Source organism: Photinus pyralis, unplaced genomic scaffold, assembly GCF_008802855.1.
Source record: "Photinus pyralis isolate 1611_PpyrPB1 unplaced genomic scaffold, Ppyr1.3 Ppyr1.4_LG10, whole genome shotgun sequence".
NCBI lineage: Eukaryota > Metazoa > Arthropoda > Insecta > Coleoptera > Lampyridae > Photinus > Photinus pyralis.
In genome coordinates, this window is record NW_022170250.1 from 2,590,359 (window position 1) to 2,662,447 (window position 72,089).

A 72,089-nucleotide genomic window follows, 5' to 3' on the forward strand; every position below is an offset into this window, starting at 1 on the left:
ACTTTCTATCTTTCCCATGCTAAAATCAGAGGGCGCATCCGTATTCCCCAAATTACAAATAAGGTAAAGTTTATTGTACATTAAATGTAGATCGTACCCTTCAATCAGTTTTAGTATTGCGACTTTGAATGGTAAAAAATGGAAGTATTCCTGAACGATTCGATTCAATTGTATGTAGTTTTGTGACAGTTAACAATTAAAATTATTTCATTGCAAATAAGATCATATGAGAATTCGGTTAGGGGATTTGAATTTAATTTTCCGTATGTAAGTTCAAATTTAGATAAAGAAAATCTCCTAACCAAATAAAAGGGGTAAATTTGTGTAAAAAAGGAACTAATATTTCGTTTTCAAAAGGTAAATTTGTGTAGTTAAGGGTTTAGTAATAGATAACGTGGCCACGCATTGTTCTCGTAAAATTTTTTTGGGAAACGGGATGTTTTCAATAGATATTAATTTTGTATGTAGGAAAGCTATTATGGAGGAAGCTGGAAATCGAAAGCTGATTAATGTACAACTACATTTCAATTCGGTGTAATTATTTATCATCGAGGTGTCCAAAAGCCGAGATTTTTAAATTTTCAGGTACAAACACACAAATGTAAAGGGTGTCAGCATCAGTTATTAAAGAGGGCTAGCCGGCGATAAATTAAATTTACGAAACACCGTAAAATCATACAATATAAAGCCCGGTCAACACGATTAAGGGATGGTAAAATCTTTATTTCCCCTCGTTGTAAAAGACCCGTCATTGCTGCAAACTACAAAAACCCAGATCACAATTCCCAACATCCGAGACGCAAATCAGTTTCATCAGATGTTCCTTGGATTTTACATCATTTTCTCCAGTAAATGATTGTAACTTAATTACTTAGTAGCTCGTCGTTTCAAAATTACCTAATAATTTCATTTAAGCAGTTTAGTACGTTTATTCTGATTCCGTAGAGTAATCATTTTGATGCAGTTGGTTTTCAATGGGTTTTTCTGTAATGGCTTGAAGCTTCTCGAAGTCTGCCTCAGCTTACAGCCGTTTTAATAGGGGTAGGGTAGAAATTAATTGTATCTTCCATGGTATTCTAATAAGGTCTCAACGAAAGGAACCGTTTTCTACCAACTACCGCGCTTCTTTCTGACCCCTTATCAAAAGAGGGAGGGGGGGGGTCCTATCCCTCATGGTACTCTAATGAAAAGTCTCAACGAAAGGAATTCATTTCTACCAACCATAGTTCTCTTCGACCCCTACTTATACCCTTCTGTGTAAACGATGATCGTTTTATCTACCGTTTACCTAATGATTCCTCTATGTAACTTTACAAACAAATATTTTCACAGATTTTCAAATAGCTGATTTAATATCATTTTATAGGTAATCACAGACCGTTATGGTTAAAGCAATCTCGTATTATTGACTTTTCGGTTTGTTTTAAGACCAACTACTTTGTCTGTTTCGAAGAGTTTAACAAGTTTTCAGAACTTCGTAAACGGCATAGTGAAAACATAAAACTAAGAGCATGTCGGTTTCAGTGGCTTTAACAATATTATTCTGTCAATTCGAATTGTTTGATTTAGGAAGGGGCCTCGAAATTTGCAGTGTAAAACAAGAGCGGCTCGCTAGAGTTTTTAATTAATCTGGGACGTATTTAAATAAAAATATTAACATAATACTCCGCGAAACGCTTTTTTTGTGATTAAGTTAACGGCAGACACTGAGATGACGAATTTAATGCTAATAGGGTTCCTCGTTGTTAAGCCGGGGAAACCCGGAAATTTATAGCATTTTTTATGCAAATTTATAGACAGCGATTCCATGAGGTGGTGCTCAAACTTAAATTCGGTAGTGACAGGTGCATCTTTGAAACGTACAACGTACAAAACCGCTGTGCTAGAAACTTTTCGTTTAAATTGGTCTAACCGAAAATCGGTCGGTTGTAGCATTGATCGAAAATTATTGTGTTTTCACTACATTAACCTGTTAGAAACCAATTTATAAGTCTAAACACAGATTTATTATATTAAAGGCCTACAGCTTGCAAACTGAAAAATTTATTATTCGCTATATGGATACAAAATAAATACCGCTTCCCGTTATGGGATTATTACTTAAAAAAAAGAATTATTTGTATACAAAAAAGTTCGCGCCAACCCATATCTGCAAAGCGGCAGTCAATATATTACCTCGTAAAGATATATTTTTGAGATCACATAAAGAAATATATAATAATGATAAATAAGCGGAGAGATTTATGACAATAAACAGCCGACCCCCTGTCATTTAACAATACTAAACGTTACCCAAGTTATAGATGGGTATGCTCGTGTACCTTAATGCTGATTGGATACTGAAAAATGGACAGGAGGCGTTCTGTTCTTTATATAGGTTTATATTTTGATACCTTGTAGAGACTATGTACTCTGTATGACCGAGATATAATAATCCCCTGTGTAAAATTGGAGTTAAACAATCCCATTAATTTTAAACGGATTTCACATGCGAAATATAATAAACTGGTTAACTTGGCCCGTAAGCTCTCAAAAAACACCTTGTTCGAAAGGTCAGTATTTAGATGAATCCTCAACGTAATCTCTGCTGTCGCACGGAGACTTGTCTTTAAGGTGATTAAAGCGCCATACAAGCACTCGGTCAATTGATCAATGTATGTAGCAGCAGCAGGGTCAAGATACAAAGATACAGTCCGACCAGGATTAGGCAAGTAAGGGCGTTTCAAACAACAGTAACATCAAAATGCTAAATTTCTACTGCAACTAGTGGGTCGACAGGTCACCTCTAGACAAGGAGTTAGCCAACGACAAGCTAAATTTTGTTCAGGTAGACAGTCCCATCGAAATCCACATGATCGGGTTATTAGTGAGGTGAGTCCCTAATTTTGTGGTTTTCGTTAATACACTGCACTGCACACTGCATGAAATTCCTTCCATGCCATCACTTCCATAATAAAATATTTCTTGCCAAGGAAAACGTGCTCAAAAAACATAAACATGGTAGCCGTGGTTTCTACTATAACATTATCCTACTTAAATCCGCCCCTCGCTCCTCCTTGTGATAAAACATGTAATTAACATTATTTGGACAAATTGCGTCAAACACGTATTGCCTCATAAATGAGAAGGATGGTAGGGGGAGATGTGTTTTTCACAAATCTCACTTCAACCTTATGTGCTTAGCGGTTCGTGGAAAAAAGGGCGCGTCTTTTAAATCTGCTCAATGATGATGGGAGAAGCCTTGGGAACCTTGGTAAATGGGGATGTAACATCGAAGCTGACCAGAAGATCTTATGGATCCAAACGAACACCCGAGATGCGTTGAATGAAATGACCGATATTACAATATATTAACATACAGGTGGGACATCGAAGAGTACAGTTTCTTTGAAATGATTACCATCTAGATCTGGTGTTGGATACGAGTCTACATGAAGGTTAAGACCTGAACTCTAAAGCTTGGGTGTGATTCATAACTGGGAATTCTCTTGTTCCGATCTACACCTATGCTCCGGGCCAGATTGAATTCTATCAATTATCAGATGCAGCTGAAGACAGGAACGTTGCGTCCGATGGACGTAGACACTGCTGCTGTTCCAGGAGGTGAGCTCTGTACATAATACGATACACACAACGTAGTACACTCAAAATTTATGAATAATGATTATTATTGTTTTTCAGGCTGAACCGGATAACGGACTACGAGCCATATAGAATGTGAACAAATGCACGTTTCGAAAAATTGCCAGTAATGTCTTTTTAGAATACTAGGAAAATTGAGGGAAACAGTTAACAGTGGCACTTCCTGGAACTAAAACCAAAAGGGTTTTTATGTCCCTTATTTTTGTTAATTTCAGTTACTAATTATTAAAACGTTTAAAAAAGGAACGGATGTGGAATTTACTTGACCGTAAATTTTGAAAAAAAGGTGAATGCTTGTAGGTGCTCCTTTAGTCTGGCTACTTGTTCGTTTAGGCACACTTAGATTGTGACTAATGGAATACGTACTGAAAAGAATGTGAGCGTTTACGCGTTTGGAGGTTTTGCTTTCCATTAATATCATAGGTCGCCTTTGTGAAGTTTTCATTGTGACAAGCCAATTCGGGTTTTCTTACGTAATAGCCGACGACTTCCTGATCTTGACGGCGTCCTTTGTCTTGCCTTTTCTTAACTCCTTATTATCACTGTTAGAGTTACTAAAGACATTTCGTTCTATGTTGTAGCATTTTTTTCCTATTTGTTATGTTGGCTGTAACGGAATGACTCCCTTTATTTAGTTAAATCTTCCGTTAAATTCCGGTTCACAGTAGAAGTACCAGCGTTCACTACGAAAATCTCGCATTTTTATTTACCACTGATTGCAGTAATAATTTCTAACAGTTATGCCGTTTTAGATTGATATCGGGAACTTAACAGCTTTACTATCCGATTCGAACAGTATAGCGTGGTCGTTTCGTTAGCAAAACGGATAATTTATGTGACTTTATATAACTGCGCTTTGAAAAGAATTTTGTACAGTTGTAGGCTACATTGGAATATCCACAACTACTTAACTAAATTACTTCTCAATTGGTTGAACTACTTAGAGGCATAAAAAGTAGAAAGTTGAGAAAGAGGAAGGGCGAAGGAATAAAATTTTAGATGCAATTTAGAGATTCAGTTCCGGTCGCTTCAATAAAGCTCTAATTTTGTTCAGAAGGAGTACGATTTTGGTGTTTTTAATAGCAAAATTTAATTAAAACTCTTTTTCATTTTATAATATCACAAATGTGGCCGGCTTCATAAATGCTTTTTCATTTAAAATGTGCTATATCTACTTCTGATACTCAGAATGTAAACAATTTAGGGAAATAGACGCGCCCTTTTTTCTACATGTCACATAATTGACAATCTTTTAATGTAACTACTCTTCGTGAAAGCCTTGGCTTCATTTCGCATAGTGTTATTAAATTCAGTTATGGAAGTAATACCTAGATTTACTGAGATCATCTACATAATTCATTTAGCATTCGCCACCTTTTTAAACTGTTTTCAGAGCATTTCTATCTTGGCCTCCTTGATATTGTCGCCGAGTTCCTTTTAGATGCAAAGGACTTACGAACAATTAAATGCTTCTTTTTCACTCTTTCCGTTTTAAATTTACTTGCTCTTAACCTAGTTTGGATACTCCATTCAAATTTTTCTTTCTACAATTTCCAGCGGTTGCTCTTAGGGTTTTTGTTTCGTTGCGATTAAGAATGCGAAATATTCACATATTTGACGTTACGGAAGAACACATCCACACCTGGATATGAATTTTGAAAGTGTAAAGTGTTCTAAGGATATAGAGCAATTTGGACCTTGCAGGAAATCAATTTTTTTAATTAATTTATTTATTTATTTATAATCCCTCTCTTGTTCTGGGCTCTCAACAGGCTTGCGCCCATAATGCTTCTTTAGAGGTGTCTCTGCAGAAGGTCTTAATTTGTTCTATACTACTCCGGTATTTATCTTACGAATTAGGAAAACTTAATTCGGAGTAGTCGGCATAATGCTCGAAACTGGTCTAAAGAAACTCCCATCTCTGTCATCTCAGGTCCAGATTCGAACACCCGACCTCCGGCTTTATAGCCCAACGCTCTACCACTGAACCACAAAGTCGGCAAATTTATAGGATTTATTTGTTTTCCGGTAAATACTAAGATAAAGAAGATTTTAGTTGGTACACTTTAGTTACATTGCGAACGAAGCATGATAGTACTCAAAATACTGGGGAATATTTTACGAATTTGATTGGGTAAGCTGGAATTTGAACCTGCAAATTAACAATTAAATAAGTTTAGTCCCTCATCACTCTAGGCGTCGAAAAAAGGCGTGAAACGGAGAAGGATCTACGTCAATCCGTTACCGAGATCTCGATCGATTTATAAAAGGAAACATTTAAAGAAAATTCATAACTGATCAGCTTTCAGAATAAGCGATGCAGGAATAGCATGATAGTACGAATATGCTGAAAAGTTCTACGATATTCCATTGCCAAAATCTCTATCGATTTATAAAAAACTTAAAAGGCGGCCGAACAGCAGACAATTAGCGAATCAAAAATGCACTCTGTCGAATAAAATACGCTTTTATCACAAACTAGTTGCTTTTGCTACCAATTCCTTTGAATTGTTGCATATCCATCTAACTAACCATCTAACTGACAAACAACAAATTAGCGCATATAGTGTACATTTTGGATTGTCATTGTCTTTAGTCGATCATTCATGACAGTTAAACGAACGCCTCCAACTCCTTTAATTTGCATTCTTGAATTTTCCGCGACGATTACTTCTTGGCGGTGACAGTTTGCAAATATTCCTTTCTTATTGTCACCTGGCAGCGCCTCCCAGAGTAAATAAACCCTTCAGCGCATCATAACGGCTCGTGTGCAAACTTTTCTCTTTTAATTTCTTTATCTACTTACAGTCCCTAGAAAAATGACCAAATGCATTACGATTTAGCAGAGTAAATAATTTCGGATAACTAATTAAACGAAAAAACTGACATTCATACACACACAATGACATCTTTTCCTTATTTTAACACTTTAACACATTGAATTCTCAACTTCAGGAGTGGCTTTCAGCTTTCAGACTAAGCGATACAGGAATAACGCGATAGCACGAATATAATACCGAAAACCCGAAAGTTTTATGATATTACGCTGTCGAGATCTCGATCGTTTTATAAAAGGCCCTGGAACAGCCGACAGTTTCTATTTTATCATCGTTGATTGTGAACAGAGTTAATCATTTAAGGATAAGGGTGAAGTAACCGGAGCTTTTATAAATATAGACATATGTATAATTTCTTCATTTATAACCATTATTACCAAAAGTAATCAAAAGTAACAGCACGGTTAAGCAATTTTCCGCTGTGAGATCCATCAGCTTTGAGGACTTTGAAGTCTGATCGAAAAAGTACGAATTGTTTTGGATTCTACGCACCCAAATTAATAAGAAAAAGTGTTTTCCCGAGAAATTTTGGTGTAGTCGATTTTTGGTAAAAAGGAAGGTTATACACTGCCTTTTTTTGAGCCCCGAAAAAAAATTGTCTCAGATCGACCCGGAAAAAAAATTTTCTTATAGAATGTGGCCTGTAGAATCCATAATTTCAAACATTTCCAAGATTGGGCTACTAGTTCAAAAGTTACAGCCCTTTGAATTTTCTTTCGAAATTGGTTTCTAGTCCATAACTTTTGATTGAGAAGTCCGATCGAAAAAGTACGAATTGTTTTAGATTCTACGCACCAAAATTAATAAGAAAAAATGTTTCCCCGAGAAATTTTGGTGCAGTCGATTTTTGGTAAAAAAGGAAGGTTATACACTGCCTTTTTTTGAGCCCCGAAAAAAAAATTGTCTCAGATCGATCCGGAAAAAAAATTTCTTATAGAATGTGGCCTGTAGAATCCATAATTTCAAACAGTTCCAAGATTGGGCTACTAGTTCAAAAGTTACAGCCCTTTGAATTTTTTTCAAATTGGTTTCTAGTCTATAACTTTTGATTGAGAAGTCTGATCGAAAAAGTACGAATTGATTTGGATTCTACGCACCCAAATTAATAAGAAAAAGTGTTTTCCCGAGAAATTTTGGTTTAGTCGATTTTTGGTAAAAAAGGAAGGTTATACACTGCCTTTTTTTGAGCCCCGAAAAAAAAATTGTCTCAGATCGACTCGGAAAAAAAATTTTCTTATAGAATGTGGCCTGTAGAATCCATAATTTCAAACAGTTCCAAGATTGGGCTACTAGTTCAAAAGTTACAGCACTTTGAATTTTTTTTCGAAATTGGTTTCTAGTCTATAACTTTTGATTGAGAAGTCTGATCGAAAAAGTACGAATTGATTTGGATTCTACCCACCCAAATTAATAAGAAAAAGTGTTTTCCCGAGAAACTTTGGTGTAGTCGATTTTTGGTAAAAAAGGAAGGTTATACACTGCCTTTTTTTGAGCCCCGAAAAAAAATTGTCTCAGATCGACCCGGAAAAAACATTTTCTTATAGAATGTGGCCTGTATAGAATCCATAATTTCAAACAGTTCCAAGATTGGGCTGCTAGTTCAAAAGTTACAGCTAGGGAATGCAATCCCGCAGCAAAATCTCAATCCCGGTATTTGCGGGATTGTTAGATGTTAATCCCGCGGGATCCTGGTATTTGCGGGATCCCGCAAAACTTTAAATAAATTGGCAAATAAGCAATTCTGTGCGGTTAACTTCTGTATTAAAATAAATCGCTAATTATCACAATATTTAACAAAAAAGTGCCTAACTTAGAACTCAAAAAAACCTCACCTGTAAAGCACAAAAAGGTGAACTTCTAAAATCCCTCAAAAATCAAAGTAAATTTTTAACGAAAAAAGTTTAAGAATTATTTAAAGAATAACTTCTCCGTTATGCGTTTCATTAACAATGTAAACAGAGTCGTCAAATTCCTCGTCCCGCAAATCCCGTGGGATCCCGCTCCATTTATGTGCGGGATTAATCCCGCAAAAATGTTGCGGGATCCCGGTATTTCGGGATCCCGCGATCCCGGTATTGCACTCCCTAGCTGTAATTAAATAGCCATTTGTAACCGTTCCCGTGTGGAAATCTAAATTATCTTTGCACTCCCTTAGATTGGAAGAGGAGGGAAAATTAATATTCTATGATTTCAGCTCCATGAATTAACTATTAACCGATTGTTACGATTGACCCGAAATTCCATGTAAACATAGATGTAGAAATTTTAACTCGGCCAATTAAATGAGTATAATTAATTAAATTGTTGCCACATTTGAGTCTCAAACTCCTGCCACACAGATCCCAGGAAGAGAGGTAAGTTACCCCTCAATCCCTATCCGTGTAGCTTCTGTAAGACAACATACCCCCACGTCATATCATACGCCTTCTCTAAATCGAAAACAGCACTACCGTATGATGTCAGTCCCTGAATTAATCCTGCTCAATGCTTTCCAGATATGCCTGATGGTTCACAAGACACCGATTCGTCTCCAAGTACCACATAAGCCTGCTATTGATCATTCTCTCGAAGAATTTGCCCATGCAACAAAATTGATACAAGATTGCTATGCATATATTTTTTATGCACGTTTGTTGAGTATATTTTAGAAAAAAATTCATTTTTCTACTTAACCATGAATCGTACGCCCTCCAGCGGGGAAGCTAGAAACTTCAAAATAATTTCCAGCGATTTCTCTTGGCGCTTTTGTTAACAAAATTTTTTTCTCGAAGCGGTGCAATTAACGGTTCCATAGATATGGCCTGTGGCCATTATTAATGGAACACCCTGTACATTTCATACGTTGCCTCGGCTGTTTATTTGAAAGAGTCGACAAAGGGTCGTTTGTACGTATGCTGTGCCGACATTGCCATTAAGGTCCCTTTGTCGCAGGGCCTTTTAAGTGTGGGAACCAGCACGAAATATTCTAATATTTTCGTTTTGATTGAGCTTGACAGAACCAATTTGGTACTTAGATAATTAATTAATACAATTTCAATCTTAACGTTATAGGGATGATTGGGGGATGGTTACGTAACAAGATAAAAAAAGAACAGAATGAATAATAGTTCCTGAATCGGTTAAGCAAGCGCATTTGTAATCCTAGTTTTCGTTTTACATTTGTAAAGAAAAACACTAGTTTCATTACTTGCAAATCACGTGCTACAATTAAAATGGACGGGATTCTTAATGCCCTTTCTTGTTTTCAATTGATTCGCAGCTCTGTTGGGGTGGAGTATCCATTAATCAATGTCGTAGTCAATTAGTAGTCAAATGTAGCTGCATTAGCGCTTTGCTCCATATATATATTTGTGTAATTCATTCGTAAGGAATATTTACTACGTAGATCAAATGGAATGCTTCTACAACCGGTAGCACCGAATGCCTTTTGTGAAATAATAATCAGTCACATTTATCTGTCTGTCAAAGGGAATGTATAAAACGATGATTTTAACTTTATGAATTGGAAGAAAGTTTGTACTTACTTGAAACGTGGCTTGGCTCTACAAAAAAAAAGGTGAAACTAATAATTTGAGAGTGGTACTTTAACAGTTGTTAGTTGTACACCTACACTGGGAAATTTCATTTGAAAAATATGAACTTCCAAACTTTTGCAATTAAAGTTGAAACGGAAAAGTTGCAGTTTAAAGTGCACTATACATTTCCTATTAAAAATAAGTTTTCCGAATCGTTAAAAATAAATAAGAATTAGGTTTTAATATTTTAGTTTATAACAAGAGTTCGGAATTGAGCATTTATTGATTAATTCTATATAGCTATTGTTCGTCCTACTAAAGAAATTGGAAATCGTGGAAACGGGGTTTAATGAATGAAAAATTTAAAATCTAATCCCAGACATCTATTTAAATCTAGGGAATACGTTCAGGTTCAATGGATCTTTTTAAAAGAGAAAAAACCCTCTATCACATGGTTTGGTCATGTTAAGAGAATAAGTAATTTACGATGGAGAAAGAAATTTATAGCTTTGTGGTAAATGGTGGATTACGAAACACGGAAGAAATAGGAACGGATTCTTTCTTACTGCTTTTTTTTTGTATTTACGTGCACCTCCTACCCGTAAATAAAGAGATAGGTAGTGCAAACGTATGTAATTGCGTTTGAAAGTTTAATGCTGGATCAAAATTGAAAATTGCATTTATTGACAGAGTCTCTTCTGTACCTGCTACAAATTGAAAGGAAAATAAACCAAGAAGTATTTGTGGAAGGTGTTTTTTGTAAATACTATTTGAGTAGTTTTAAATTAGTTAAACAAGCCCGTAGTGTCCCGTTAATTGCTTTATTGCGTTACCGTATGCAACTGAGCCTAATGTTCTAATTATTTTTTTTATTCTAATAGGAATGTCTGCATTTTCCGGGTGTGCAGGTAAACTAGAATTGCAGGAAGTGTGTTATTTAATTAAAATAATTCTCCGGAGAATTATTACGTTCCCAAACCACATCTCTATACAGCACACATTGATAAATTGGTGTATCGCCCATTGCTTTGTAATGTATTTGGGTCTCCCGCCGTTTCCTAAAACAGAAATAAATAACGAGGAAGAGTATTTAGAATTCGTGTTTATATGAATAGAAATCAATGTTTCGGTTTTTATTTTTTACGACTTAATTGTTTGCTTTAACTTCCACGCACGCAATCCTTCCTTAATTTAGTAAACATTTCCGTATACTTGAATCGAAGGGTATAATTTACGCATTCACTATTCTTTGCTAACTGACATTCGCCATTCATTGCTAAATCATCCAGATAAGTGATGTTAGTCTGTGGCAATACCTCTTTTGCGTGCTACCCAAAGGATTTTTAAGTACCATGTATATACATAGTTGAACGGAGATACAACGGAATTTAATCTGTGCTCCCAATGGATTTAAGCCGCATTAATTAACGGAGTTATAACTTTGTACAATTAAAACGTTTATGCCTCATATTCAGTGTTTTGGGATTCGAAAACGGGACGTTACCAGAAGTTAAAAATGGGCGATAACAGCTCTTTTAGTGAAATAGGTGCCGCTAAAAGTGAAACAATAGAGAAACTTTTAGTCAAACGGCATCAGGTTGTAATTCAACTTAAAAGGTTTTTCGACTGAAATAAATTCGTGACAGCGTAATTTTAATTGGATTTACTCCCACAAACGGTCATTTTTGAGACATCTTATTATCGTTGCCATTTTTTTTGTGTTCTGATTAGCACAATTGGATTAGGTTCTGGTAGATAGATCCAGTTGGATCGGTATCCCACATGAAATGTAATTTTACAGAAGTCAAAACGCATGAATTTCGTCAAGTCGACTTTTCCAGTGTTCTGCTCTCGTGGGCGAGAAAAAGGGAGGTTATTCCTTCGCGCAAAATCGTATTGATTGGCAAAAAATTCTTTCTCCGTTAAATAAGCATTTTTTTAAGTTTACATGTAGAAAAACTATTGTCAATTTCCATTTTCCATTCGAATCAGTCTTATTATAAGCGAATACAATAAGAAGCTCTAAAGGAAATCGGCTTATACTAATTAATAGCGATGCAAAAAAAAAACCAACAAAAACTTTAAGGTTCAAGAAGTTCGCAAATTTTGTGTTTGTATGTTCTACGAATTTCTGCGGTGTTCATCATCATTCATCAGCATCATTAAAATAACTGAAATGTTTAATATACAGGGTGCAAATCTTGTCTGGAACACTAAATATATCTTCAACACAACATTATTTTTTAAACAAGTTTTTTATAATATACCCAAAATCATAAAAAGTTTGCTACCAAACTACGTACTTTAAGTTTGTGGTCAGTGGCGCACATTTGCATGGTCAAAGGGGGCATATTTTTTGTTAAATAGCAATTTTCATTACATTAAAGAGTATACCCTTTTTTTGGATATAATAGAATTGCATAATCAAATTAGTAAATAGTTTTTTATTTTGTCATATTTAAAAAAATGGTCACTCTTTAATAATACCCCACGAAAGTGCTTTCCATTAAAAAAGGGATCCTCTTAGTTCTGCAGATTTTTTACTTATTTTTGATTTTCACATAATTAAAAACAAGAAAAAAATATGAACTAGGATCCCCATTTAAAAAATAAGCCCCCCTTGACCATGTAGAACTACGCCACTGACCACAAATTGAAACGTAAATTGGTAGCAAACTTTTTATAATTTTGACCATAAAAAACTCCTTAAAAAAACGTTGTTTAGAAGATTAATTGTGTTCCAGAAAACATTTTCACCCTGTATATGTCGGCTCACTACATGGAAGTACCAATCTGAAAACGAGGGTCGCGGTTTAGTTTTCTGTGAGTACGGAATTGTGACGCTAATTATTTTATAGTAACTATTAAGATATCCAAAATAAGCAATCCATATAAGATAATCCGTTAATACCTTTCTAGCTCGCGGGTTAGATCGCGGGTTTAATCTGTAAAAATTGAATAATTGTGGTTCTAATTCTGTATGATGCCCAAATACTTATCGGTCTTTTTCGAATGACCCAAATAAGACAAAATAAGTTGTAAATCAACGTATGCACGATGAAAGCCCATTTTTGGTAATGCAGATCAGTATTTCATTAACAAAGTTTAAAATTATTAATCTCACAAGTAATCTAACTCAAAATAGACTAGCGCCTGCACATCTCCACTACATCAGAAAGCATTTAGTAAAAATTTAAAGTCTCTAGCAATTGTAATTGCTGAGATATCAGCCGAACAGCCAGCCAGCCAGCCATAACGAATATAATAGCGTTTTTTTTCAAAAAATGCGCTAATAATTAAGTTGTTACACTGGTAGAGGGTAAAATTATAGCACCTCCGAAAACCATATCGAAATTATTTTCTTCAATTATCAATCTCACAAGTAATCTAACTCAAAATAGACTAGAGCCTGCACATCTACACTACATCAGAAAGCTTTTAGTGAAAATTTGAAGTCTCTAGCTATTGTAATTGCTGAGATCTCAGTCGGACATCCAGACAAACTTCGGAAAAAATTAAGAATAATCTCATTGAAACCAAGTTTTCAACCTGTGCTAGCTGAGTGGTGGTCGAAGAAACTCGATTTTTTTATGAATTTTTTCAATTTTTCTAAAATATCTTGAAAATTTTTGATTGCACCGCCACTTTCTTTTAAAAAAGATTAAATTACCCATAACTTGAGCCAAAGAGCGGCTCTATAGGTTGTAATAACCTCAGACCAAGAATTAAAGATAGAAATACATTGATGCCTTTCTAAGCGAGCTAACATCTCGGCGTGGTTACAAACATTGCACGAAGCGAACTCGCCACATTTCGGGAGGTGATTTTTAAGGGAATATTAATAACCACATGTACGTATTTAGAAGGATCTAATAAAGGATAATAATAAAGGTCACTGTAAAACTTTGGGGTTATGTTGGTGCAAAGCAAACGTTCGCTGATTTTCGTTATTATAGCGCATGCGTCCTGTACAGAGGCTTAGCTAGGGTGGGGCATGCACAGCACGTGCTCTGGGCATCCGTTCAAAAGGGGGCGCTAAAAAAACAATAAGCGCGAAAAAGGGTGCACTTGTCTGCTTTAATTAATCCCGATCAACCAATTGTTATTTAAGCTTAAAAGAAGCCTGAGCAGCCCACCTCCGACGTCCCTGTAGTCAAGGATGTCGGAGGAATGAAACACAATGACCATAAAAATTCAGTCGACTTCTGTTCCTTATAGCGAAGAAGGCTCTCCCTGGTCCTACTGTCCATGCATAGCGTAGGACTCCCAACACCAACTGTTCTCCATAGCGTAGGTGCCCCAGGTCCTATTGTTCACCCATACCGTAGGCCTACAACACCGATAGCGTAGGATGACTCTCATTTTTTTCACATCTGGGGCAATTACTATTTAAATACCGTAACAATTCTGTCAATAAAAGTCGGTGACACGATTACCAACGCAAGTAAAACACAGCAATGAGGGATGGTGAAGTTTAATTAAGACGTTAGTGACAAAGATAACCTAATTCAAATTTAATGCAGAGTTGCTCCCTCATAATCACCCGAAAGTAGCTCTAGGGACTTCATTAATTACAAGGAAGGAAAAAAGAGCTACCAAAATCCTTTCAGGAAATGTATTCACTTTCTTATTTTTTTGCATTTTGCATTTTACAATTTCATTATAACCTGTACCACAACATCGGGGGATTTTACTTCCCTTAAAATCTTGGCTTTACATTATATTTAAAATACAAGGTGGGGCAGTGAAATGGGCGATTTTCAAGAAGGCGGGAAAACTTAGCTAAAAGAAGGAGGCGGTTTTTGACAATCACAGTCGCACTGTCAGCTCACGGCGCAATTCCAACGTCCTTATGTACGGATATACTTTTTTGAAATTTTAACCATCGATGCTTCTAGTAAAGAAAGACATAGTGGACTTTTGGAAAGTACTAATCAATGCATGGAAAATGCGCTAAAGTTACTCCCCCTTAGGGCGAAAGCCTTTTTTATTTTATAATATGAACTCATTTATCCAGTGACGTGCCGTCGAAGGACCTGAGAGTGTCGCGCGTCGCATCGATTGATATTAAAATTATAAACCTCCGATTGCTTTAGCGCAATGCTTTTCCGTTTGAAATCCTTCCAAGCATGATTACCATTCCATTAACCGACTTATGACTGAAGCTTCTTCATGATTGCACATAATGGCTGATCTCCGGGCATAACGGGTACCTGAGTTAGTAAGATCATTCATGTGTTTCCGTATTCGATGGACTAGTTTGTATTACTTATTTAATTACTTAATTACACAAATAATTTATTACAGTGCAAACAAACTTCCTTATTTTTTAAAAAATCTCTCGTATACTTTTTTTTCTTCAATCGGCTAACCTGCAACCTATAACAGCCAACAAATTATTAGGTACACTACTTGTGGTATGGCGGTATTAAAAAAACGAACAACATATTGACAGTTGAAAACAAATCGATCAGTAGCACAGATTGCTGCAAGCATGTACTTTCTTGTTTTTGATGGGTTTGCTTTAGTTGAATTTGATTTGCGACATGCCCTTAAGCAGTAAGTGAACATTAACTTTGAATTTAATTTGCCTTTGTTGGATATTTTTTTTAGAAAACTGAGTTTCGTTTTGTCAGCCTGTATGATGCTGGTGGCTGAAATAGAAACCATTCGTGAATCAATCAATGTAATAGCAAGACGTATAACAATATGTTCTTGTGGGTTTCGGAACTTATACGCATTTAAAAGATTACCGCGGCTTTATATCTTAGAAACTGTAGACGATCCCTTCATATTGTGCCACAAGTCCCGGTATGTTATTTTACAATATGAGTTTTTCGAGAATTTGTGGAATGACACAAACACGCAAATCGTGCTGTTCTGAAGTATTATAAAAGTCAGCAGAGGGTCGATCAAATTAAGAGCATGTCTCGCATATCATGTCCGTGGAAATTTTTTTCTGGGTTTTCCTTTGTTTATAGCGGATAGAAAAACTTTTTTGTCTTATGTTCATGGGAATTAATAAAATGTTTAAAACTTTTAAGCTTTGATCATAACAAATTTAATACTTACAGCAGATTAATTGTAATCAAAGTTTATCCTTGCAGATGGTTGAATACGAAATTGTTCACAATTAAACCGTATAATCAAATTTTTGCATATAAACGGTTCGAATTATTACCTATTAATCCCTTTTTATTTTTAAAACGTACTCAACAATATACAAATACTATATCCGATCGAAAATAATAAACTCTATAATTTCCATAAGAGATTATTGAGAGATTACAAGAAAAGCTTTCTGAAGGCGGAGCTTTGTTTAGAAACGCTATCGCCACCTATTGGAATACAATTGGCACTACTAGGTATAGAACAATTTAACGATTTGCTTACTTCAGGAAGATTTTGTTGTTTAGCAGTAACATCAGTATCTTACTCTTATAGTTTTAGGGGAAGTTTTGTTAGTTACCATGTTCATTTTCATCTAGTCTTGAGTCCGCCAGTAAACTGTGGCGTTGTTTATTTTACTTTCTTTATTCTGAATATCTACGGAGACGACTATAAACAAGATTCCTTCGTTTTTTCTTTCTACTGTAATCACCCTTCACTGCAACAAAATCAATAACCGTTTATTTAAATTACTGCTAAGGAGTATTACCCTTAACTTTCAACTTGCACTACCTATATATGAAACCAATTTCATTCCACTGCGTGTGGAAACTTTTTTACTTTGGTTGTTTGGTATTACCGCACTAGGTTTTTTTACAGCGAATGCAGTTCTAAAAAAACAGTGTAACGCTTTATCGTATACGGTATAAATTCATATCCATTCGAAACGAGAGATATTGTTGAAATTTAATATTCTAACCATAGTATAGTTGGCTCGGTTTTCCACAAAATCAACAAAAAACCTGTATGTTAATTAATTCATAGGAACTACAAACACCGGATAATCCAATTACGAGAATCATTAGGGAGTGCTATTACGAAACTGCGTACGCGATTAAATTTTGTGGTTTATTTGCAACTGCAACATTACTAATTAATGTCAACTTTAACGAGCAATAAAAACACATTTTTTAGCGTAACTTGTACCGGGGAAAGAATTTTTTTCACAGTCAGTCAGTGGTACCCTGTTACACTTTAATTTACACCTAATTCGTGTAAGCTGATCCTGTTCTTCGGAAATAAGATAATCTTAGGAATGTTATGGCATTTTTATCACCAATTTCACTGTGTAGACGGTCAAACGCACTGCATAAAGAATAAATAAATTGCCTCCAGGCACTACATCATGGGGAATAATTTCGTATTGCACTATCATTTAATAAACCGCATGGTACAGTGCGTAAATTTTAACTCTGAAGATACAAATGAAAGTTGAATCCTGATATTGACCTAAAAAAATAAATAAAAGAGGAAAGTCGGTAAGATTGGTTGCATATCTTAAGGGATATTTGACTTGTATATTTCAGAATTGAACATAGGAGATTTGTAATAATAAAGGAAACCCGATTGTAGGTAATTACGTTTTTCATTTTCAGGTGCTCATCTCACATTCATATTTTAGTAGACTTGTAAAAGAGAAGTATCTATTTTTTCCTTCTACAGCGATATGGATGGACTTATACTATGTTGAAGCTTTATGTTATTTTTTGTTGCTTTCGATCTTTCACAGCCCTCATTTATATAAAAGTGTATTAAACAATTTTTATGGCAACTTTAGGAACAGGATTCCTATCACATCAGCTCTAAAGGTATTTGAAAATTAGACTTGTTCATTTAGAACAGATTTAAAGCGACCGCCAAAAATCCCAAATACAACTAGGAAAGGTAACCGCACTCAATATACAGAGACAGGAGTCCATCACGACCAGGTTTTCCTCCCTTAACAAAATGATAAGGGTGATTGCATACTGACGAAGATTTGTCGATGCCCAAATGGGGTTCTAGGAACGCGAGAACTACAGGCAGCTAATACAACTACCGTATGGAACGTTCAAAGACAACATTATCCAATGGAGATCCAACATGTTGCAAGATGGGGAAGAGTTGCTTCGCAAAAATAACCTCATGCCACTCAATCCATTCCTTGATGCAAATTGCAATGGGACAATTAAGAGTAAAGGGTAGATTAACGAATACAGTCTCCATGTCGACACAAGAGAAACACTCCTTGATAATTATTCCTCTAAAAAGTTATTTGGCCACACTAATCGTAAAGGATTCACATGCCAGAACCCGTCATGGCTGGAACCAAATCACATTGGCATTGGTTCGAGCAAAAAATCTGGACACGCCCTTTCGCAACCGTGGGACTGAACTACACAGTCTCCAAGATATATGTCCAAGTCGGATTACATTAAAATAAAAGCTTTCTTTGGACTATTATTATATATCAGGGGCTAGAAAAGATGCACACCTATCAATTTCTAAAATATGTTCTAGAGAAGATCCAAGAATCTGCCGAGCCATTTTCGGGGAATCCCGTTTCAAATGCTTAAGATTTGATGACAAATCTACAAGAAACCGTTCCAACAAATTTGCTCCAATTCGTAAGATATGAAGTATGTTCATACATAATGAATTGCACAGATAGCTACACTCCATATGCTTAATAGACGAGCAATTACTGGGGTTCCGAAGTAAATGCCCTTTTCGAGTATACATCCAAACCCGTCAAGTACCACAACCCTAACGGTTACAGGCTACCCTTAGCATCTTTGTAACCTAAGGACCTCTAAAACATCCTTTCTACACAACCTCCTGTTCTTCAAGACAACCGGTGTATGTTGGGTTGGCTACTTTCAGGAACACAGGGAGCTGTTCTGGATAGCTCGATGTCGGAGATCCAGGTCCACAACTACGTAATTAACTAATGCTTGTATAATCTAAGACAGGGAATGCAATACCGGGATTGCGGGATCCCGAAATGCCGGGATCCCGCAGCATTTTTGCGAGACTAATCCCGCACATAAATGGAGCGGGATCCCACGGGATTTGCGGGACTGAGGAATTTGTAGACCAAGGGGACGACTCTGTTTACTTTGTTAATGAAACTGATAACGGCGAATTATTTTTTAAATAATTGTTAAACTTTTTTCGTTAAAAATGTACTATGATTTTTGAGGCACCTTAGAAGACTTTTTGTGCTTTACAGGTAAGGTTTTTTTGAGTTCTAAGTTAGGCCGAAGGTACTTTTTTGTTAAATATTGTGATTATTAGCGATTTATTTTAATACAGAATTGCTTATTTGCCAATTTATTTAAAGTTTTGCGAGATCCCGCAAATACCGGGATCCCGCGGGATTAACATCTAACAATCCCGCAAACACCGGGATTGAGATTTTGCTGCGGGATTGCATTCCCTATTTACATCAATACCACTACCTCATGAGTAAATGTTAAATAATTTTGGATTAACTATTGTGAGAACGCTACAACAATCAAGATATCTAAATTCCACTCCTCCAAGGATATTGATGAGAATAGATCGCCAAAAAGTCAGAAACAGTTATCCGGTCAACATTTTTGGATAATCTTGGTTGGCAGTTGGCCGGTCCACATATAAACTACTTCATAAAAATTTTCCGAACAACATTGTCAGGACGTATTGTTAATTGAACAAAAGGAATTCCACAACCGCCACCCCACCACCAAAGCAAGCTAAATAGGGTAGGTGCTACATGTGTCCAAAGGACAATAAGTGTAAAATCATATGTAGCGTTGTTTTAAAAATATTTGCAAAGAACACATCTAACTTAACTCTAGTTAAAAATAATACAGTATACATAAATGACATAGGTTAAGGAACATAAATCTGTGGTATAAATAGCATGTAAACGCTTACAATAAATATTATCACTGCCAGATTTACATCCCTAACGGTACAAGAGTAGAAATGCATAATATCTTGCAGGTTCATGAAGTGAAGGAATAATTCGTATGGGACTGATTATTACAATTTTTTATACTGCTACTTGTAATCACGTGTGGACAATTGGCTCACGATCAATTCGCACACGGACGTTTCACTCCCGGGGCATTCCGCACTCTGGACGTTTCGCTTCCGGATAATTCGCTCCCAACTGTTTAATTGTCACGTCAAAAAATTTTCTACAAACTGAACTGGTTATGACTGAATAATAGTAATATTGAGATTCCTGCCGAAAAGATCTTGCCACATTTCCATTTAATCCCACTGTGACAAGTTCTTCCCAGTACGGCGTACTTAATCTAAAAACATAAAATACACATTTTTTTCCACCGCAAACGTTTCCTCTTCAAACGCCTTCAATCGCAATCCCCTTTATAGGAATAGTGACAAATCGTTTGCGATTTAACACGGACCCTTTGGTAGACTAGTCTATATTACTTTCATAAATAATAGAAATGCAGGTAGTTTCAAGTTGAGAAAGTACTATTTCTACCTAGTAAATCATTGTATCACATTACAAAGCAACAGTAACCGACAAATCGTCATTTGTGGGTAAAACTGTCAAATAATCTTCTTTTAGGGCGCTGTGAGGTGAATGGTTTTTACCCAAAAAAGTTAATGGTAGGAAACGAGACATGATGTTTATGTAAACTAAAGTTAAAAAGCCGGAAAAACGTTCAAGAATAATCATTATACATAAGCCTGTCTAGAATCATAAGATGGTATTTTCCGTGGAATATATTAAAGTGTATGCGGGCCTACTCGCGTTAGTTAGGGCGCTGAATTTGAAATAACAAACGCCATATTGCATTAATCAGTTTTCAGTTTAACTAAAGCACGCGTAGTATTCCTACTTAATGACACAATTAGTTTGTAGCAATGTATTTCGGCAGAAAACCGAGTTTCACAACTCTGTTTCAAATATCTACCTAGATATTGGTATTTTCACATCTCTGTCTTTGCATAAGTTCATACTATTGAATAAGTTTGTGAGGGTAAAGTTTTGGATAATTAATTCGCTGTTTAAAAAAGTTTTGCTCGATCAAATATTCTCAATCCTCCTAAAAGGCAACTTTTCTAATTTTCACACACCTACATTCTGTCAAACTAGACCAAAGTAGATTGGTATCGATATTCTTTTGCTACTCTTTTAAATCACATATATCTTTTCACAAGTCAAAATTTGTAAAGAGAAGTAAATCGAAAAGTAAAACGATAAATATCTTATTGTTCAATTTTCTCGCGATACCGAGTACATGATATACTTTCCAAAAATTTGGGAAGCTTATCGCACAACCGGGAAACTACTCACCCTTTCTAATTCCTTAATGAAAAAGCAAAGGGGGAAGTTCGTATATAATGTCTGATGCTATGGCTTCACTAAGTTACCTATAACCACGCTGTGCTTTTTAAACGCACACAGTGTCAGGTCCGTTACGCACTCGCGCGTCTCGTTAATTAGTCCCGAAGTGCACTTAGCCACATTCGTGAAGTGCCATTTAAGTAATTTCCTGTAAAACCTTTTACCGGAAGAGATCGTGGTTTATACGCAGGGTCGTACGCGAACTTTACTCGTCGCGACGTCGGCGTCGATTTTAGCACCGCGGGCGTCGGAACATCGACTGACATCTCCTACTAGAGACACCCTTTGAGGGAAGCTGATAAGGGAGAGCGCCTGCGCGATCTACGCCTCACCAGGACACGTTACGCTTTCCACATTTTGACCAAATAAAATTTAATTTTAATACAATCACTATTTTAAATATGACTTACCTATCGCGCCGGGGATGAAACACCCTCAACACTAATGCACGCTTTTCCTTAATTATCATTTTACACCCTACACTTTTCCGCCAGGGCAAAATATCGATGTACGCCACGAAGATATTTAGAAAGACCGTGATTTATTTCTTTCATTTGTAACATTTGCTGTCTAAAAATTAATAAACGGTAAAATAAATTCCCGACTCCCGATTGATAAGTGGGATTTTGCAAGCAAATTTTTTAGGGTCGTTACGAAAAACTTGTAATTACAAACGTCTCTGGTATAGTGTAAAATATGACCGTTACTGCAGAATTCGTTGTATTCTTTCCGTGTGCGGTGAATTTGCTCCGGAAACACAACTCCGAGAGAACTGACCGCTTCCGGAAAATTCCTCCCCCGATAAATTTTCCGCCGAAGTTTCGTCCTCAAGAAAATTAATTAATAGGTTAACACGATGCAGTTATTGCCATATATGTATTTTTGAATTAATCCACATCGCTTCTCCGATCCGGAAAACTCACCCCCAGAATTCGCTTCGAAAGTTCGAATTAGGAGAATTTGCCTACTAAAAATTTGGTCTTCGTTTTCGAAGAATTCGGAAAATTTGCCGCCGAAGCATTCGCCCCCCCAAGAAAATTATACTTTAAAATATTCCACACTTGGATGTTGTTGCTGCCATCTATGCATTTTTGAATTGATTCACATCACTTGCCCTCTCCTGAAAACTCACTCTGAAATTCTATTCAGAAAATTTGTCTCCTGTTTGTCTGTGGGACCTTTCTTTTTGGAAGATTTACTCTCGAGGTATCACCCTCAAGAAAATTAATTGGAGGTTATCACGCGAACTCGCTCTTGCAGAAAGTTGACCCTCAAACACATTTGCTTTTGACTCAAAAAAGTTCCGCGCTTGGATAAAGTGCTGACATTTATGCATTTTTTAAATAATTCACTCCTCTGCCTCGGAAAATGCACCCCTAGGACGCTCACCCAAAAAAAAATCGATCTCTGGAAATTCGCCGCTTTACCAAAATACGTTTTCGCTGTCGGAATATTTACCGCCAAAGTATCGGGCTCAAGAAAATTCAATGCGGCCGCTTTCGAACATAATTGACCCTAAAAAATTACTGTTATGCATGGCTCATAAAAATTCGAACAGTTTATGTATTTTTGAATAAATTCCCCAGAATATACGGAAAATTCACCGCCAGGACCTTTGGGAAAAATTTGTCTGCGGAATGCAAAAAGCGACAAAAAGTTTTAAGTTTGGTGATCTTTAACTCATTACCCCTTAATCAGTACCGCTGCGTACTTAGTATTTTAATACTTCATTAGTGCTCTTTTAGAAGATACACTTTATTATTATTTATTTTGCACTGTTTCCATCTTTGTTTTTGAAAAATTGGTATTTTCTACAGAACGAGTCTTTGTAGAGCCTTTTCCAACTCATCATGTTAGAAAGTGCTATTTTGGCCACTTTCCCCACAAACAGGCAAACATATCGCATATTGTAAAATCAGATGTGCGCATGCGCATATTGCACAATGTCAACTCTCTGATTTATAGAGACATTTCTTTGAAATTTTAACCGTAGATGCTTCTAGTAAAGAAAAACATAGCTCGCATAGCTATGAGTTTTTGGGAATGACGTCGTTTATTCAGTTTACAATTAATTAATAATAAATTTACAGCAGTCTTAGAATCGATCAAGTTATAACAATAATTACAATATTTATCACAATTATCACTCACAATATATAACATAACAAAAACGCACCGACGTTGGAAATGACTGAAGCGCAACTCGAACCGCTTATATAGCAAACTCTTTTACAACCGTGTCTATTGATCACTGCATTTGCACCAGATGAACAACATTCAGTGCGGCATCTTTTTATACAACCGCAAAGTTTTCAAGGACTGTTCATTAAACTCCAGAAATGCACTATCAAGTCATCGTAAAGGTTTCCCTATAAAGTAGGTAACGCGATACGTTCAATTTCATTTCATAAGTTTTTGTAATATCTCCTTAAGACTAAAGTTGTAAAGATGCTATCTCGCTTGGATTTATAACTAACTGTTCATTAGGTTTCTTATTTCAGAGGGACATAGCAAAGCCATTTGTTTGCATTAAAAGGAGAAAGTTTTAAAGTTAGGTCATCGATTACGTATATATGGCTTTAATTATTAAAGTGCTTCGAACCATTAGGAGCTTTCTTTTCGTTTTATTTTAATGTAGTGTATAATGGACCAAAAATGCATATACGTGTACGTAAATTGAAAAGTCCACGCATTGAGGCTTTAGTTCAAAAATGACAATCAAGCCAGGAAGCACATAACAGTTAGTTCCCATGCACTGAGGCAATGTCTTCTGGCGTTTCTCAGTCGAAATTTTTATAAATCGCTCACATTGAGAAACCATTTGAAAGATATACGTTTATACGCTAGTTCTAACATATATAAAGAGAAAATTGCGGTAACCGCACTAACAACCAAATGCGTATGCAATAGTACAGTTACATTGTACCAAAGGGTATATAACGTATACTCTTTGATTGTACTTAGTGGGAAAGTGTAATTTACTAACAAAATATGTATCAATAAAATAGTAGTAGACTAGTACACGTTTTCATAGGAAATGAGCCAATTATGCTTTAGTACCGATAAATGCGATTGCCGGTACAAGTTACTTTATTCTTGTAGGCATTAAAGATTTCCCCATTCGCACAGATACATCAGCAACTGTAAACTAAATCAGTTCGCATTCAAAATTATTCTAATCGTTTTAATAGCAACTTTCGAAAAGGTAAGAAATGCAGGTGAAAAATGCGTGGGCGAAAATCAAAAGCTCTCCTGAGATTCAGAGATTACTAGCGCGTATTAGGAAACTGAAAAGCGTCATTGGAATTCTTGTCGTTCTCTAGTAAGTACACATGAAAAATAGCTCCCAATAGCGTACGTCATGCAGGTCACACATTCTACTTATGATCTTTTGAGTATAGCTTCGCCATACTGTATGCAGGTGAAACAGCCGGGGTGATTAAACTAATACCTTTCGCCTATATTGAAAGTTTCATTACTAAAGGATGTGTAATTAAGGTTATTTTTTCGTGAAATACGATTAAGCCCAATTAAGTTTACATCCAATAACAATAATACCGAACTTCGGACATGTGTTACAATTGCCTGATGCGGTAGTTAGATCTTGAGAGCGTGTTTTACGTTGTATGATTAAATCGAGGACTAAATATACAGAACGAAAGAAGGTAATGTAAGGAACCATGCTTTGAGAAAGCACTTTCATGTAAGATCTGGGTCCGTGAAGTTGGAGTGTCGACTTGAAAGCAGAGCTGGGCAGAATACTTTCAAAAAGTATTTGAATACTAAATAGTAAATACTTTACACAAATCAAAGTATTTGAATACTAAATACTTTTACGTCCAGCACAAGCGAATACTAGATACAGATACATAGAAAAGTATTCAAATACTTTAAAAAATAAGTATTCAAATACTTTAGAATGTATTCGAATACTTTCAAAGGTATTCGAAAACTATCAAAAGTATTCTAATACTTTGAAAAATATTTTATTAACTTACTTTGAAAAGTATTCAAATCCAGTAAAGAGTATTCAAATACTTGTCACTCAAATACGTTAAAAATTTAAAATAGTATACTAGATAAAAGGCTTAATACTACTTAAACAATCAATTATACTTTGTATGGGGTTAGCTTTTTTTAAATTTCTATATATACAAATTTAAGGGGAGTAAAAGCGTATTATTATTATTATATAGGAGGTACCTACCAGGACCTTTCTTATACCAGTTATATCCTTAAGAATACGTGTACCAGTTTTCAAAACGATCGTTCGTCATGCACATGATACATTATACGCCTTTCTGAAATTAATCCTAGCGATTTTGAAACAGATCCATTTTTGACCATCCGTTTGTCCGTGTGCACGATAACTTGATTAGAAACGTGCGACCGCTTTGAAAATTGGTACACATGGTCTTAAGGATATAAGAAACGTCCCTATTGTTTTTAAGTTACGTATCGGATTTTTATATTTGATTTTGTGACAATGGAAACTTTCCCTAAACATTTCTAATAAATATTTGAATAACAAAGTACCTACTGCGTTTTTTGAGGCCGGAAAAAATTGTCTGAAATCGACCGGGAAAAAACATTTTCTTATAGAATTTGGACCGTAGAATCCATAATTTCAAACAGTTCCAAGATTGGGATACTAGTTCAAAAGTTGCAGCCCTTTGAATTTTCTTTCGAAATTGGTTTCTAGTCTAGAACTTTTGATTGAGAAGTCTGATCGAAAAACTACGAATAATTTTGGATTCTACGCACCCAAATTAATAACAAAAAGTGTTTTCCCGAGAAATTTTGGTGCAGTCGATTTTTGGTAAAAAAGGAAGGTTATACACTGCCTTTTTTTGAGACCCGAAGAAAACATTGTCTCAGATCGATCCGGAAAAAAAATTTTCTTATAGATTGTGGCCTGTAGAATCCATATTTGCAAACAGTTCCAAGATTGGGCTACTAGATCAAAAGTTACATCCCTTTGAATTTCGAAATTGGTTTCTAGTCCATAACTTTTGATTGAGAAGTCTAATCGAAAAAGTGCGAATTGTTTTGGATTCTACGCACCAAAGTTAATAAGAAAAAGTGTTTTCCCGAGAAATTTTGGAATAGTCGATTTTTGGTAAAAACAGGAAGGTTGAGTATTCAAATAATATGCGAAGTATTCGAATACTTCTCAAAGTATTCAAATACCTTGCGAAGTATTCGAATACTTTACGAAGTATCTAAATACTTTCCGAAGTATTCGAATACTAAATATTTGTGAAAGTATTTGAGTTACAAATACAAATACTGCTTCCATAAAAGTGTTTAATTACAAAGTATTTGAATACTTTAGTTTAAAGGATTTGAATACTAAAAAGTATTTACAAAATCGAATACTGCCCAGCTCTGCTTGAAAGGAATTAAGTTCCAAGTATCTCATAATTTTGTGCTAATTTGTGCTGCTAATTAAAAATTTTGTGCTCATCAGGTTAATGAGTAATTCAACTTTTTCTGATGACACTCACTTTACAACTTCGCGCTGTAGTGTCAACAGTGGTATTTTCAAAATTGTTTATTGCATTAATTTGGTCTCATTTTGTGCTAATTTGTCAGGGTAGAATTTCATATTTTTTGGGATGTGCCACCAGCTTTTAACTGTAGTGTCAAAAATGAAATGTGCGCATGCGCAAACTGAGCAATGTTAACTTTATTTATGGAGATATTTCTTTGAAATTTTAACTACAGAGCTCGCCACAGATGCCACATATAAAAATGATATACGTCCTTGGCTACAGACATAACATCTATTTATCCTAAATGACTCTATTTCAAGCGCACAAGTCAATTGCAAATCGGTAATAAGGCAACCAGGAGTAAAACAAGGAAATGAGTATGTAACGTTCTTTTCTTACCAATTGATATTTCAAATTTATATTCCATTTAAGTAACTTCGAATTTTACTCGTTGATCGTTGAGTGAGAAATAGTAAAGAGACGTAACTGTAATGTAAAATTGCGATACATATTCCCCATCTCACTTACCGAAGCTTCTCGCACCCCACAGTCCACAGTGGGAGGTGTGTAAGTATCTTAGACTCGCTCAACAACACGATTTCTACTACAACTGCGGTAATCGACTGCGCTTTACCAAATCGCCGATCTACTGAAGCATCTCGGAATAAGCTTCATCTATACTAATCGAGTTGCCCCTCTTTATATTTCGCACTCGACGCTCTATTTTAAATTTAGTATTCTCGCTCTATCTAGGTATTTCCTTTGTAAACCCGTTTAGTTTAGATGTCGGTTATTTCTATAGTCGATTTGTTATTTCCTTAGTTCTTTGGTTCGCCACTAGAGGTCGTGATCTTCTTTTCTTTTCTGCATACACGTTCCCTGTACTTCTTACCTTCAGAGACGATCTGGCCATCATATTTGAACCCTGAAAATTTTTCTCGATACGCCGTTACATTTTCCTTGACTTATTACTATAGTGTCTTGGCTATCCGCATATTTCTTTGGGGTATTTCGATATTTCTGATCTTACCTAATTTTCTTTTGTCGTTACTGATTACGATTCTTAATTACGTTATTTATATCACTCCGAAGAATTTGTTCATACTATCTTGTTTACATTTTGAATTAAGTAAATTACATTGCTGTTGTATAGACATTTAGTTATTTGTGCATAAAGTACTTTCTCTGGAGTTAACGTCACGTTCATGCTGTTATACACCGATTCGTACGGACGACATTGGCAATAACGGAACGATATCGTTACAATTATTCCAGTGTCTTAAACTAGAATGATATGGGCTTCCAATTATAAGTATATAATAACTAATATACCATAACTAATATAACTAATCTGGTATTAGTGCAGTAACAGGCCCCTCAAAATCTAAGATCTAATTTTCTAGAATTGTATCACATATTTCGAGTGAATTGTGGCCAAAAGCCACAAAAATGGTTTTCAGACGAAATTCTTAAAAAAATGTTTTTTATTTCCTTTTGTCAGCAGTTTTTGTAAATTGGGCGACTTCAGGAACACTAAAACGCGCAAAGGAAATTATTATTTTTCAAATAATTATTACTAATCGATTTTCAATGGTGTCTCTAAGATTTAAATAACCATTACACTTACAAAACTCAAAATATTATATACAGGGTTAGTCAAAACTATGAAATATATTTTATTTTGAAATCAAAATAATTGAAAAAATGGATCCTGTTTGGTATCGTCGGAAAAGTGGTTTTTTTCCTCTTTACGGCTACATAAAAATAGTCATTTCGTTAATAATCAAACGATTTAAAGTAATATAAAACCACTTCCAGAATACTAGAGCTTAAAGTTGGAGTGTCATCAGAAAAAGTTGAATTACTCATTAACCTGATGAGCACAAAATTTTAAATTAGCAGCACAAATTAGCACAAAATTATGAGATACTTGGAACTTAATTCCTTTCAAATCGACACTCCAACTTAACGGACCCATATAATAATGTACTGGGGTGCTGCTAACCAATAGTTCCACCAAGTACAGGATGGCTACCTGAATTTAAAGCTTTGATGATGACGTCGTTAGAAACCATTTTCCAATCACGTGTTTTTCAATTACTACGATCACTTCTCGTTGGGCGACTCGCTTTGCGATTTCATCTCAAGGGATTAAAATAAGCGGACATTTTTTAAATAGTAATTTGCATATATTTAATGGATTTATATGCAAATTTCACGTTCGGATTCGAGAAACAAATCTGGAGAAGTGCACGTTTAAATTAATAAGAAATTGAGGTAGTGCTAATTATTATGCACTTACTAAAATTTGGTTAATTAGTGGTCACCTCGTTATGCGCTGCGTTGCTGTAACAGCAATATACACGAATATATTCAGTTAGTAGCTCATCTCCAATGCACCTGAAACCAGCAAACTGGAAGGAGGATTATTCTCAATGCTTACATTATTAATATTTTCGCCATAAAAACGATCAGATAGTCCACTCCATTGTATATCCAGGGAAACGACTCCACTACTAATGAAATCTATAGTCTAAAACGAGTTCGTAATTATCCAATTTTCGTAGAATTCACAATTCTGAAAGCTCCACTAAAGGTAGTGAATTAATAAAGTAAATGATCCAATTAATTTTGTAATGCGACTGAGTTGGAAAATACGTTTTGCCTACTTAACTAGTCAGTAAATTGAAAATTATAATTGAATTCACTTTTGCATTACGTACATATAACAAAAAAAAATAATCAAAACGGAAGAGTGAGGTACAGCGATAGTCAATTTAATTTTTTTTAATGAACGCTTTATCTGAAAAGCGACTGACGAATTGCCGTGAATTGCAGTGTAATTGCATTATAATGATTAGCCCACATTCGATTGATGTCGTTCGTCTAACGAATTTAGTGAAGTGAAAATTTAGTTTACTAATTCAGGGTCCGGTTCAATATTTCTCCATGTAATAGCCATTACAAAAATTGAGAGGGTTTACAACGTAAATCAAAAGCTCTGGGACAATTCGACCCAAATTATGCAGCTTTAAACAATATGTTATCGCATTTTTCTTAAAGAAAAAGTGCGCTATTAGTTTCCATGTGTTTCGAGAACCGATTCTGTGTAGTGCAGAAATACACATATCGAAGGTTTTCAAAAAACATTGTGTGGGGAGGATTTGCGTTGTGTATTATGAATTAAGCATTTCATTACGCAGTGTAAAAAAATAATTTTTCGGAATATCTGCAAATGAAATATTTCTTTAAAACAGCGCAGCATTTTAGCTATGGGCGGTAAATTGTTAAATTCGCTTCTGTCTTTCAGGAATTCTTCTGGTGCAAAAACTATTTAGTATTTAGGTATTTAGAGTAGAACAGCTTACCTTTAAGTTAAACCTATACCTACACATAATAATTATAAACGGAATACAAATATGTGTGTTTTAGTTATTCCAAGTTAATTGGCGCCCATGGACTGGAATAAGGTTTTTTAACGGCAGGGTATGTATAGTTGTCTAATGTAGAATGCGAGATAAAGCTAATTTATTGAAACAAAAAATAAAATTTAATAACATATTTATCATAAACGATGACTTTAATAACCACGCATAAATCCACATCCTCCCTTTCCATGTTTATATTTTGTAATTGGGAAAATTATAATTTCTGTCACAGTTTATAGTGAATAGTGATTAGATGGGTATGATTTTTTCTTTAGTGAAGTTAGCGGTAGTATGAGATGTAGGATATTTTATATGATAAACATTAATTATAATTCTTTATCGAATGTTTTAAGTTCTATTTTTAATTAACAGAGTTTTGTAATTATTATTTTGCCTTCATTCATAGAATTGCTTTCTACTTTGCAACATTACGTGTACCATTATATACACATACCCTTTTCTGTTATTGTTTGTTTACTTTTTTTTACTAATTTGTAACAATTATATTCCATTTATCTTTTTTTTTATTTTACTTTTTTTTATAATTATTTAATAATAATGTATGTATACGCCTCTATATTTACTTTTATAATTGTTCATTTATGGATTACTAATCTGTTGAACAATACACATTACTGAATTACTGAATAAACAAGGTACACCCATTATGTTTAATATTTTCTTAAATAAAGCCTTATATCTTACGTAATATAGGTAAAACTGTCTAAAAAATGTGTATAGTGAAAAATTGTAGTAGTAATAATTATATCCATATATCTTAAATGAACGTTTTTTGCAAGACTTGCAAAATCCTCATCCACTAGTTTCCTTTATTATTTTTATGCCAGTGAAAAACAACCTGCAACGCCCTTAATTTTCCAGAATTAAATTAAATTATAGGTACTTGCCTGTATTTAAAGAAAGTATTCTGAAAATATTTAAAATATGTACTTTCGCCAGGGGAGCTTTAAAGTTACTTAAAACATCACGTGATTAATGGGTGACCCCCAAACAGAAACGAAAGCTGGACTGTGGTGCTAGGGTCCCTGGTTCGAATCCGGGATCGGGCATGGATATTTGTAAATGTATAGTGGGTTGGGTTGGTAGAGCAGCCTTGGCTGAAACCCCGCCCACTCAAAAATAAAGGCTAAATAAATAAATAAAAAATAAATAAATAAATAAAAAAAAAAATAAAAAAAACGAAATGTTGACCTGTCATAAAAAAACTTAATTATATTTGATGTTTAATCATGATTAAAAAGCTAACAAACCCCTCGGAAAAGCAAAATACCGAATAAAAAATTAAAAATAAAATGTTCGTTGATCTTTCATTCTCATTTTATTTTTAAGATCCCAACACTTTTATTTTTCACTTTTTAGTTCAGATTCTGTGTTTTGTTCACGAAAAGTGTTTTTTTACATTCTTGATAGATGGAATCTTCGTTAGGTACTAAAATGGGCCTTCTTTAACATTTTTTTAGAACAACATTCCAAGTAACAGCGCTAATCTCCTCGTATATCTGTCCGCCCGGCCCTGCACAATACATCTACATTTAGACATAGGCTATCTACAACCTCATTTTTCTTTTTTGAACTTCTTCAGAATTTGTTCATTCTAGGTATCGGAATGTAATTACGAACTTTCCTTATTTTTCAGCGTAGAACCGAAAAAAAGGAGGATTTATATATCACTTGTAGCGTTATAGTAGGGGAGCTAGCTCGAAATCCACTGAACGAGAGTGATCAAAATTTTAACCGATAGAGCTCTACTTTAGCCTATCCGAGTATGCTAAAATCGACCGTCTGCCGTCTCAGATCATATGACAAACGCTCGATTTTAGCATACTGTCAATTCCGCGATATGGAAGTAGCCTGATTTCTTCCCTAATGTGTTGTAATTCCATCCTTATCAACTGACTGGAGATTACTTGGCTACTGGTAATTGCTGAGTCGCTGCAATTCTCGAATTGATGCGAAGTTTAAGAGATGCTCTAGGTAATACCTCACTTCTCTCTCGGAAAATAATAAAAACCAATTTGGTTAATTTCGGTTTCTTTCGATTATCTTGGGACTGATCGAAATTTTCCCATTTTGAAAACTTCCTTTTACTAAACCCTAAAATACCCAACTTTTTTCTAATTCAACCGCCTGTGTATCCTCTTATGGTTTCCCATTTCCCCATGCTGTTCATCCTTATCTTGGACACACTGTATTTTGTAATCTTTTCTCCCTGTTTTAAAGAAACGAAATTCTCCAAATTAAAAACCTTTAACTTCATTTTGGAAAATTTTCGGGGAAGGCTCGGACTCCGCGTTTGGGGGTGGAGGGTATTTTCAAAGATGGGAAATTTAACACGAATTCTGTATACCTACATTCTCTTTAACATATTAGGCAAGACCTGTCTTATTTAAATAAATTCTAAAAATAACGGGTCTGTTTGCTTTATAAAATCCCAAAGGGTTCGAAATTTAAATTTTGAAAAATACCAATTTTCAACCTAAATTGTGCGGGGTGGAAATATTTTGTAATGAATTTGTTGGTTGTCTATCACACTTTATTAAGACAGATGTTTTGCCGTTTCCTTGACCAAATTTGTAAATAAATGTTCAAATTTGAATACTGTATGGGAGCATTACCTATCCCTAGGAGATTATGCAAAAAAATCCTATTTTCACAAAATTTGGTGCCTGGGTGTTTGTACAATATACATACATATAAGATATTCACTTCATCATCAATTGTAACTTAGCTGAAGGTTAGGGAGGAGGGGAGGGGGATTTAAATCCACAAAATAAAATTTGATAGGAATCATGGAACCCTAAAAGGCACTAACATTCCATACATAACTGGCGTCGTTCAAGCTGGAATTTTGCGTGCCTTTTGAGCCCCTGTTGGGAATGTCTCCCGAAATCTGATCGTTTCACATGAAGTTTCAGAATAATTACAGATAGCGGGTTAAGGCTTCCCAAAATTAATTTTTTTTAGAAATAAGGCGCCTTCAGAAATTATTTTTATTTTCATGCTCCCTGAAAGAGGCGCAATTTTCAAAATTGGCATTTTTGCGATTAATATCCAAGTTACAAAGTAATGTTTTCTTTTTGTTCTACAATTGTAAGAATGTTTGTTAGATACATCTTTTCCTCCGGTTAAATAATAGCATAGAGGCGCCACTGTACAGACATATAAATCACGCGTAAGTTCGTTTTGTGGAATTCCCTGTCCACCTTAGGCTACAACTGCTTGGAAACCTCACAATCGACCTTCGTTCATAATTAGGCTTTTGGAGATTTGTACTTATTTTCGGTAATTTCGTCAAATTTATCAACATCCACTTGAGCTTCCGTTGTAACAGGTAATCCGCCCGCACTCTCCCCGGGCCTAAGGAGTGACACACCATCAACTCCCATTTGCATGCAGTTGAAATGCAATATAAGGACGGTGGCACGTTGGATGCGAGTTTCAAAATCTAGGCACATGTGCAAATTCTGTCCGGGAGTGTAGATATCCAAGAGTTTCGCACAAAAATCGACCGTCGGCAGAAATGGAAGAGGTATTGGTATACAAAAAGGGGGAGGATTCCTTGCTGAAATTTTGCCATTTAAATAACGTGTTAGTCGATAGAAAACTTACCTGAGATTGTCGTCGAAAAGATAGACTCATCATTCATAGACATATCAACTGAAATGGAGAACTCGTACGGGTTATAAGTGAACCTCATGCACCCTATAAAGATATGATTCTAATAATTATAGTTTTGCTCAAAGGAAAGGAGAAATGCAAGAATATATTGCACAACACGAGAACGCTTAAGGGAAAACACGAAACAAGAGCTATATCGTCTTACTAACTTTAATTGGTGTTTTTGTAATAAATTACCTTCTCTGTTGAAATTGAATTGTTGAAAATTGAAACCAGCGCAACATCCGCAGTAGAACTCCTGGCATGTGCATCCATTACTTCGAAAACCAAATCTGCGTAGAACGACTTCCGCATCTACCTTCGTATTTGACTGGTGGAAACCCAAACTTGAATTTGACAAGCTATTTTGAATTGATGTTATTCGAAGGGGTAATCGAGACCTTGGCTCGTAGTATATAAGCATTTGAGACATATCTGATTCTGTAACAAGATGTCTCATAAAAGATGGTTTCTTTCCATCAACCTACATGAAGCAATTTCATTTTTAGTTCAGCTATTCATATTTTATATCAGCTTGCAGCAGGATGTGCAGCTCGTAAATAGACCGCATAAACTTTTTGCAATTGAAATGCAAAATCGTTTTCTTTCTTAAGCTGGCAAAGAAAACTTTCAATTCAAAGCTTAGAATATTTTAAGGGATACAGATATACCTATGCCTCAATTTTGCATTGTTATCGATACTTCGTTCAAAATCTAATTTTAAACTATTCTTGTATAAGATTTTCGTACAAATGTATGTATTAAGAACACAAGCTTGGATTTGAAAAGTGCATTTGGATATATATTGCGGTCCATCTTGCTAATTTCTATCAAGCTTTGTACTGCCAACGTTTTGTAACAGCGTTGCACAAGATTTTCAATTTAAAAACGTACGTTGTCAAGTTTGTATAACAACTTCTTTACTATTTACTATCGATTTCTTCCTATTCGGAATTTTGTATTACAAATAATTGGGAATATTCAATATTTTTGTATCTAATTGGACCGTTACGTAGGAGGTTAGGAGCTTTATAGAAATTGCGAATGGGCTGAATACTAAAAATTTTCCCTTTAAACCATTTTTGATTGAAGTACTACTACAACGTTTGTTCATATACTTCCTTATAAAGACCTCCTCAGCTCTGCTGCTAATACACCTAAACTATACCTTGTAACGGTAGCTCTAAATTTGGATCTAGTTTCTTCTGGACATTTTTGCGGTAATAAAGTTAGGAGTTTGAAGTGGAATGTAAGAAGAAATAAGCGAGCATTCGGTGGTTTTTGCATCTTTTAATGTTTTCCTAATGGATTGCCGATCAGATGTCGGGCCCATATTCAGTTATATTAATTAGGGCTATTTGATTATAACCGAGAATTGGGCATGATGTCATTAACTTTTATTTTATTCGTAGGGCAGGAATTAAGCAAACGAATTAACGATTTAAGATGGCCATCTGCGTTAATAAGCTCCCTTTTTGTAGGCGTCCTTTAATTAATAAGGAATAAAAGGGATTAGAAGATTTAAATGATTGGTGGTTAAGCACTTCAACTTCAACAATGGAAGCAGGAAAAGAATTGTGACAACGCTGCGTAATTTACGTCCATAAGAATAACATTTCCCTATGATTTACATACTGAACTTTAAGTATGACTCGCTCTGTAACAGGGGATTAAGGGATTGTGTCATTTATTACACCATAATGGGAATTATTATGCAACCTTAGGACCTTAAAATCTCATTATGAAATACACGAGTTTTCATAGCATAAATTGTGCTCGATTAAGCGCAGATTAAATAAATGCGCTAGATTCCTTTTCGCTAAAAAAATTCAGCTCTTCCGCCGTTAGTGAACAAAAGGAGATTAAACTTGCTGGAGACCGTATTTCCATCACTCTTCCAAAAGGTTGTTGGGCACATACTGCCCAGGAGGTTGCTGCAAGGAAAATAGAGAAAATGCACTCCAGTTTCACCAACATCAGCCTGAATCACGCTGTCTGATGGATTCCGTGCCTACAAACCCAACTGGTGATTGGAATCGGAAAACCGCATGGCTCTTAGAGCAGAACGCATACCCTCCCAAGCTCCATAAGGAAAAACAAGACAGAAAAATGACCAACTTCAAGCAGTAGAAGCTCAATTAGCTGCTGAAATATGAATGGCCACCATCCACCCCACCTTTGCCTTCTTGACTACTCCGTTGACGTCGTTGTTGAATCCGAGTCCAAAATCACTCCCGGACGTACAGCGTTACTAACAATTCCGAGATCCATACCTGGTCGAACGTATTTTCATTGTCGAACTCTCCCCTCTATCTTTGGTAAATGGTTCTAAGTTTCCGGTTTCCGTTACATTCGTTACTCGCGATATAAAAAATTGTAAAATAAATTTCTTCAAGAAACCTCTTTTTTTTCTTTTTACTTTTCTTTGGGATGCTTCGAACCTGTTGTTCGATTTGCTACATAGTCCAGCCATTCTAGGAAATATAGAACAAATAATTCGTGTAGCTCAAATTTTTTCAGAAATGTGTGATTGATGGTCCCCTGGTGATGGTCCCCTCCCGAGCGATTTTGGTGCCGTAGGAAGGAGAGAAGGCAGTTGAGCGTACAGTTATGCGGTTTTTCGCCCTTATCTCAACAGCGGTGTGTCGTACAAAAAAATTGTCTTATCCAAACCGAAAGCTCATAATATCTGCTACAACTTTGTATATATTTTTTTAAAAAACGCATCGTTTTTGAGCTACGCGCTCTTGAAATGTAGTAATTAAAAAAACTCACGTTCTTGGCCAAACTTCAATTTTATTGAAGAAACATTGACATTTGGTGATTTATCTTCAACTCCTCAAAAATTAGGCAAGTTCGAAAATTTTGAGTATCTATATTTCGAATTCTTTTCATATTATTTTTACTGTTGTATCAACTCTGACCAACCCCTACCACTAATCATGTATGTATGCATACTTCATACGTAAACGGCCACATCTCGATTGTAAACTGATGTTCTTAGTCACATAGACAAGGGAGTGAGTGAATAACCAAACAAGCACCTAACAAAAAAAGTAGTTTTGTGTGCAATAAGTATAAAAAAAGTAATATAAAATAGTTGCACCTTAGTATAAAGTAGCAATAGAAGTGAATTGTGCTGGTCTTGAGTGGTGGTTATGCTTCCCCCTTTACCTATAGGAAAAATTTGACGTCTAACAATTCTTCTCCATCAGGATCGCCTACGTCCCCTTCATCTTCTGTTAGGATTCTGGATTGGTAGAGAGTTAAAACAGTCTCTTTGGCAGTTGGCACAGATACAAAATATGCTGGTCTTCTTGCACCCACAGCTATCCCCGCAGTTGGTAGTAGCACAACGGCAAAAATGGTTTGTAAAATTTCCTCTGGAGCTGGCGTTACTGGTTGAAAGTCATCGTCACTTCTCTTCAAACCCCATTGTTCTGGAGGAAGCGGTTGCTCCGGTCACTGTTGAACTTGGAGACACGCTCTGAGGTTTTCGATGGAGGTAGAGAGGGTAGATTTGGTTTGAGTGTGATGGTGGACTGGTGCTGGTCAAAGTAACTTTCATCGCTAGAGGCCTGGGACATGCGGAGGAACATCTTGAATAACTACGCCGGGTGTTGAGTGGGGTTGCAATAAACTTGGACGATTGAACTGATTTTCTTAGCGTTCTTCATTTAGTTCTTCCGCCATGATGTCAGAAAGTCGTGTGTACCGTTTGCTGCATTCACTGTGGACGAATTCACTCGAAATGAATTTTCCAACTTTCCCATTTCGTCTTACTGGCTGGTATCAGTAACCAAACTACTAATTCTTCTGGCACCTATCCGGGGTCCATCACCTTCTTTTGCTGTCCTATTACAAATTAAACGCAGATTTACTTCAATTTCGATCGCGACAAGCAAGCACTGAGCTTTCAAAAAGCACTACACAACAAGAATATTCCACGATAAACAAACCGTTGGTAGCTAAACCGGACGAATGGCTTGGAGTCGAGGTGGAGTAGAGAGCAGCAGGGTGTACAATGCATATTTTTTGGTTTTTTACCTCTATCGCGGTGCGTCGTAAAAAAAAATGTTCTTCGAAACAACTAACATTTGCTACAACCTTGTTTCTATGAATTTTTTTGGAAAAACCGTACCCATAGCCCTCTCCCCTCTCGCCAGCTGGCCCGAAACCGCTCGGGAGTTTATTACACAATCATCAGGGGACCGTCCCCCACACATTCCCGAAAAAATTGGAACTTCACAGATTATTTTTTGGCATGGAAACACTGGAAGCGAAAGACCAGAAGATATTTTCACAATAGATTCCCCCAAAAATGTCAAAATACCTCAAAATTCCTACTAAGAGGACACTAAAATTACTATAGTGGTTTACCCCTTAGTCGTAAGTCAAAGTTATAATCACTGATTGTCTCATTTTGAGGATGAACGTTGGAACTTGGTCAAATGATATAATTTCTTAATGTTTTTGTTGCAGAACAATGGAAATTTATAATTATAACATGTTCAGATTAAATTTTATTTATCCGTTCATTTAGATATAATAATCCAAGCGTTGCTATCGTAATTAAGGCAGTTTAATCAACTTGTGCTTGATGAAATTATTGTGTAAAACAATACAAACTGTTAAATTAGCTCAATCTTACCCAAAGTCGAAGCACTAACACAAACTAAAAGAAGCGCACATAGAATTAAAAACGCACTAATTTTGGCGGTTTCCAATTTCGGCTTCCATGCACTACAATACATCTCGTGAAATTTTCGAATGTCGAAGTCGATATCAGCTTTGCGACTGCTGATGACATGTGTGGTCAAAAGAGTTTCGCACATATTGAATATATGACTATACATCGATGATTTATGTTTAAATTGTGTACCAGGTCAACTTTCACTGATAAAAGAATCGCGTAATAAGAGAATGCTATGCAAACCTATAAATTAGTGTGTTATTAGCAGTGGAGGCGGCAATTAGCAAAATTTCGTGCTTAAATTAAATATATATTTGCGCGTAACTTGCTAACGGAACAAGTTGGCACATTTGTAATACATCGGAAACGTAAATAGTCCCCAGAAAAATTCCTCTGATGATTTACGTTGAGATGAAAGTTAATTCCTGTTCCACATTAATTGATTCATATTATTTCTGCTGTAAAAGTAGCACAATCGTCTGGATCCCGTTGAGTTGTACAATGTACATGTCATGAACACGCCTCCTATATTTAGTAAATTAGGCGCCCACCCTAATGACACTTCTGTAAAATTTCTCTTATACCTGAAATTTACAACAGAATTGGTCAAAACTTTTTATGATTATATAGTCAATTGCATCTCTATTCAAACGCAGTCGACTTCTTCTTGTGAGAGGCAGTTTTCTAATTTGGCTTCAATAAACTTACCACAGGTGCTAATCGTTCTAAATTTTAGAGGGTGTGCATTTCTCGCAAAGTGAGTTAGTCCAAAGGAAATGAGAATTACACGACTTCTATTTTTTTTAATAAATGTAATGGATATGAAATCTCAGGACGGTATACCTACGTGTAATGGGTAAGCGTCTTAGGGGATGGCACATTACACATATTTTAAGTTCTAAGAACTGAAAATTTTCTTTTTAGTACTTCGGAGCGGAAATGAAGTAAAAAGTTTTAGTGTGTTAACGTGAAAGGGGGCTGCAACGAATGTTCCGAGGATCCCATGATGCTACCGTTTAATATTCATAATGTTGACACTTTTAGTGATAGTAATGGATGTATAAGTGCGAACTTATTTCTACGGTAGGATTGTGTAGCTTGGGAAATCGAAACGTGCGCAATTCGCTCCTGTAACTTATCGAAAAGAAAGACAGTGACTTTTAATGTTTAAGCTGTCATAATAGTAGGGGAGTTGGTAAAACATCTTCATTGTGAATTATAGCATAATTGTGTTTCTCCCTCCACATGTCCATGATTTTCGGCTACAAGATTCCATAGATCTGAAATGGGGTTAGAGGATACATGGCAAAATATCTTCCTTTGTCCATGCCCTTCTATTTTTGACAACTTCGGTATGATGTTTTTGGAACCAGGCGTAAATTTATTTGGGATATTTAAGATACAGAGTCACTGGAATTATAGCAATTCTCAAAAACGTATCTAGAAGTTACCCCCGCACTTCTAAAAAAGAGGATTTTTTAAAGTATTATATAAATATATAATCATCCCGGATAAGTAATTTCTATGACAAAGGAAGAGATGTCTAAACAAAGGAAGAGATATTTAGGTACGACCATAAATCTTTTTACTTATTAACGAACTCCTTCTGTTTTCAGTAATAGATAGACAATGTGGTCAAGGGCCTAACTGATTAAATTTTCGTCATTTGGGCTTTCTGTCCGTCTGTCTGTGTACATGATCACTCCGTTCGCTTATATACATGATAACTCGCGAACGGTTTCCAATTTTCCAAGTCTGTATCAGTACTATGTTTATCATCACTGGTTACATTTTCAGTGACCCAGGCGACAAAAAGCTAGTTTAAGGTTTGTACTTTCTGTCCGTCTATCCGTTCGTCTGTGGACACGATAACTCACTCACGGTTTCGAATTTTCCAATTCTGTTTTTATCAATAGGTCAACCGGAAGTGACTTTGTCGCCCGTTGTCCATATTGGAGTACCCATTACCATTTGGGAAAAATCTACCTGCAACTAAAACGGTTCACTTTGCGCATACACAATCCATTTTCTTAACGCGTGGTTCCAATTGATCTTCAATTAAAATTTTAAAAAAAAGTGTTCCACAAATGAAAAAGTTCTATCTGCGCATGCGCAATCTATTTTTTCATACGTGATTCCAATTCACTTCTATAAAGGAGTACAACTTAAAAACCGGAATTTTTCATAAAAATCAAGTACTTATTTAAATAAACTAACGAGCTCCTCGGTCACTGAGCATTTAATCAGTTCTTCCTTGGGTGATGATAAACGAAATACTGAAAACAGAATTGGAAAATTCGAAACCATTCGGGAGTTATCTTGTCCACAGATGGAAGGGCGCACGGACGGACAGAAAGTTCAAAATCATGAACTCGCTAAGAGCTCGATGAACTAACACATTATTCAATATATTGTCCATCGCTGATTACTACTTCCTCACATCTTTGGAGCAATAATCGCATACCAATGTTTTTTGCTGAATCTATCCAATTTTTGACTTCTTGGAAAGAATGGAAGCAACTGGAACAAGTGGTAGTCGGAAGAAGCAATGTCTGGATTATACGGAGGGTATAATTTGAGCGTTTCCAATTAGGTTTTAATCGGTTTTGCAACATGTGGCCTAGCGTTGACATACTGTGATTGTTTCAACAACTCATAATGTACTACACCCAGCTGATCCCACCGGATACACAGCAATAGCTTCAAACCATGGATATTGAGTGACTCCAACAACGATTATGCAAGTTCTTCTTGCATCTGACATGAGTATTTATCCAGTAATGCCTCCAATTCGGCATCTTCAAACTTTTCTGGCTCCCCAGGACCTTCTTTATCACTATCATCAAAATCACTATTTTTGAAGCGTTGAAACTATTCGAAACATTGCGTGTTTGCTAGAAGATGTTCGTCATAAACTTCCACAAGTAAACGGTGAGTTTCAGCAGCAATTTTCTTTGCAAAAAAATACTCCAATAAAACTGCGCAAATGCTGTTTTTTTCTTTTTTTGGCTGTCTAAAAAATAATGCGCGCACATTAAATTATTTTTTTCACTGACGTTTAAACCTGTAAAATAGACTTTTCAAATGACGCACCTTGTACTAGAATGTATATAACGCCATCTTTTGTAAAATTTCGGTTTTTAAGTTGTACTCCTGCTATAAGAAACCTCTTCAGTTAAAATTTAAAAAAAAATGGTCCAGAAAGTTGTCGAGCTAATGGTCGAGTGTCGAAAAGCAGTCAAAACGAGTCTACTTAAATTATGGCCGATTACTGGATTCACTAAGCTCCTTCTAACTTTATATACCTACGCCCACGGGTTTCTCAGAAAACAGATTCCTTTTAATCTGGCCACGAGCTAAGGTTGCTATGGAATACAGCATCCTCTGAGAAAAACAGGTCGATTTTAGTTGGAAGGGCACATGTTCTAGTTAAAAATTTACACCCCTGCCGTCAACCTACTACACAGGGTTGGTACCCCTTCAATAATTTTAATTTGAACGTTGGGCCGATCGACACACCATTGAAAAGAGCTTTTAATTTCCTACGCGTCTATGGTTTAGTTTTAGTTTTTTGAATTTGGATGAATTTTCTGATAATGCCTTGGGTTTTAGCTCGGTTTTTAGGTACTGATGGTAGAATACTGATAGTATTTAATTTCAGTGAACCAGACGCACGTAGTTACCTGAGCCCTACAGTCAAGTTTATCTTCCAAAACGCTCTAATTTGAAAACTAAACCATAGGGATGTAGGAAATTAAGAGCGCTCTCCAATGATGTGTTACGTTACAGGTTAAAATTATTGTAGGGGTGGAAACCCTGCTTAAGGGGTTGATACCAGGGGTGTAAATTTTTAACTAAAAGATGTCCCCCTTCCGACATGCAAACAATTTATGCCAAAAAAACACACCGGTTTTTATTGATTTCAATGATGCTTACGGATGTGTTAAATTAGACATATTGCAGAGGAATCATTGGAATTCCCGAACCACGATCAGTTTGTATTCCCATTGAGAGATTTATATAAGAAGTGGCAAAGGTCAGTTGTTTTTGGGGGCCTTCCCGAAATACCTATAGCTATGATAAGTTTTTAAAAAAATGCTACGATCAATTTTTGTTTCAGTGTAGTGACGGACAGTGCCTACGCAGCGGCGAATCACTCGATTTCCATTCGTACTGGGTACTGTAGCGAGTATCCCAGATGTCGGGGCGCCAGCACGCGCCATGAAAGCGATAAGGAATGAAAGCGAATGTGATGCATTCTTTCCGTGAAATATGATAATCCTTCTAGACTTTTTTGAGTAGTGATTTCGCGCTCGGGTCAGATAAATCTAATAATAAATTCTTGTAGAAATGGGTTATACATAATAATTAACTATTATAAATCAAGTTTGAGCTTTGGTAACAATATGGGTATAAAGTGCTAAGTTTGAGATGGAAGCGACTCCTGCGATGGAACCCGTAACGGAAACAAAATAATAAAACTAAAAGTAAAATATATAAAACTCTTCACTACTCACTAAACTTCACACACTGGAAGATTGAAAAAAAAGGCTAAACCTGGCTCGATTTCCACTCTTACCGGGTACTGTAGCGAGTATCCCAGATGTCGGGGCGCCAGCACGCGCCATGAAAGCGATAAGGAATGAAAACGAATGTAACGCATTCTTTCCGTGAAATATGATACTCCCTCTAGACTTTTTTGAGTAGTGATTTCGCGCTCGTGTCAGATAAATCTAATAATAAATTCGAGTAGAAATGAGTTATACATAATAATTAACTATTATAAATCAAGTTTGAGCTTTGGTGACAATATGGACTTTTCTTTAAACATTGACATGGTCCTACCCGGAAATCCTCTCGCATTTTAATGGATCTGGCCGTGGAAGCCACAGCTCGGATACAAGTTTAACCCTCAGTACAACTGAGTTAATCCGGCATCTTTGAGTTAATGATCATACAAAAATTAGAACAAAAATTCTTTCTCTGCTTGTAAAATAATGCAAATAATTGCACATGTAGCATAATAAATTAGCTTTATAATAAAAATTAACTTTTTATGGTTTCTAGTGATTGTTGCATCATAAATTTGAACGTGTGGTCCAAAACAGTTATTTCTTTCAAGAACAGAAAACCAATGATGGTGGACGCTTTTGTAAGAAAATTACTTTGCTTTTTGAATGTGAATGAAACAGGAGTTTGGTTGGTTTTTAAGTAAACTCACCTCATTTTGAAAAACCGTGATGTACACCGCAAAATGCTTATTAAATAGTATGAGTCAATGAAATTTGGTGCCCAATAAAACGCCCTTTACCACTAAACAATATTGTACTTAATTCAGTACTTTCTCCACTACATTCGAACTTTTTATTATGAATATTTAAACTTCGATTGATGGTTGTTTATTTTCTCGAGCATTGTCGTCATAATCCTCTTCCTCTTCTTCCTCAACTACTGTAGGTATACCTCCCCCATCTTCAGGTCTGACAACTGCCACTCCATTAGCTCCCATACGTATGCAGTCAAATGAGAAGTCTAACAAAGTTACTCCCTCCCAATTCGCTTCCATATCAATGCAAACGTGCATGTTACGGTTAGCAAAGTATAGGTTTGAAAATTCCACGCATAGTCGTATGAAACGGAATGCAGGCAAACGGATGCACATTGGAGGAGGATTTTTTCCTGTAACCAAAAAAAAGCGTAAGTGCAAACGTAATTTTTCCGTTACTAAAAATTAGTTCATTCTAAGTGACCCGTTTCCTACACTGAGAAAAATCAGGTTGTTATACCAAGCATTATATGACTGTTAAGAAGAAATACTTCAATCAAACGACAAAGAGTTCACGCAATAAATAATCCGATGTTTAATCAATAACTTTTATTACTTGAGGAGAGTTCCTTGATTCAATGTTAAAAACTTGTTCAATTAGAGGTAAATGAAAAATGGTTATTAAATTAATCTTTTGTCCTGTTTAAAAAAACTCTGTTTAATACTAAACATAACAGTCTTAAAAGAGTTACATAGATATTTTGTGCATATTTAAACAATGTTTTATTTTGTTGACATTACGCATTTAGGTACTTCATTGAATACTGCACAACTAGTGACCCAAGAAATTTTAAGTTTACCATACTAATCTACGACTTTTCTCTGAATATACTTTATCATTAAATTAAGAATGTGGTATTTATTTCAACGGTTTTTGCATATCAAATGAAACGCAAAGCATATTGACGATGCGGTTTTGGATTTCTGCTGAATACCGTCATTTAAGTAGTGCGTCTCCATTGAATTGGAACGGTTCATTACCATTTATCTCTCAGTGCAGTGCGTGTGCTGTAAGGGTGTCTACATATTTTTGTTCAGTTTGAAATGGAAGAATTTTTTGGGCATATTGAATCAATTAAATTCAAAGGATCTGAGAATAAAGTTTATTTTGTCTTAAAGAAAGTGGACACCGTTAGGTATGATGAACATTACAATGCATTTGAAGTAAAGAAATGTAAAAGTTTATTTTGTAAAGAATTAAATAGTTTGAGCAGTGAATTTCCCACTTTAATATATGCATTACAGCATAAAGATTATGTAATTATTTAGTTTAGTTAAATTCTACATACCATGTGAATTTTATTTTTTTTTTAATAAAACGATTGACAAGAAACTAATGAGTTTCATTACAGACTCAGTATATTAAAAATTTGGGTATGGATATACCCCAAAAAATTGATGTAAATGTAAAAGTTGTTTGCAGGTATATATCCCGACGTCATTTCAGTGAAACTGCTGCTATAGTTGCCTTCTTTGTCACAAAGGATGCAAATCAACGTTTTCTGAGATATTTTGATTTTCAGAATTTGGTCCGAAACTTAAGCAGTCCGCGGGACCTCGATCTGTTTGCAACTTAATTACCACTCTTCTGAAACTCTCAGTGCGGTTTCATTTTAATTAGTCTACCAAGTTTTTTTTTGAAAATTTTTGTAAACGCGGTGTTTGTTACCACGCACTCACAAAAGAGTTGATTGGACCAAGAATATAGCCCACAGACAATGCATTATCTGACTAAACATATACTTATTTAACAATTTTCAAAATGCTGACAATTGGTAGTAAAAGTGTATTAGCGGCCATTGGCATTTTTAAAACCAACTGTTTTTTTTCAAATCTAAATGTCTTTAAAATCAGATGGTTCATTGTCCGACTAATTTTGTGCGCCATATTCTTGGTCCAATACTCCTAACTCTTTTGTAAACGCGTAGTATCAAACGCCGCATTTGCAAGAATTTTCGTGCATAAAAAAAACTTGGTAGAGTAGTAAAAATGAAGCTGCACAGAAAGTTTTAGAAGAATGGTAATCAAGTTGCAAAAAGGTCGAAGTCTCGTGAACTAAATTCAATCCACTAAACTATTGCTGTAACAAATTTTTGGATGTAGAATCAACAGTGCTAGTAAGTATGTGCAACATGCACAATATTTCCCTGAACACTGTATAAATGTACTTACAAATAACAAGAAATGTTGAATCAATAAGATAATTTCATTACATCAAATCATTTAAACGTAATTTTTCAAGAAACAAAGTACTTATCATAACATTTCAAGATTGTTCAATTGACATCTTAAAAATCTGTTCCCAATCTCGTAGACTGTTAGATGAGTCACCGCAACTCGATTCTTCCAATGTACAAGATTCTTGGTTGTTAACTCCTTAATCACCCTTAAAGCAATGTTTTAGATTTATTGAAATAACTTACCAGAGTTAGCATTTAAATGTTGTTGATTGAACACGCTCAGTGCATTGCTCATATATAACTCTCACAAAATGTTGTTTTAATTATTTATACGTTCCTGTAACCTTTTTTTTCGCTCAGTGTATGTATCATATTTCATTTAAATTCTTCCATAAATAAAAATGTTGGCACTGCGCATGCGCAAAACCAAATTTTGAAATTGGCGGTTGATTTTCCTTTATTCCAAGTGCCTATGTATCAAATTTCATTCAAATACTTTTATAAGTAAAAAAGTTTGCAATTCGGTTTATAAATGGTCGAAATGCGAAAAGGGCACTGTGAATTTTGAATCGATTCGATTCAACTTTTGGCATTGCGTATTATATGCCTAAAGCTATGCCCACATTGAATTTCATGCAATTCAGTTGATAAGTATCGGAGATGTAAAAGCGATCGAACATTTCTAAACAAAGTTATCGTTCACACGGACAGATAGATGGACAGGCAGACAAAGGAACAGACGGACAGACTAACAGGCAGACGACAGATAGCAATGCAAAATTATAAACGATCTCTAGGATCGTTAATAAACGGCAAAAGTGTAAAATTATGGAACATGTAAAAAACGGTTTCTTGTTTTTTTTACAATAACTTTTTTTGTAAGTGGCACAGAAAAAATTCCTTCCTTGGTGCAAGCCTCGACACCATAACGAACCAAATAGCGAAAAAAGTAGAACAAATAGCTCTTAAGATAAAGAACTAGTAGCGTCGCAAAACGAGCGGACGGACGGACGGACAAAGTGGCCACAATAGCGCATTTTTTTTTTATTTTTGTGGAAATGCGCTAAAAATATGTAAAGAAAACTAGTCGTTGCCTTTAAAAAAAATATGCCCCCCTTCACGCGATGCAGAAGTACGTCATTCACCACAAATTAAAAGGCAAATTTTTTACAATTTTGGATACCATAAAACCTGTTGTTTTGATATATTCAGTGTCCCAGACGACATTTTCATCCTGTGTAACTGCAACATCGCGCATGCCCTCAATTGAGGTTCACTTTAGAATATTCTAAGAAAATTCCTATCCAGAAAATCAGACAAAAGATAAGTAGTCAACTTCCAAAAAGTCTTGGAAAATCTCTTGGAAACTTTCTTACAAACCTGCTAAGAGAAAATAGTTTTGAAAAGATCCTCGAGAATCTTACCGAGATTTTTTAGGAAGGCTTCCAAAACATTCATTAGAAATCTTGGAAAATGTCTTCTTACTTTTTCTTTTTTCTTATGCAAGAAACTTCATTGGAAATCATTTCTAATCTAATTCTTCCATCTTATTTCCAAATTAATTATTTTTAGAGTTACTAACGCTAGCAATTTCTCTTTTTTACAGGTAAAAATTTGGTTATAAACCTTAATTGAATCATTTCAGACTCAATTCGCGCCTTTTTCAAAATTGCTACAGCAAGTGGATCCCGAATTTATTAATTTCAATGCACAACAGGAACCGTGGGTACAAGTAAAGCAAATTAATCAATGTTTATGTGCAATTAAAAAAAGCTAATTGGTCAATTAATTAATTAACTATCATACAATTAAATTAACAATTAGAAATGATGACATAATATAAGATGAGGAACAGAACAGGCGACTAAAAAGTAAGAGTAATAGAAGAGGACACTGATGAATCAAAATTAATTAACATTAAATGATTTGGCAACAATGCCATTACTTCGACTCGAGAACCTCTCCTCCAGTCATTGAGAGACGGAAATGAAAGATAATGAATGTAGATAAAGTTCAAAATTCCACGATCTTCTGTTATCTTTTTTACGAAAAAAATAGTATCGGTCGTGGGCTTATCTTGTTTTTTTCATTTTTATGGTGCACCCTGTATATCTAGGACACTTTCACAGTTTTTCAATAGTTTTTTTTTGTTATTCTGATTGGTTCTAGTACAATCCGTCATATCCCCTGTACTTTCTTCTTATTTTTCCTATTTCTTTTACATTTTTATTTTGCATCTAGGATTTTTATTGCTCTTAAGTTGTTGTTTAAGGGTTACCTAAACTTCGTTGTGCGTCCCTAATCACGTGGAGCTTCCTGCATTTCTATCTTATGTTGTGCGCGGGTGCACCATCCTGTTGAATCCAACAGTTTCCAACTTTTTTTTCTTTATATTGTAAATCGGAAAATTTCTTCGGAAGTAATCGGAATTTTCTGGTTTTCTTTAAAGTACGATAATAACTGTTTAATTGCACATATTTTCCCTAATTTGACCATCGTCCTATCTTCTATGGTTTCCGAGATCCCCATGATAGACGTCCTTATCTTGGACACGATGTACAATTGTACATGTATGTATTACTTTGTATTTGATTTCATTAATGACAATAAATACATTTTTTATATGCGATTTTTGAAACCATTGTGTCGGTTTGTTTCGGGGATAAGTTGGTCGGCGATAAAATCGCTCGGCAATTAGACATGACGCGTAGCGGAGTGCATTTAAACGTTGCAAGTTCTTTAATTATACACGCGTTTCTTATAGTGTTTCTTACTACACCTGCAATACCTATAATTTAAAAATAAGGGAAATAAAATGAAATATTGACGTTATTCTCGAATACACTTCTATAATTAAATGGGATGATTATTTGGAATTGCCATGAAAATATCACTTGACGTTTGCTTATAAAAACCACTGTACAAAAAATGACTTCGGTTGAAGAAGAAAAGACGACGTCCATTTAGTGGCTGGTTGCAGAAGCAGAAAAAAGTTGGTACCTGCAAAATCCAAATGCCTATTATAAACAATATGGAAAGGTTGCTGGAGTGGATGAATAGGAAGCATGTTTCAAACAAAGTTTTAAATGCCTCGTTAAACTTGAACGAGAAAATAGTCCTAGGAGTGTTCTAAGAAACATTTCTGGGAAAGTGATCTCAAAATAATCTTCTTGAAGTCTTCTTGTTCTTGAAACATTATGTAGATTACAGAAATCTTACGAATTCTGTTAGACAAATTTTCCCAGGCGACATCTGACCGCATCTTTTCGCTGTAATCGAATTTTGCTCCAAAGGTTTCTCAACGCCATGCAGCAGAAAGAGAATGCTGCATTTTCGCACTTTGTTATCTCGCACAAAAATAATGTTTGCGTTGTAGCCAATAACAAGATAAGCTCACGACCGATACGTAAACATCTCGTAAGTGGCTAAAGTGATACGTTATCAGTGTTTGTGTGACGTAATGTTTTTAAAGTAGATTTGGGTATTTTTTTGGTAAAAAAATAACAGAAGATTGTCGAGTTTTGAACTTTATCTACGTCGTTATCTCTTATTTCCGTCTCTCAATGAATATAGAAGAGAGGCTCCGTGGTCGAAGTAATGGCATTGTTGCCAAATCATTCAGTATTTTTGTAACTTGTGTATATCACATTTTGATTTACTTCTCATTTTCCTGTTTGTTTCTTTTCATGTTTCACTTCTTGTCGTATTTTTTGTTTCATTTGTTTCACACCGTGTTTCTCAGTTTCTTGTTTCATTCCTTTCAATTCTTGTTTCCATTTTTGCTTCTCTTCTTATTTAATGAAACCGATTCCCCTCACTAAGTCTAGTGAATGTATGAATTCAATTTGTCGTGGGGTGAAGGGGAATTAGAAAGGGATTTTGTGATTTGCTCTAGTTGCATCTTGGCTTTTGGGGTTAAATTACTTTTGATTTCAGTTGTTTTTTCGTTCATTTCTCAGCTAAATGGGATAATTTAATTGTCGGTCCATCAAGTTTCAGTTATTCTTGTTTGTCAGTTAATTCTATCGTTCGTAAGTTTAACCTTCATTACTTCTCTTTTTTTTTCTTCTTTTTTTAGGATTTCGATATCCTTCACTTAATGTTTCTTATTGTTTGTCAAAAACAAAACACAGATAAGAATAAGAAAAAAAGTATGATTAAGTATGAAACAGAAAAAGGAAACGAAGACAAACAAGAATCTTTATTTGAATGTTATCTTATTTCTCTTTTTTATGTCTTTTATCTCCCAATCTTCACATTCCCTTTGACTTGCCTTGATTCATGCTAAGCGGGTAGGTACTATATAACATTTGTAATATTCTATTCCGATGCATACCCTTTACTTCATTACGTTTCCCCTTAGTTTTCTTTTATACAACATTTTAATTGTACATTTTCCTAATGTTCAGTATCTTCTCCTTTTATTCAGATGTTTACTTTACTTTCATCAATTTTCTTTCTTTCTTTCTTCTGTTTGTTGCCTTCTATTTCTGATTTCATAATGCTTCTAATCATTTGTCCCTTTTTAGTGTCTGTTTTATTTTCTTGTCTAAGGCTTTCGACGTTATCGCCCATTCCTTATTGTATGATAAACTGTTCCACTATGGGGTTAGAGGTCATGCTTTAAAACTACCTATACCGACAGATCACAATTTGTGGAAATAGCGCATACATCAAATGGCCGTACAATGTCATTTGAATCAGGTCGACATATTTTGTCATGTGGCGTTCCTCAAGGCTCTATCTTGGGGCCGCTCTTATTTATTATTTATGTTAATGATCTGCCCCATAATTTAGCAGCCTGCTGTGATGTCATGATGTACTCGGATGATACCAGTTTTGTCGTTACTGGAACGAGTAGGAATAATCTTACCAACAATATTAAACAGGTTTAAGAGCAAGCTCGTCTCTGGTTCTCTGAAAATAGACTGCAAATAAACAGAAAAATCAAACATTATCGTTTCTGGCAAATCACCCACATTACTGAGTCAAATATAGGTATTTGATAATCTTAAAATTTCTTTGGTAAGCACCTGTAAGATTTTAGGTCTCAATCTTGATCGTGCACTAATTTGGGAAGAGCATATAACTCAGCTTTAACCAGGCGCGGATTTATGGGGGGGGGGCACGGGGCGATCGCCTCTCCCCCTAGACACCCCGAGACAGTGGTAGTTACGCAGGCGGTCACCTAGTGACTATTGGAAAAGACATATATTATATATTATATATTATATATTATATATTATATATTATATATTATATATTATATATTATATATTATATAATATATATTATATATTATATAATATATATTATATATTATATATTATATGTCATATATTATATATTATATCTATTCCAATTCTTAATTATTTAAAAAATCGTTTTAGTGAAAAAAAAATTATTAAATAACATTTTAATTGATAGTAGATAGAGTACGGTTAACCTGTCGTTAGCACAACTTTTGGGTGAAGTGCAGCTTATACACTGTGTCCCAGATGAGAAAACCATAGAAGATGGTCAAATTATAGAGGCAAGAAATTTGTTGATTTCGTTTTTATTCTTGTCTGATCTTATTTGAGCAGATGCAAAAAAACATTTTCTCATTGTCACTTATTGAGTTTTACAAGAGACATTGAGACGTTTCATTTGGGAGAAATCATTATCAACTTTATTTTGTGATATAGGTATGACCCGTAAAAAAAGTAGATACCTACTATATTAAATAGCAATAGTGGGAAACTGTTGGTTTCATCAAGATGGTGTACCTGCGCACAATGCCCTAATCGTATAAGGATACCTATATTGGACAAATTTCGTGGAAAGTAAATTTGCGCCGACAAAAAGACTCACGACTTTTCCAATTAGCCTTTTTCTGGTTTGTACTTTTCTTAGTTTATAAAGATTTAGTTATTTGTTATGTATTATGCCAAAAATTTTCTATTTTTAAACGTAGGTAGCTATAATAGAGGTTTTTTTAATATATTCACTTTAAAAATTGTATGCGCCCCTCCCTAGACCAAATCCTAAATCCGCCACTGGCTTTAACATGAAAACTAAATTTGTCATAAATATTTTCAAGCTGCAAAAGAGAGCCATTGGTGTTTTAGTTGGAATAGAGCCTCGAGACTCGTGTCGCCTCCTTTTATGAAATTAAAAGTACCAACTATATATAATTTATTTATTTTCGAATGTGTGGTTTATATACACTGTAACCTTCACTTGTTTAAACGTAACTCCGACTATCTTGCTTACAGTATATGTACACGACATGCTCAACTCATTAGAATACCAATAGCTAAATCTTCAATTATTAATAATACATACCTACAGTAATAGCTGTGAAGATATACAATTGCATTCCTCAGGGTATAAGGTCAATTCCTTCACTTGATATGTTTAAAAAAACGCTAAGAATGAGCTTCCTTTGTTTTCTATTCTTTAAATGAATTCTTTGATGTTTTCCAGGAATGAGTGAGTTTACGTAGTTTAGTATTTATTAATTTTTAACTATATATGTATACTTATATTTTCTTGTTGTTTACTCTTGTTAATAATGTTTGTAAATTTTTTGAATTATTCACACCTCTCTGGTAAAGAATAAAAGTATCTATATATCTCTCGATCTATCTAATCTCATTTGTTTATTCCTCGGATTGTCACATTGAATTGAAATCATTCGTTATCTTTATCTTTTCACAAACTTATTTAACTTTTTACTGGCATAGTTTGTCTGTTTTTATTACTTTCAGGCATTCTTTTGTTTTTTTTTTATTATCACGGCCTACTCCGGTATATAAACCGAGTTTATGTCCCATCCAAGAAAAAGTTGGTTACATATAACCGACTCGCGTCAAGCTTGGAGTAATTTAACTACAATATGATGTATGATGGCACAATATGACTCTTTATATGTAGTGAGGTAGGTACTTAAGTATGTCATTTAAAGGAAACCATTAATGAATTATTTTGACATTTTATCAACGCCTACTATACCAAAATGTTCAAAATTTAATTTTTCTCAGTTAACGTTTTGGTGTAAGTTTAGGCGTCAAAATAATTCTTTGATTCAAGAACCATATGTTACGATCTCTGCTATACTCAATACAGTATGTAAGTACCTACCTACTTTTTTTCCTGTCCATATAAAAATATGAAGTTGATGATGGTTTCTCAAAGACGAAACGTCGCAGTGAAAATCTGTGCGCGCCATCTTGTAAAACTTCAAAAGTTACTATGCGGAAGTGTTATAGGTGTATGTTTATTGAAATCTATTCCTTTCGAATATCTTCGGAACTAAGTTCTAAAATACGCAACTTTTTTGTAATTTAATCGACTGTGATGTTTCTCATGGTTTCCGATTTCCCCATACTGTTTATTCTTATCTAAGACACATTGTATAGGTGTTATGTATGGTGGGCTAATTCGGTAATAATAATAATATGTAAGTATTTCGTGTTTGTAATACAAGTAGTATTTTACACTTGTCAAAAAAGAAACATTTAAAAAACACACTTACAATTAAAATGATTGCAAGACATGAATTCTTCAACTGAGTAAAACGCTTTGCTAATCAATAAGTACTTTTCTGAGTTTCTTCTTGAATTCATTCAAAGGTGCAGTTCTGAGACACAAAGGGAGCTGATTATACATTTTAGGTCCGTAGTAGTTCATGGTGTTTCGACGTAGACGTTTTAAATTTAATAAATATTTATTACGGGTATTGCGGTTATGTGTCTCTTCTTGCGTTATATAGGCATCGATGTCGGTAACTTGTATTAGTGTAAATACACGGAAGTGTCAATAAGTTATGTTCAATAAACTTCTACCGTACGTTTTCTGTATACCCGAGGCCAGTGATAATTCTAATAATCCTTCGTTGAAGTTTGAAGAGTAATTTGGCATTAGGTACCTACCTACTAGAAAAACCCCACGCTGTAATCGCATATGACATGACACTTTGTTAGAGACGTATTGTTTTAAGTTTCTTATTAAATAAATGTTCTTCGATATTTTATGTGACATATATTGCATTTGTTTATCCCAGTTTAAATTTTCATCTATGTACACTCCGAGGAATTTGACCGGAGCATTGGTTTCTGATTTATCCGACAAGCATGTTTTGTTAACGAACGTGAAAATGGAGGGTCTTGGTTTTTGCATTATTTAGCTTGAGCCAATCTTCCATGTCTTTTAAAGTTGAAGCAATTACTTGGACCAAACGTTCATGATGAATTTCCTTGGATATCAGAGTTGTGTCGTCCGGGTCCGCATATAAGATTGTGTTAGAGACAGTCAGTCTACAAACCAAATCGTTTATGTGGAGTAGAAATAATGTCGGCCCTAATACGGAACCTTGTGGGACTCCCCGTGTAACTTTAAGCGAGTCAGAACGTACATCATTAATGACTACCACTTGCTTACGATTATATAAGTATGACTGTACCATGGCCACACCAGTACTGTCGAAGCCATACATTTGATATTTCTCGATGAGTAAGTATATCATGGGCTACACAGTCAAACCCTTTGTTAGGTCGCAAAATTGTGCCGCTACAGGTTCATGATCTTCAAAGGCGTCGCATACGTATTCCTGGAGCTTCAAGATTGCTTTTGTGTTCTAAAACCATACTCGGAATTGGTAAGTATTTTTTCATTTTCGATGTGGGCGTTTATTTAACGTTGTAGAATCAATTCCAGAATTGTGCCAAAGATCGGAACAATAGAAATTGGTCTATAATTAGTTAAATCCAGATGATCGCCTTGATTCTTATATATAATGGACTAACTTTGGATATGTTCAAATGGTCAGGAAATACTGCAAGTAGCTAACATTCGTTTACCAGCAGAGTTAAAGGTATAATAATATTTTAATCTGTCCGTCAGTACGAGACTGAATCTGTACTTATTACTCTTATTGTGGTCGTACGCTGGGGTGTGCAGAACATGTAGCAGTTGAGTATTCCTCGAGGTATTCCTTTTGCTAATGTAGGTATAACACAACACCTATTTCCAAGTCTATTCCCTTCGAAGCAAGGATCGCCTTGATGCGTGCGTTCACATTACCAAAATCTTCAAAGTCCTTTGCCTATAACACTTTCAAAGGCTTGTATGTGGTTTTCGTAACCTGAAAAGTCTTTTGGTTTGTCGTTTTAGAGTGCTTTCAAAAGTTTCTCTGATGTACTTTTAAGCTAAGTATTCCAGAAAATCATAGATCTCCCTAGAATCTATCAGAGCGTTTGGAGTAGGTACTTTTCGAACTTTCATATAGGTAGGTCGTTATAGTCGTTTCAGAGGTTCTCTGTATTTAAATCAATGCCAGAATATTCTGACATTAGAAAATGCAATCAACCAATGTGTGTGCTGTGAGCTCTGATATTTTAGTAGTAGAGGTCCGACAGTTAAGTCTTGAGGAACCCCTCGAACCGCCAATGTTATATAATCCGCAACAATTTCTGTATACCTACCCATATTATGCAAATCGGTATCTTTACCTACACCTAAGTTTGGTGAAATTGGGGTGTCAGCAGCAAAATTGCTTTTATCATCTAAACGCCAGCGATTTTCCTTTCATCCGTGTTCTGGAGAGCCGAGGGACTGCGCAAAGCCTTCTGGGTGGCCGAATAAAACGCGAAATCCTAAAACAGTCGATGCTTTTCACGTATCGCTCTTTCAATCCCATCGCTCGAGATGGGGTCGGGATGCTCGCGATTTTCCTTAACCAAATTATGAACGCATAAATTTTAATATAGGTAATCGAATCTCTAATTGAACATGAATTCAAAGGAACAAATTTTAAAAAATCGTATTCGACAACGGGCCGGAAACGAACAAAGGCCCCTTTACGTCAGAATCTAATCGTTAAAATTTCAACCCTCGCATTCCGCACATGATGCGCAATAATAAACGTCGGAATCAACCGCGGCGAAAAACACCCTCGCATCATCGATCCCGCACAATCTTCGTCCCCCCATTCATTTACATAGCGAAACGTCTTTAATTATTAAGCCATCAAACGTGAAAACATCCCCGCGACAGCTGCAACCCCCCTGCCGCATCTGCCCGACCCGGGCGTTATTTCCGAAAAAATCTCTCGAAACTATTTTTTTCGCCGCCGAGCGCGCGTATAGCAATTTTATCGAGCAAACCACCCCCCAACCCCCTCGACGACCCAGCGGATTATTAAAGCGGAACGGAGAGAGAGATGAGTGCATCGTCACGCGTGACGTGCGATTCGCTTTTGTTTATTTACATTTACGACAAGCCTACTTAAATTAATATTAATGTATACACGTGTTCGCAATTAGGCACGAAGCGAGAAAGCGTTACCTGACGCGCGCGTGCAAAGAAGCAAAAAAAAATGTTTACGTTACCTCAGAATGTGCAGATAATAGTCAGGGGCTCGACAAGCACATTGCGTCTAGTACCACTCCGGCAACGTGGCAGCATAAAAACGCCGGCAACCTCGCATCGCCTACATCCAGAGATAGTGTATTGCATGTTAAAATATTCCGAACTTCACGCTGCGATTTACCCAATTAAATCGAGACCGATCGCCGTGAAATTCACAGTACGCGTAGGTGAACTCATGCCAGGTCGATCGCGAGTTTTGAAATTTTAAAATTTTGACTAAAACTGGCCTAAATCTAGCTCGAACGAGTTACATGTCGTCTTAGTAACAAATAAAGGTATACTAGCCGTAGCTGGCTTGTTTCACCGCCAACTTCGACCCGCCTGACAAAAGCCACGCCTCGAACCAATCGTACCCAAACGTTACTATTGACGTCACGCGAAGCGCGACGAACGCGACCGAGGACGGAAGCGTTCTTTCGAATGCATTCCATTTTGTTATATGTCCCACGTGTGACCCTTTTTGTTAAATATTTCAGGCGGAATTGTTTCTATTTCGGATTGACGGATGTCTGCTGAGGCTCGACGCCGCGTGGGATTTTCGGATCGGCTCCGTTTTGCCAATAGCGTCGGCACGTGCTAATTACGCGCGCGGGGGGGAGCAGTCGGTAAAGGGTTTCCAGGAAATCGTGTTGCAAAAATGGGTTCCTAAATTATAATGGCGCGCCTTGCTTGTTTATTAGCTGTACTAGTTTTAAATATAAAAGCATTACGGATCGAGATTCTTCGTAATTTACCCGCCAAAAATGTGCTTGTCGCCCCTTTGATTGCTTGTAAATTGCGTTATTGCATTGGCGGTGGCGCGTGATCCATAAGGCACATTCGACTATAGCCTAGGTGCCTAAAGGGGCGGAAGGGCCCTAGCCCTAGGTATCGGTGCCTATATTGGTTTTCTGGCATCAGTTTAGGAGAACAGTAGATATACCTATACCTACCTACTTATATCTAACGCGTTAAATTAAATTAAGATAGGTACCTAGGTAATTTGTAGGTATATTACATCTATTCGTAGACCAGCATGGTTAGGTAAGGACCTACTTAAAAGACTTCTAATCTCTCCAATGAGCAATGGCAATTTATATATCTCGCTTACCTATATATATAGTGTCTAAGTATAGACCGTATATAAGCAGCTATCAACTGTTTCAGTTCCCATCAGTGGAATATATTCTGTTATAAATTAATGCGTTATAAAAAAACCCCGCACTACCTATACGCGGCTCTCCCAGAAATATTGTTCAGGGGTGCAACTGTATACTGTGACTTACGGACAGGGAAAGGTGGCGTAAATTGAATTTTGTAGTTTTCTCGGCCAACTGGCAAAATGAAAACGCATTATCCTCTTCCAAAATTTGTTTTTTATTATACCTGAATTACAATCTCCGTTTTAAACACTCAAATGCGTGCGAAAAAGGGCCTTTAAAACACACGTGCTTTAAAGTTGCTATACGTAATGATAGCTACTTCAAGTATGACTTTTGAAACTGTCATCTGGTGCTGAAATTAGAAATCCTCTTAGGTCGCTTTCTGTAAATGCAGAACATTTCTTTCGCTTGAACCTATCCTTTGGTTGAAGCTTTCACAAACGCGCGTAATTTAGGGTAAGCTTCCAAATTTGTTCCACTTTTTAATCGCAGTATTGTTTGAAGTTTTGAATGAATGCACCAAAAGATAGAAGATTTAAATACCTTTGACATTTCCTTCATATATGCCACCATTATCGATGCATTTTATTCGTAAGTAACTTCCTATTCAGTAATGGAAACAACTTTTCATATTCTTTATAATATCTAGGCTTTACTGGATTTGGATTTTACACCAGTAGGTACCTACTAACGTTTGTTTAGATTTTACAACACGCGATTTAATGGCTGGTGTATTATCTTTTTGAACGGAAATCCTTTTATTCGCAAAGACGATAATTTTTATAAGCAACCGTCAAGTGACATTTCCATGACAATCGTGAAATTACGAACACCCAGCCCACTTAATTATAATAATAATAATAATAATTAATAATTAATAATTTTTAGGATCCTACATAACTTCACCAGACACAGACACAGACACTAATCGTTAGGTACTTGATTTTAATCCGTGCGATTAGTTAACCAGGCTAGACCTGAATTCTCACGAGATACACCGACCATAATAATAATATACCTACATTAATTCCCAAGACAAATTTTGAATTGTATAGGATACGTCAGACACAAAAAAAATACAATTAAATACAATTTAAAAAATGTTGGTCATACACAATACAATGGACAAAAAAGAAAGAATGCAATATAAATTACACTAGAGATCCGCAATTTTTATCAATACAATTTAGAAATTCATCAATTGTATATGGTGCATTGACTAGAAGAAATTTTTTTAAAGAAGATTTAAAGCACTTTATTGTTCCCTGACTTCTAAGTGTACTTGGAAGAGCATTAAATAATTTAATGCCCATTGACGTGGGAGAATTATGGGCAAGTTTAAGCCTTGTTAAAGGGATGATAAATTGTTGTTTATTGCGCGTGTTATAATTGTGAAAACTGCTATGGCGTAAGAAATGTTGCTGATTATGGAAAATAAAAGTTAACAATTCAAGTATATAGAGTGATGAAAGTGTAAGAATATTCAATTTTTTAAATATCGGGCGACACGAATCAAATTTCTTACTACCCGCAATACACCGGACTATTCGTTTTTGTACCAAGAAAAACATTTTTTGCCGCGCTTGACGAGCCCCAAACAATTATTCCATACGACAATCTGGATTGAATTTGAGCATAGTAATAATTTAAAGTATGGTTCACATCCATTAATTCGTTAAGATTCCGTATCTGGTAGCAATAAGTGTTTAGTCTTTTAATAAGATTTTCGCAGTGACATTTCCAATTTAAGTTTTGATCTAAATAGATCCCCAGAAACTTCCCAGTGCCTAGAATATTAATGTTTTTGTTGCTTGAGTCAGACAAATGGTTATTTCCAAAAGTTGTAAACGGTAGGAAAAATGTTTTATCGTGATTTAAGAATAATTTGTTAAAATTAAACCAATTACTTAGCTTATTTAGAATCTCAACAGCTTTTGGATATATATTTTCTTGCTTCTTTCCGGATATTAATGCCGTCGTATCATCCGCATATAAAACCAAGCAATTTAAGAACATGACAATATCATTAATAAATAATAAAAATAAAATAGGTCCTAAAACAGATCCTTGTGGAACCCCCATATTAACAGGCAAAGCTGTTGATAAAAATTTTGCAATAGTGGAACCGGTTTTGAATTTAATTTCTACTTGTTGATACCTTCCAGAGAGATATGATGAAAACCAATTGGCAACAACGCCTCTGATACCGTAAGTATTTAATTTGTCCAACAGTAACAAGTGATCAACAGTATCAAAAGCCCTGCTGAGGTCACAAAATATAGCAAGGACATTCTGTTTTTTATCAAGAAGTGAAATGATGTCGTTAACAAAGGAGTTAATGGCAGTAATTGTCGATTTACCATTGCAGAACCCGTCAGTGGTGTGTAGCTAGGGGGGTGCGGTAGGTGCGGTCCGCACCGGGCCCCTGAAACGAAGGGGCCCTATAATTCATCCGTGTAACCGCGCGGCCGGGATAAAAAAATTATGCAACATTTTTGAAAATCTGTGGTTGATCGATACTATGCAGAAATCATCACATTTCTTGGTTTTTGGGAGCCAATTTTGGTTGAAATCAACGATGCGCAGTGCTACTTACAAAAAAAAGGGCTAAATGTACGTGATTGTGCTCAAAAATTGGAAGCGCTGAAAAAATTTTTGACAGATACTCGTGACGAAGTTATCAATGGCGGTTTAGCGTTTGCAGAGGAGAAGTGCAATGAGCTAGAAATCGATTCGGAACCCCAAAAGCGTATTCGCCGTAGAAAAACAATGCCAGGTGAAAAAGCCAGAGATAGTGACTTAGCTACAAAGCTGAAATTAGAAGAGAAATGGTTTCTTCCATAGACCGAATAATTCAGGAAATTAGCACACGATTTCAACAAATACAACATTTATCGGAACAATATGCCTTCTTAACCCCTAAAATCTTGTTAGATCCCGAATCTGAAGTGAACCTTAAAAATGCCCCGGAAGAAATCGACAAAAAGGAATTTGCTCTTGAACGAAAACGACTTCAAGACTTCGTTGCTGCATCTTCGGAAGGGGAACGTGACCAAATTTTTCAGGATGGACCATTAGAACTTCTCAACTTTATTCATCGGTACAAACTTACTGATTCAGTTCCGAATATAGAAATCGGCATTCGAATTTTCTTAACGATTGGAGTAAGTGTTGCAACATGTGAGAGAAGTTTTTCCAAGCTGAAGCTAATTAAAAACCACCTGAGATCGGCCATGAGCATGTCAAAACCTTGCAATTTTATCTATTGAACGTGAAGTTACTGATTCGATTGATTTCAATTCTGTTATTGCTGATTTTGCTAATACGAAAGCACGTTAAATAAGGTTATAGAACTTAAATGTTTTTTTTTTGCACAAAACGCTGTAAATAAATTTCCTAAACCAAATATAGCTTATTTTTGTTTAAATGTTTCCCATTAGGTTATCACACATATTTCGTATTTCTTTGGGAGCCCAGAAATTTGGATCCGCACTGGGCCCAGAGAACCCTAGCTACGCCACTGGAACTCGTGTTGTTTATTACTTTATAGACATGTATTCGAGTATAACGTCAAAATGATTTCATTGTATTTCCTATTTTTAAATTATACTGCATAATAAAAAATACTACCTAATAAGATACCTACACGTGTATAACTGGTCTTTAAAGCACTTGCAACGTTAAAGGCACTCCGCGTCGCGTCGTGCCATTAAACTCGTTGCGTTGACTTGATTATACCTACCTACACTTGTATCTTAATATACTATTAAAATACCTAAGACCCCTTGTATCATAATTCCGTTACCATATAAGATAGGTACCGAAAAAAGTCTTAGAACAAAATTGTATACGCAATTACCATCGCCATATTTCTAAAATATTTTTGATCACCAGGAACGTGCTCAATTCTATTGTGGCGTTAATCAAACTTGCGTTTTTTTAAATGGAACACCCCATATACAGTGGCGTAACTTCATTTTAAGGGCCCGTCTTCAAAAATATTTGGGGGCCCTTTCCCTTAATCCCTTTCCGCTTAATGTAACCACTTGAATTTCTAATGACAACCAACCTTAAACATATATACATTTCACTAGTAGAAATACACCCCAGAAGATTCGGATTCTTTAATAAAGATATCACCCTCATTTCGATCTTCTGGCGTTACTCGACTCTGAGCTTTAAAAAAAACTTGATGCTTAGGACTAGCTGCAGGAATTGCTTGTGAAGGCTTCAGGAATTGAGCAATTCTAGTCAATTTATTGTTTCGCTGTTCAGGGTTTGCTTTTCTCTTGGAGGTTCCACTATGGTATTTTCGTCCAGCGGTCTGATTTCAAAATTTCAATCTACAGACGCCGCTGGGGATACATTTAAACTCATTTAGTTTGATTAGCGATTTCAATTCTTTGTATATGTATCTGCCTTTTTTGAATGTCGCCAACTGTTTTGTCCGTGCAGAGGTAAATGGAGTGTTAAAATTACTTAGCGACATTCATCTCGAAATACAACTTCAGTCTAAGGTTACCGTATCTAGGACCTTCAGATACCTTCTTGACTGCAGAAGGTCCCTCTAATTAATAAAGTCTAAAGTCCATACACTATATGTAAGAGACTTCGGAATGTTATTTTTTACCAATGGGAAACGAGGCGAGTTGCTTTTTAAATTTGAAATGGCTACGTTTGAGCATATCAAATTTTGTACTAAATTAAGGTCAGATTTAAATTATTAATATTCGCTTCCTCGGATTGTTAATTTTTGTAGGTATATTGTGCATATTGCTCCAGATTTTTTACCCTCTGTGAACAATGATTCGGAATTTTCATCGACTCGGTTCTTTTGTCCGACGAGCTCTAAGGGAACACGGATTTAAATCCATTCTGTCTATAAATTTGTAGGAACTCTTTCGACCTTTTTGATTCATTTTACACTTTTGATCAATTATTCAATAAACTTTCTTTTGTTTTTCCAATTCAGTAAGTGTGTTATTTGCGTTCTACCTTTCCGATAGTAGGTATAAGCTTGGGTACGATTGAGCGCGACCTACATAATTAATAAAAGCATAACATTGAAGCAGTTCGGGAAATTTTAAATTTTTTTCAGATTTTTGTATAAATGAATTAAATTCTTGCAGGGGCCCTTAAGTCGGGACCCGTCCTCATTGCGTACATTTGAGACATTGTAGTTACGCCACTGCCCATATAGATATTTAATTACTGATTTCGAACTAAACAATTACTTATCCTTATGTAACATCCCTAACTTTAACGATTTCGCTTTTACAACCTTTTTTCGTCAAAAGTTGACATTTGACAGTTTTTCGAACATTTTTTGGAGGGAAACTAAATCGCGTAGGCGGCTAAGTTTTGGACTGAGGCATAGGTTAAGACCTCTTCTACAGTCACATAGTTTTTTTAGGTACTTAATCGAAAAAATAAAGTGTTTGATTGACTTTCGCCAAATGTCATATTTTTTAAAAATTTCAAATGGCCCCCCCCCCCCCCAAGTCGAAACACCAATTTCTAAAAAAAACGTTCTTTTCCGAACCCAATGTATTTTTTCGATTTTAATAGCACTTATGGACATTTCATGCCTTAACGAGAATACAAACATGAAATAATTTCTGATCGAATGACACCAATGCCAAGTCTGTAAATGGTACAGTTCCGGAGCCTTGTGACTAAGACAGATAGACAGACAGACAGACATCAAGAGCGCATAAGTGCACTTTTTATTTTTTGAAAGGTGAAAGTACACTAAAAACAGAAAAAATACACAAAAACTTTTGCAAAAAAATTATGTATAGGTACAGTATTGTTTTTTTTTCTAAAACCTCGCCCCTCCTTTTAATATTTCATTTACCTACAGTATAGTGGCTAAATTACCGCGACTGCCGTCAATTTCGATACCTTATTAAACATTTATAATCCACCTCTGGTAATCCTAGAGTAATATTTTATTAATTTTAGGGACGTACCTATTTGTCCGCGCGTCCTTCAACTTCCAATAACCTGTTATTTGTTAAGAACCGTAAAAAACCGAAAAAAATAATAAGGCTTCCGGTTCTCAATAAGTTTTCATTTCTGAAGGAATAACGGTTTCGGTTCGGTTTTCGGTTCTAAAAAAAAACGGTTTCGGTCCGGGTTTCGCTAGAGTTTTCGGTTATTTTTCGGTCCGGTCCCCAGGCCCCGGGCTATATTTAGCTCGGGGACCCCGCAACTAATGTTTATAATATAGTAAAATTGCGTACTTAGTGACCGAGCTTCATTAGGATTATTTATCTGTATTAGGTAATTTCAGGAGTGGATTGGACCGGCGGGATACCGGGAACTTTCCCGGTGGGCCGGTAGGATCCATGAGCGCTTTGCGGCTGGCAGCATCACTCAAATGAAAACACAAAACAGAGATAGAGCCAGGCAACGCCGCCACTTGCAAGGAATTAGTTTAATTAGGTACCTAATATTCGAAGGTAACGGTGCAAATAAAAAATTATCAAAGACCTCGTGTCTTGCTAAAAACCCTCCACAAAATAGTAGGTACTCAATTTTAGGGGCACTTCTCATAGCTCCAGCTTCTATTGGCGACACGAGAAAGAGAGACCGCGATTAGAGCACTTAAGAAACTTTTAGGTGCGCACAATCGGACCAATACTGTAGAAGAAGAAGGAAAAATCACCACGTTAGTACAACACGCTTCGGGATGGCTCCCAGATGTCGCCAACCGCATCATGTAGTAACTTTTTAATTACACGACGCCAGTAGCACTCCTTGTCTAATGTCTTCCTCCAAGCGTTGTTCTACAGACCCGCATTTGCTGCTAGCCAACTAGCCAGCCGGCTCAAGTGAGATTAAAAGTTACCTTTGACACAAATTTGCAAAGATGCGCTAAAAATGAAATAACTAATAAGGATATTTCAGTCTCTTAAAATCACGCCATTGCATCGATTAAAGGTAGGTATAGATTTTCACAAAGTATACAGATTTCTGTAAGGATCTTTCCTTTTTAAATTCACATAATCTCCCTCATATTAAAAATGAAGTATTACCTAATAATCCACTGGAAAAACGTTGGGAAAAATTGCCAGACCTATTCGATTACGAGAAGAAATTTTAACATCCTGTCGGGGGCAACCACAATTGAGATTTCTTGAAAAAAAAATATATAAAAATCCCGTTTACCGCATTGCTTCCGAACCATGCAGATAAAAAACAAAATGTAGATGATTTCTCTAAAAATGCCGTTTGTGGTAGTTGTCAAAACTGTTTTAGATGATGATTTTAGGGCGATTACCAGTAGAATTCATATCAAGAAACATTATAGCGAATATTCCAGAAATTCCGAGGCGCCATGAAAGAAGAAGAATCGGCGATGAAGAGCGAAGACAGATGTGACGCAATCTTTCCGCGAAATACGACGTGTTTGTTAGAGAAGAATACTCGAGAGTCTCCAAAAAGAACGGCGTTTGCTATATAAGCAAATCGAATTGCGTTTCAATCAGTTCCAATTTCAACGCCATAGTAATGATTAGTTCGCGCTTATAATTACTGTTATAAATTACTCCATTCTAAGATTTATTAGTACATTAATTAATTGATTCTTATTCTTTCGCAATTCTGAAATGTATAATTCCGATTAAGGAACAGATTGTGTAACAATAATCTAGACGCATTTATGTTCTTGGGAAATAATTTTCAACAATCAGTGTTATAAAAAGCATAAATGATTGAAATTAGGGCGCATTGAGTACCCCCTCCCCCACCCGCTAAGTGGGCCGATAGTCAAGTATATTTCACGGACTGGTTTATGGTTCCCCATCCACCCCTGACTAATTTTGAAACAAAATGCATCAAAAAGCACAGAGGAGAGGAAAGCCCCACTGGCAGAAATAAACAAAAGCGTTAAATGATAAGTACAAGTTATTTTTACACATTTATTTTGACAAAAATTATTCACAAATATATAATTTAGCACATCTTGCCCCCCCCCCCCCCCCATTTATAACCCGAGGCCAGCCGGTCTTATATAAGTAAAGTTATCACAAAAAGTTGTACATTCCACAAATCTTAAAAAGAAGTATGGTGATCCTTTCTGTTTATGATTAGTATTCGATTACCAGTAGAATTCATATCAAGAAACATTATAGCGAATATTCCAGAAATTCCGAGGCGCCATGAAAGAAGAAGAATCGGCGATGAAGAGCGAAGACAGATGTGACGCAATCTTTCCGCGAAATACGACGTGTTTGTTAGAGAAGAATACTCGAGAGTCTCCAAAAAGAACGGCGTTTGCTATATAAGCAAATCGAATTGCGTTTCAATCAGTTCCAATTTCAACGCCATAGTAATGATTAGTTCGCGCTTATAATTACTGTTATAAATTACTCCATTCTAAGATTTATTAGTACATTAATTAATTGATTCTTATTCTTTCGCAATTCTGAAATGTATAATTCCGATTAAGGAACAGATTGTGTAACAATAATCTAGACGCATTTATGTTCTTGGGAAATAATTTTCAACAATCAGTGTTATAAAAAGCATAAATGATTGAAATTAGGGCGCATTGAGTACCCCCTCCCCCACCCGCTAAGTGGGCCGATAGTCAAGTATATTTCACGGACTGGTTTATGGTTCCCCATCCACCCCTGACTAATTTTGAAACAAAATGCATCAAAAAGCACAGAGGAGAGGAAAGCCCCACTGGCAGAAATAAACAAAAGCGTTAAATGATAAGTACAAGTTATTTTTACACATTTATTTTGACAAAAATTATTCACAAATATATAATTTAGCACATCTTGCGAGGCCAGCCGGTCTTATATAAGTAAAGTTATCACAAAAAGTTGTACAGAAGTCCTTTCTGTTTATGATTAGTATTCAACTATCTTACTGCGCGTTAACCAATTACCAATTTTGTATTGATATTAACTTGCACAGGGTGATTCAGAGGCTCACCAATCTTTGAAAACAATTGAGATATCGTTGAAAAACTGAAAACGTCCAATTTCGTTTTCGTTTTCCCTAGCTCAGACGGTCGAAAATGGACTTTTTTCAGAGAATCCGAATATTTTGTCAGAATCTCCATAACACGCTAAAAGTAGAAGCTACAAGCTACTACTTTCTTATGGGTGCCATATTGGATTTTTACGGAATGAGATAATGGACAAAACAAAGAGATTCATTTGAACGCATCGCCATCAAGCCATGTTGATTTGCCAGATCTAGTATGCAGCGTTTTTTTAGTCACAGAAAGGGACAGTTTCCCTCATTGAAACTACACTCTATCTCTCACCGTTACGGAAATGCCATTGGCGAGCAACGAATATGAACCACCCTGTAGATCTGTTCCGTGTGAAGAAGAACTAGAAAAACATAAGTACAATCACTTTATTGTTTTGCTTGAACGCTTTGCTTTTCCTCCGTGTAAAATTATAAATGCATAATTTGTCATTTTTAAAGTAGGTTATGTAATATAGCATCTTTCTCTCTCTTTTTGCTCTAGGTATAAATCGCATAGCATAGGAGAATTAATTAATTGATACAAATCAAAGTCTAATTTCAAAAGAAATAAATTAATTCAATTAAGTTCGCGCCGTTTTTGCATTCCCAACGCTAAACTATTCATCCGATTTGATCAGATTTGAAATGCATAATTAGTCATTTTTTAAAAGTAGTTTAGGTTTTGCAATACAGCACCTTTCTCTCACCTTATTTATTTATTGAACGCTTTGATTTTGCTTTATTTGCACTCATCTCATAGATTACCATAAAATCAAGGTCAGGCCGTAGCTACGGCACCAAGACAATGACCTTGGTCCATAAACAAGGCCACTCCTTAGTTACGCAACCGAGAAATTTCCTTCGCCAAGCTCATGAGTTTTTTCGTCGGGGAAATCCCAACGCCTCCTCACGTAACCAGGGAAATGACCATGACCTTGGCCCAGAAACCAAGGCCGTGACCTTCTGACGTCACGAAAAGTGTCCGTGTTCTACTCTCGACTTTTAAACACCTTGTCTTATGATATTTGTATTTTAATATACTATTATGGCTCTTAAATGGTTCTAAGGCTGCCCAAAGAGAGTAATATCCCTTATTAAACTTTCACTGACTCCCATAAATGTATGTTTATCGTAAATTTCCTTCAGCTAGTCCTCAAATACCTCAAGTTTCCTCTGAAGTAGTCTCAAGTTATTCCCACTTCCACTCAAATTCTCCTCAAATTCTATTAAATCTTTCCCAAGTTTTTCTTGTTGTCATTGTTTCCCTTAAATTCCACGCAGGTACGGATACAGAGCATAAAGAACCCCTAAAGCGGATCAAAAAAAGTGACAGAGCACCTACGGGGTCATTGGATTTGGCCCATTTTCAATAGGCTTCTATGCAGTATTGTGTGCGCGCGCGTTATCGGTGTATTATGACGCCCTCACTAAGTATGTTTACATAGCATCATGCAACCAATGGAATATAATACGTCTAGATATTGAATGTTATCCCGTATGACATCACGCGTCGATTCAAGAACTACGGTCTTTATTGCACACATACTATGCTTACCAAATTGACAAATACGTTTACGTTTGCGGCTTAGCTAAGACCAATGAACAAAAATACGACCACAGATATTGTCGCATGCTCTGCGTTAGACAAGGAAAGTGGTTCGTTGTGTCACTATTCGGTACACGGGGAAAAATGTATGTTAAAGGTAATTAAAAATATAATAATAGCTATCAAAAAATATAATACGTATAGGGATAGCTATGAAGAATTATAAAATTTGTCATACACATATTGTTGCAAGTGTATAGCTAGTTTTACTATACAGGGTGTTTTTTTGGGAGCTTTAGTTAAACGTTTCTGGGAAAGTAAAATAGGTAGCTTTTTGAAAATTTGAACTTAGGAGTTACTCTGAAGGCCGAATCGATGTAAAATATTTTCAAAATGGCCGCAGTTCCGGAAACACCAGAAGCAGATAGTAACTTCATTATTTTAAATGGCAACCCCTATTTTTTATTGCATTTTTGGATTCTACGTGAAATTTCAATTCTTTTGATACCCATTTGTCTATATCTGCCGTTTATGGTTTTTAAGTTATTTTGACTTTAAGAAAAAAAATGGCGGATGCAGATGGTACCTTGATAATTGATTACTTGAAAACGGTTGTAGTCATGGCAACCCATTTTTATCAGTGCATAGAGAATGAATAGGGCTTTCTTTTAGTGTACTTAAAAAAAAGTTAAATTGCGTACAACCGGACCTATGGAGATCCAAATTTAAGAAACTTTAAAGTCTATAAACTCAGTTTTTTTAAATAGAATGACCCTGTTCTTATTATTGCATGAGATAGAGAATCGAAATTGGCTTATTTTGATATTACATGTTCGCTATCTTTAACAGTTTCTGGCTTATTCCCATTTTATTGAATTGACACTATTTTTTTCGGATTTTCTTTTTAGTAGTCGGCCATGATTTTATAACAATCGAATTTTAAACAAATCTAGTGACACTAATCCGTCACCTACTGTTATATACAGAAAGTTTAACTAAAGCTCCCAAAAAAACACCCTGTATATTGTTTTAACTCATACAAAAAAAAACTGTATGTAACGGCAACCATCTCATATGCATGCTTTTGTAATACGGTAGTAGTTGAATTAACATCTTATTCTTATTAATTTTGGTGAGTAGAATCCAAAACAATTCGTACTTTTTCGATCAGACTTCTCAATCAAAAGAGACTAGAAACCCATTTCGAAAGAAAATTCAAAGGGCTGTAACTTTTGAACTAGCAGCCCAATCTTGGAACTGTTTGAAATTATGGATTCTACAGGCCTCATTCTATAAGAAAATTTTTTTCCCGGGTCGATCTGAGACAATTTTTTTTTCGGAGCTCAAAAAAAGGCAGTGTATAACCTTCCTTTTTTACCAAAAATCGACTGCACCAAAATTTCTAGGGAAAACACTTTTTCTTATTAATTTTGGTGCGTAGAATCCAAAACAATTCGTACTTTTTCGATCAGACTTCTCAATCAAAAGTTATAGACTAGAAACCAATTTCGAAAGAAAATTCAAAGGGCTGTAACTTTTGAACTAGTAGCCCAATCTTGGAACTGTTTGAAATTATGGATTCTACAGGAATTGTAGAAATACGTCTTTCTCTTTCAGAACTTGTTTTAAAATACAAACGTAAATCGCTTATAATAACTACACAAATATTAATTTAATTAAATAGAATGTTTGCACGGTTGTCATAAACGCCTAACCCTTCAATCATCTCGTAGATGGAGTTCCGATTCGCTGCTTGTATGAAATCATCAACATCGCTAACGGGTTTCGTACTTACCTTGTGCTACCATTATCTCTTTGTGGTTCTGATTGTTGCTTACTTTTTCTTGGTAAGCCGGATGGCATTTTTGGGTTGGACAACTTTTGGCACAGAATACCTATCGCAGTCAGACTTACGGAAGTGATGCTTTTATATTTGGTCGTTATGAATGTACTTAACGGATTTTTTTATCGGTTAATGCAGCAAAATGCAATATAGTGAACAGGTTACCCTGATGAGATTCACATGTCCCAGACTACAGTGCCCGCTATCCGTAGCAATTATATTTTGAAAAATTTACATCTGAGAACGGCGAATATGATTTAAGATTGCGCACCAAAGTGTATATAGGTACTTATTAATCATACTCCAAACCTACGGCTGAGGAAAGTAGGATTCGGTGAGTGCAACGAAAAACGAGAATGCTGCAGAATAGAATGATGTCTGACCCGAATTCGCTTCCTTTGTGTAAAGTATCTGACGCCATAAACAAATTCGTCACATCATAAAAACCCTAGCAAAAAAAGTCGACCATTTTCGTCGCCATTTTAGCATCAGAAGCGAAATTTCGGAACCTTCACTTCTTGTCCGCGGTTGCATAGGTAATTCACGTGTAGAAAAAAAAACCGCGGGACATAGGTACCTACTGAAAATATCGTGTGGATCGCTCCATAATTAGACGAGGGTATAGAAAAGAATCTACGACGTCGTCGGCGCCGTCATAGTCTAATTATAACTTAGACTAAATATGTAATGTTTAACTCCCTCGAGCACAATAAAAATGAAAAATACGCTACATTTAGTAGGTAGTTCAATTTATAAAATAACTTTTTCCACGAGAAAAGCGATATTTCCACAATTTGTCGTACGTCTCGTTCCCTGCAGCAGCTTACAGGTTGGTGGTATCGATTTTTCAGGCCATCAGGCGATGCTAAAACGTTCATTTTTCTCCCTAATTATCCTAAAGGACTGTAATTTTTTCCATTTATTATTCACGAGTGAAAAAGTACACCGTATGGATTAAAGATCGATTATCAATTATGCCCCTAAGGGCTTGGAAATGTCGAAACGCGCACTGAAGGCGACAAGCGAAAGATAAATCGGAGAGGAACAATTCAATTTACAAACTCTCAAAGTGTGATTTTTCAATTAAATTCACTGCAGACTCAAACAAATCGCGTAGGTATTTCAAAGCGAATTCGTGCCACACAAACCGCTGCTATATAGATTTACGAAACGAAATTACAAAAGTATTGCTCCACGTAATATTCCTGAAAATGATTTTTAAATGTAAATCGAAAACGGAAAATCAATGACTTTCAAAATCCTCATTTCAAAATATCTTTAAAATGGTGCATTTGAAAGTCTTCATTTTTAATAATTATTTACACAAGTCAGGATAATGACACATTACTGGCGAGGAATATTGATGTACGAGGTCTCTTTGAGGCCGAGTACTTTAATTTCCGAGTGTCATTTTACAGACGAATTTTGTTTCAATATAAAATTTCAATTTTCATTTAACATTTTTGACTAATTGTGAGTGATTATAGACATTACCTACCAATGTGACAGATGCGGCCGGTAAAGTTCTACTGCCTCTGTCATGAAAACTAAACTTTTCTGACATGTAGTAGCCATGAAAATGAAGGTTTCATGACGATTTTGGGTATAATCTACTAAGATTCTAATAGAATATTCTCCCGAAATTCTGTATTTCTTAAAGGATGTAGAATTTATTAATCCCAACATTTGAAGTTCTGTTTTTTTTTTAATTCAAAGTGATTATTTTTAAAATACTGAAGGCAGGCTCCTAAAAGTCTCAATTCGTAAAAATCTGAACCTTTGAATCGAAAGTTGCTTTTAAAATGCTCAATTTTAAGGTGGGAGCTTTAAAACTCATGATTTTGTCATTATCATTTAGTCATCGGCGATAAGATAAGAACGAAAGTGGACGTGACGTAATCTTTCCCGGAAATATGACGTGTTTTGTTTTAGAACATTCAATAACAGGCTCGCGAACACTTAAGAGCGCTCGGGTTTACCTTATAAGCAAATCGAATTGCGAAGAATATCGAAGTGAATTGGAAAATTCCAAAGTCACCACGCTAAAATATTGTTTAA

The 72,089-nt window shown here is 35.7% G+C and overlaps 1 protein-coding gene and 2 long non-coding RNA genes across 3 annotated transcripts; 1 reads left to right on the top strand and 2 right to left on the bottom strand.

The window, feature by feature from the left end:
- Positions 1 to 15,340: 15,340 nt before the first annotated feature.
- LOC116162119 lies at positions 15,341 to 16,852 on the bottom strand. Its single transcript, XR_004143493.1, has 3 exons — positions 16,653 to 16,852; positions 16,388 to 16,601; positions 15,341 to 16,332 (listed from the first exon to the last, which is right to left on the bottom strand). It is a non-coding gene; the product is annotated as an uncharacterized LOC116162119 (long non-coding RNA).
- Positions 16,853 to 17,131: 279 nt separating this feature from the next.
- On the top strand, positions 17,132 to 18,379 carry LOC116161785. The gene is made up of 2 exons (XR_004143427.1): positions 17,132 to 17,421; positions 17,470 to 18,379. It is a non-coding gene; the product is annotated as an uncharacterized LOC116161785 (long non-coding RNA).
- Positions 18,380 to 33,242: 14,863 nt separating this feature from the next.
- Positions 33,243 to 38,824, bottom strand: LOC116160862. The gene is made up of 4 exons (XM_031473997.1): positions 38,546 to 38,824; positions 34,093 to 34,335; positions 33,847 to 33,939; positions 33,243 to 33,799 (listed from the first exon to the last, which is right to left on the bottom strand). Exons 1-4 carry the CDS (start codon positions 38,748 to 38,750, stop codon positions 33,489 to 33,491), a joined length of 852 nt encoding a protein of 283 aa, XP_031329857.1. The 5' UTR covers positions 38,751 to 38,824; the 3' UTR covers positions 33,243 to 33,488.
- Between the last annotated feature and the right edge of the window lie 33,265 nt (positions 38,825 to 72,089).

Coding starts and splice junctions, on each gene's coding strand:
- LOC116160862 (XM_031473997.1), bottom strand. CDS start 38,750: ATGTATAGTCATATATTCAATATGTGCGAAACTCTTTTGACCACACAT. Junction 34,336..38,545: donor TGTTAGTGCTTCGACTTTGG/GTAAGATTGAGC, acceptor ATCTTGTTACAG/AATCAGATATGTCTCAAATG. Junction 33,940..34,092: donor ATTCAATTTCAACAGAGAAG/GTAATTTATTAC, acceptor ATATCTTTATAG/GGTGCATGAGGTTCACTTAT.